The sequence below is a fragment of the Apostichopus japonicus genome, chromosome 10 (genome assembly GCF_037975245.1).
Source record: "Apostichopus japonicus isolate 1M-3 chromosome 10, ASM3797524v1, whole genome shotgun sequence".
In the NCBI taxonomy this organism is placed as follows: Eukaryota; Metazoa; Echinodermata; class Holothuroidea; order Aspidochirotida; family Stichopodidae; genus Apostichopus; species Apostichopus japonicus.
Window position 1 is genome coordinate 10,166,102 of NC_092570.1, and position 60,738 is coordinate 10,226,839.

General features: G+C 37.9%; 1 protein-coding gene and 2 long non-coding RNA genes across 5 annotated transcripts; all 3 read right to left on the reverse strand.

Annotated features, from left to right (window-relative positions):
* Positions 1-14,827: 14,827 nt before the first annotated feature.
* Positions 14,828-42,092, reverse strand: LOC139974853 (uncharacterized). 3 transcript variants are annotated; one of them, XM_071982333.1, is made up of 10 exons: positions 41,863-42,092; positions 39,384-39,674; positions 37,505-37,630; positions 35,319-35,482; positions 30,473-30,767; positions 28,921-29,061; positions 28,030-28,265; positions 21,582-21,783; positions 19,247-19,336; positions 14,828-16,850 (listed from the first exon to the last, which is right to left on the reverse strand). In XM_071982333.1, the coding sequence occupies exons 2-10, from the start codon at positions 39,649-39,651 to the stop codon at positions 16,636-16,638; spliced, it is 1,737 nt and encodes a 578-aa protein (XP_071838434.1). In that variant the 5' UTR covers positions 39,652-39,674; positions 41,863-42,092; the 3' UTR covers positions 14,828-16,635. The 3 variants fall into 3 exon arrangements, with proteins under 3 accessions (XP_071838434.1, XP_071838435.1, XP_071838436.1); XM_071982334.1 differs by having other exon boundaries at positions 39,384-39,687; XM_071982335.1 differs by having other exon boundaries at positions 41,782-42,092.
* On the reverse strand, positions 19,343-21,575 carry LOC139974854 (uncharacterized). Its single transcript, XR_011795578.1, has 3 exons — positions 20,506-21,575; positions 19,750-19,788; positions 19,343-19,703 (listed from the first exon to the last, which is right to left on the reverse strand). It is a non-coding gene; the product is annotated as an uncharacterized lncRNA (long non-coding RNA).
* A 9,994-nt stretch (positions 42,093-52,086) lies between the features above and the next one.
* On the reverse strand, positions 52,087-55,355 carry LOC139975232 (uncharacterized). Its single transcript, XR_011795697.1, has 2 exons — positions 54,553-55,355; positions 52,087-52,872 (listed from the first exon to the last, which is right to left on the reverse strand). It is a non-coding gene; the product is annotated as an uncharacterized lncRNA (long non-coding RNA).
* Positions 55,356-60,738: the final 5,383 nt, after the last annotated feature.

The window sequence follows — 60,738 nt, forward strand, 5'->3', positions numbered from 1 at the left end:
TCGGGGAGGGGGGGGGGGCTAGGGGGCAAGGCATATAAGGGAGGGGTGTGAAGGACGAGTTTCCTCTCCCCCTTAGGAATTTTCTTTTTTCTTTTTTTAGGAATCAAGTAGATGACTTAATCGGAAGTTGGTTCTATCATTTGGCAAGTAGTTTCACATTAATGCATTGCACTGTAAGCTGTTTCTAATACAAACGATTAGCCTACTTCTATTTATTTTAGATAAGTAGCAAATCTGATTGGGAGGGGCAACTGGGGCAAATCTTGGGGATTCCCCCTCGTGCCCCCCCCCCCCCATAGCCCGCCACTGATTCCTGTACTGCAGCATATGAACTCCTCCCTCTCTCTCTGTTACCAGTTTGATATCAAGCTAGACACACTACACATTTCTACCATAAAATAAAACAAAATAAGGGCAATAGCGTGTCCGGTTCCAAACCTGTTGAAATCATCAGAACAACCGTAAACAGTCCCATGAGGTAGGCACGAACGCTAAGATGAACATTACGAGCCCTTAACCAAAATCTATGGCCATGTTTATGAGCGGTATATTGCACTCATTACTCGTAGTACAAACACGTATACTGATGTACCGCGGTTAAGTGCAGGGAAAACCTATACAGTCACCCGTGTGTGTATAGTAAGGAAACGGAGCTCTTTAAATATTATATTATTTTTAGTTTTTTTCTCACTTCAATCAAATAGTGCCGACTGGTTCTAAGTCGTTGGCTCTAGTAAGCTAAAATCCAGATTATTGAAAATGAAATTTTCAGTTTAATAACGAGACCGAGATGTTTAAAGAAATTATTGTTTTTCTCGAGCGGTTCAAGCTTTCTGTCTCTCTCTCCACCACTCTCTCTTTCTTCTCTTCTGTAAGTAAAAATTCTGTCCTTTTAATTTATCAAGGAAATCAAAACATGTTTTGAGAATTAATTTTGTGTGAATGTATATTGAACTGGTGATAAGTGGTTTACCAAACTTCCCGTGAGAGACACAGTCAATACAGTAAAATGATTGTTACAAACGTTTGGATTTCCTTACCCATCACATTTGTAGGGTCTTTTCTGTTTTAGCATTTGATGGCCCCTGTATGTGTAGAGAAAGAAGAAGAAGAGTTAAATTCCTTCATATACAAAGATGGAAACGTGTAGGATAAATTTTAAGCTGTTTCAGTGTGTTTATTGTTCATGATACAGGTTAGAGGTTGAAACAAACCATGAAATCAATACCACAGACATGCCATCTCATTTCTATATCACATGTTGCTGAATCTAACAACTCTTGATTTAATACTCAATGCATTTGGTGAACTTGTCGAGCATGCTGCTTTAAGCATTCGTTATCTTTGTTACATCATCACAAGTAAGCAGCAATATGTCTTCCCTCTTGTAGTCCAGAGTTAAGGTATAGGCTACCATAACTTCCCACGTGACTTTGATGCATGAAACCTAAGCCTTTAAACGTCACAGAATGCACTGCCCGATCCGATTCACCGCCAGTTGTATTACATTCTTATATTGTATGTATATTTTAGATCCTCCTGCAAGCAGGAACTCGCGAAGAAGCCATCTTTGGCTTATCAAAGCCGCAAGCTGACCGAAGTCAGTCTCTTAGATTTATATTTAACGTCCATGATTATGAATTGTCAATTGTCAACAACTCTGTAACTGGACGACATACATTAAGCTTGGAGTGACTCGAACTCGGGACCTTATGATTGAAAGGCACCGGCGTTAACCACTGAGCTAACACTCCTATTGTATTAAAACACAAGAAAATGTCTCACGTGATCCTTGTATATCAATGACTTGGCAGGGTCCGCAACACTTAGACTTGTTGATGAAGAAGCTATAGATATATAGGAAGGCCTAGACCAGAGGTTTTCCACAAGGGCATGGAAGATACATCGATTGCAGCAAAGGACTAGAGACCCAACATCAGTAAGCCTTAAATGCTCCGAGATCCGTTGATAATTGAAAGTTTGTGGGCAGCGGCTTTTCTTCGCGGGCTGTATTGAAATCCTTCGCGGACCGGGCTTTGTCCGCGAGCTGCCTAGTGAGAAGCCCTGACCTAGGCTCATTTGCATGTAAAACACTGGACTCTAGTTGGTCGTGTCAGAAATGTTCGAGCTTATCGCCACATAATGATTTCTTTTCCATAATTTTGTAGTGTAAAAAGTGTTTCACACATTGATAGAGATGTTGTTGTTTTATTAATTCGGAGAGCTACAAAATCTGATATTTGATTTAGTCTTCTACCGCGTGCAAGTTTTAACCAAGAGAGGGCGCTATGTGAAAATGAAAGTTGACAATTGTTGAACTGGATTCATAGCAAATATATATAATACACGAACTTTCAATGAACGAGAAAGCTTGAAAGTTTCGTGATTCCTTGCCACATAATTTGCTCAAGAATTTCCACTGAACTGTCTGACTAAGTTAGAGCAATTAAGTTACATTTGTCCAAGAATTAAGTGAGGACCAGAAGATCAGAGATTTCTAGCTCTTATTTGTAGCACTCACTATTGGTCATCAAGTTAATTCACTGATAAGGATTATAAATATCGATTTTTTTTTCAAACTGTATCAATATCCAGGAAGAACAGTCTTCGTATGTGAAGTATAGACACAGACGTTCTACGTATGAGCGAATGGACATTTTTCGTTAACCAATTTTGAGTTAGCATATCAGTTCTGCCACCAACCACCCCTTTAATAATCGTTATTAATGAATGAGAGTTACATGGCATTGTTCATTCACTGTGAAATGTTGTCACAACTTACTGCCAAACCCAACTTCATCTCATTTAAGTCACATATAAAATGTAAAGTTTGAGATCATTTAAGATTACCCGTTGACCCCTTGAAGCTCAGTCAGCAGGCGCGGCGGAACGGGAAAATTATTGGGGGGGCTAATATGTGGAGACTATCTAAGCGGAGCGCCACCATCGGTTGGCGCGGAGCGTACAAGAAAATTTTGGGTTTTTTCAAACCCCCAGATGGCCGGAAACGGCACTTCCCGAGTGTTTTATGCTGCGAATACCTAGCCCTAAAATATGGGTCTCAAGCCTGCAATTTCTCAGATTGCACGTAAAAATCTGTAAAAACATTATAATTTGTATATTCGATGGTGTTTTAAGAGAGTAGCTATTACTCGTAGTGTATTCGCAAAGACGTTTTTGAGTGTAGTAAATTACTACTTGCAATTAAATGCAATAATTTAATAAATGTCATAAGAAAAAACAGAAAGCATTTTTTTAATGTCAACAAAATGGGTAATTCCAAAACCATGTGCAGTTGTCAACAAATTTCTATGAACCAAGCACTGTCACGAATGCATGTATACAGTACAGGTGAAATGCTAATATTGTGTTTTTGTTCGTTTAATAATTGATTAAAATAAAATGGGCAGATGCACGTTTCGGAGCCTTGGTAAATATTGGGGGGGCTTATCATGCATTTGCCCCCTCAACTTTTTCATTGGGGGGGGCTGAGCCCCCCAAGCCCCCCCGGTTCCGCCGCCACTGTCAGTCAGAGATGAAAACTGATAAGGGCCAATATAAGAGTTTTATCTCTTTGAAGCAGATTTCGTTTCCTGACTATGTATTGTTGAAGATTACTTGAAATCTATTGTACATTGAACGAAGGATTTCAGACTTTGACAACTGTTGACCTCATGTGACCTCTGACCTATACCAATTTCAAAAGGGGTTTCTTATACTTAATGGTAGAGGGACACGCGACGAATTCCCCTCATACTCTGCAAATGATTCTTGGTTTATTAATAAATACACTTAAAAAGTTTGAACCCACAAAGTTAATTAATTACGTACTCATTAGCTAAAATCGCGTGCATTTTTCACATGCGAAACGACTGGTTGTTCACTAATATGCAAATTATATGACGTGTACGGAGTGACTCTCGTTGTGAAAGGTATAGGAAAGAATTGGAAAGAATTGGTATGGAAACGCGATATATGACTGTGTTGAAGGCCTAGCCAACAGTATACTATACTACACAGTATCATATACTAACATACCTGTAAGCCCTATCACACACAGTGTACCGTACTGCACTCTGCGATAAAACTACGAACGTCGCACAACTCTCACCTGAAGTACATGGACACTAAAACTATCTAGTTGTGTTCAAAGAAATCAAAACATAACAAAGGAAGCAGCAATTACAGGAGTGGAATTACATCAGATTCTGAGCCGTCTGTCTCAATCTCGAGAGCAAAATAGGACACTGCTATGGCTGTCTTATTTCGTGTTGTACGATGTGTTCAATGCTGCGCAGAAGTGTTATTTTTTGGACCAATATGCGCTGCAACACTGCACGTCTTCAAATTTTGCATACGCAAGGACAGTGCACTCAAATGACACAAATATTGTCTTCAACTATCGCGAAATTTGAATTAATGGATCTTGGAACGAGTCAGGATTGGCCTTAGGTGTTTAAAATATGACTAGATTTTCGTTTCTAAGTGTCGCCAGAGCTTTAACAAGTTGGATCTCCACACTAAGAGTGAAATTCATCAAATACACATTTTGAGTTGTCGAGTTCACAATGTTTTCAGGCTTTGACTTATCTTGACGTCAAATGACCTTTGACCTCCACCAATTTCAATAGTGTACTCACTAAGTATACCAAGTATGAAGTTCAACAAAGATGTACTTTAAGTTGAGTTATAGAGTTTACCATGTGTTCAGATTGTGACCGCAAATGACATTTGACCTTTACAGAAAACAACAGGATTCTTGTACTCAATAAGAGGAATCCACATACCCAAGTTTGAAGGTACTTTATCATGAACTTTTTAAGTTACTGTGTTTATAAGCAGTTGTCACATACACGCACACATGCCATCACCAACGAATATAATCCTTATGCTTCCGGCAAACCTAGAAATTCAAAATTAGAAATTTGGAGAAAAAATAGTCAAAACTTTAGGGAAAAAGTTGAAATTAACTACGTCATGTTCTCATTATTTTGCCATAACCATATTCGATTCCATTTGCCATATTTGCCACATTTGCCATAACCATAACTCTATTCGATTCTAAAAATGAATTATTTTCCATACATTATCTCATCTAAATAGCTTATGTCATATTTCTTTAACTAATTTAAATAATGATAAACTGCATGTTATTGGATTTCAGCATTAAATAATTTTAAATACTTCAATTTAGCAAAATTTTAGCCCCCCCCCCCGACAAAGGGAAGAAATTAATGAGATTCTTTTATCAATAAAACAGTATTGGAAAAAATGTGAACTACAGAAATTTATACATAGAAGCCACTTCCGGCTTGGAGCAATTCAAGATCTTCAGACCACCCAAAAGCGTCAACCTACACTGCTATTTTACGTAGAGTCTGTACGTTAGGCAATGAAGTGCCCAATTAATTTTCCAGATTGTAGGAAATTCTTAAATAAAAATTTAATAAAAAAGTAACAGAATTGTAAGCCGCTTCTAGACGTTTACGTGTGCGGAATGGAAAACGAAACGGACTCTTTGTCATTTTTATGTTTCCAAAAAAATGATTCAACGAAGCAGTTTCTAACTGTACTGCTGGGACGTAACACTGCCTATCTACGGAACCATACTGCACGTTTAACGACGTTTTCGAGGTTCTAAGAAATTCAAATGCGACTTTTAACTGAACAAATGTACAACACATAGGATGTAACCGAAGTTTTCATCGATGATCAGTATTAGATTACCGCTAGACTGCGTCTGTTCTTTTGTATTTCTTTTGCAGTGACACAGACGGGCGACAGCATATGGATTGCCTAACCTAGCTACAAGTTATATAACTAGTACGGTACTATACTACTAGAACAACCATAAAGTTAACGTCGTATTACAGCTCCAGAATTAACTAGGCCTACGTTATATTCAATTGCTAGGAAAGGAAAGTAGAATTCAATTGAAGTAATGGTGATAACAAACTTTGTTGGGACTCAGATAACAGTCTGCTCTTGTTGTTTGCTTTCTTAGGCCTAACTGCTAATAAAAGAAATTGCTAATTAACAAGCCTAAGATTCAACACGACAGATTCCTTTTACCTTCCAAGCAATGGCGATGAAGATTAGATGTTTGTGGTAAATGTGTAGGCATCCTTTTTGAGGTAATATGAAGTGATCAAAAATTTTCAAGACAACCTAACGTATGCACATGTGAGTCACTATAACCGAACGAAGGCATCTGAGAGTTACACTATGGAGATTAATTTACAATATGAAACAATATAATATTACAGAAGAGAGAGATTACTTGTAAGTAGACAACAATGTACTGTGGCAGACTGCTAAAACTGTTGCAGTACACGTTGATAGGCCCACATATATGATGCCTTGTTCCATTGTAAGATTAATAATCTTCAATTAAAGGCATACACATTATAAAATATTAGAAACAGCAAGTCAAAGTTTCTTGAGTGAAACATTTGTTAAAGCCTATAACCATTTTAATTGTGGGGGGGGGGGGGGGGGAGTTGAATATATTGGAGAGGCTATCTATTTCTTCTTCCATGTTGACTTTATTTGTAAGTATGTACATGCTGCACCAGTTTCCACTTGGACTATCTGATACGTCCATTTGAAAGTAGTCAGAAAGTATACAGAAAAATACATTTTTCAATTTATTATATATATTAAAATGCACCTATTTTCGAAGATCTTTCACTGAGCTTCAGCTTTTGTAGACTTTTAATTTCCATAAAATGTTCAAGAAAATGTTTTACTTCAACATGATCAAGTCGACTTGCAATGTATATCAGTCTTTATCATTCACTGAGCATTTGTCTAAGGTGGCTATTTTGACTCCATTTGAGTATGAACCTCCCCAGCAGTCTGGTAGCCAGGCTGGGCCCAGGAGACACGCCCTTCCACTTTAGACTAGTGTTATCCCACCCCCTTAATTTGTCCCATTATCATGTGAACAATAGCTTCACAAGTAACAGAACATGAGTATTGTGCCACCTCCATAAATTGTCGGGGCCCCTCTTACTTGCGGTACTTGCTCCCTAGGGGCTTAAACATTTACGTAAAGCCGTCTCCCAACATTTCGGTTTAATCAAACTCAGCATGGTGAATGATGTCGAACACGGTTGGGCTTTGTGCCCTATAGTGCCTAACGTAGAATTGTACTACATTTGGGAACATGCTATGATTTTTTATGAAGATAAAATGTGTTAGTAGCGGCTAAATACCCGAGAGTTGTAATTCATCGCAACTCGTATATCCTTTCCCACATAATTCGAGCTAATCTAGTGCATCAAGTGTTTCTATATGTGAAAATGAAAGAGATTTTGAAGATAAGATCAGGATTATGTCGAAACCTCGTTACTATAACGTAGGCACCCTTTGCGCGAGTTATTGTTTTGGGTGTAACAAGATGGCGCGGGCGACCTTCAAATAGCTGCAAAGCATATTGTTGTCAGCAGGTGCAATATGGCTTCTATGTATAAATTTCTGTGGTGTGCACGCGTCACACAGATCATAACTATACATTAATAAATTAACAGCAGAAAATAATAATAGTAAATCTATTCAGCAAAGAGTTAACTAAAGTATTAAAGAAGGAATAAAAGAAGAGGATAACAAAATCCCCGTGAAAGATTTATTCACATGTAGAATAAACACGTGACGAGTTGCTGTCAATAGCTTTTCCCCATTTCTCGCGTGTTCATTCTAGGTTGCATATGAAAAATTGGATTTCATGAAATATTTACAGACAGACGAAAGTTTGCGATAATGAACTTACAGTAGATCTCCTGTAAGGTGATCTTAATATAAGTCAGATATTTTCGCTTACATGGGAGTAAAGCGCAGCTCTGTTAATGTTTAACAGCAGCCAGGAGCAACATACAGTAGCCTATATCAGTTTGTAAAGTAAAGAAAACATCGACTTATACATTAGGAGAGTCAGACTATAGGGTGACTACAGGCATGTGAGGGCAAGAAGGGGGATACCAACGACATAAGAAATAAAAATAAAGCTCAAAAAGTTAATGATCATTATCACAGTAACACCTGGAAGAACATCAAACAAATGCAACATGTAAGTAACGATTCCGAGTCACATGTTACCGTGTCTTGCGTTTACATTTAAATATAAACATAATTATTTGCTATAGTTTTGTCCTATCATGGTAAATTTATCAACATGAAATTTTCATCAGATATGAGTTTTGTTTAGTTAAAAAAATTGTAGCATTATGCTATATAATCTCAGAATTTATCTAAAATTAAGACCCGGTACAAAATTATGGGCATTCCGTGTGAAAGTTTGTGTAGTGTTTCTATACAGTAACACTTCCATTGAAATTCAGCCCAAAGTTGCAAATCCGGAGAGTGCATTGACTCTTCGCGTTTCTCATTTGATCCCCGGTGGTGCTGAATGTTTCGTTTAATTTATGCCGAGACAGTACGGCGGTGTCTTGTGGTTCGGACTCTATCACTGCCAATTAACACAATGCCATTCTCAATCGGCTATAAAAATTATATATATATATATATATATATATATATATATATATATATATATATATATATATATATATATATATATATATATATATATATATATATATATATATATATTATTCTATTTTCATCTCTTCGTATTTTCATCCCAGGAAAGCACTGTTTGCGTGTAGTTCCATCATGTATAGTCACAAACTACATATATAAGAAATGAAATTAACTTGAGATGGTACTGCCTGACCATTGTCATCAGTAATCTATACGTTGGTCTTGAAAGGACAGACGAGTTCTACACTGATTGTGTTAGTATAACACGTCACCACCTTAACTTTGTATATTTCTGTCGTGTTGTCGACTTTCAGCAATTTTTACATCTTGACGAAAAACACGTCAAAATATGAAATTTATCGAGTTGATAAGACAATATGTGCTTGATATGATGTTTTGTTCAACATTGGTATTGAAGTCTATGTTGTAAATGTATACGCTGTGTCATAATAATACTGCACATATCCAAACTTACGTACCAAAAATCAACGACTAAAAATCCTTTGACAGAGGCCAACATCATTTAAAAAGAAAAACTGTGATTGGTCTATTTAAAGCGGGATTCTGAAAGTTGTATGTCTGGACATTGGTGACTTACATAACGGCACTGTTATTCATGACACAACGTAGACATTTACAAGCAACGTATATATAAAGACCGAAACCACAGAATTAGAATTGCATCACTATAAACGAGCACGTTTCCATAGTCACATGTACATGACATCTTGGCAAAAATTAACATATTGTCGATTTATTGCGTTATGCTAACACGCCATACAATTCTAAATGTCGTTTGGCTTTTCAGAACTATACCTTTAAGAATCACTGTAAGAATGGGAATTAACAACAACAAAACACACTGTTAACATCAGTCCGTGGAACGACCCGTGTTTATTTGAAACACGAGTATAACGCTCAGCTGCAAAATCCAACTGACTCGTGTGCTCTGCTCACGTGGATTTGAATATTACGTTCACAATGAAGTGATATAACAACAAATCCAACAGATATGCCTCTGCCAATCAACTCTGTGAACGAACAAGCATATTACAATGTTTTAAATAATCCAACGAGACTAGTTCTACAATATGGAATTCTCTCGTTACACTGAGACAGATCAAGTGTTTTTTAAAGTGGTCATCGAAATGAAGATATCAGTAAATAGCTTATTGCAGCTGAGTTCGGCTCTCATGACAAATTTACTTCTAACTGGTTTAATGCAATGTTCACAATTCATTTAGTTGGTATATTTATCATTATGATGTAAATGAAGAATGTAATGACTTGTTATAAATATTATCCTGAAGAATATGATACATCATATAATTATCTTATTTAAGATATCAAGCAAATGTTAACGGTTTTTTATCTCAATACCTCAGTCTCAATACCTGTTTGCTGATGAATTACGGAAAACAAACATCCAAAGTAGATTCAATGTTTCTTATATATACTAAATGCACTTTAACCAGGTTGGTTTAATGGAGATACAAATTACAAGTACTTCGATTGTCATTAAAATATGGAGTTTCTAATTAAAATCGGTTCTCTTTGGCTAACTATTGACTGGTTATCGCAGAAAATTAATTTTAGTTGTAACTTTCAAACTGATACTACAAATTATCAATTTCGAAATACAAATGAAAAATTCTTTTTATTACTAATCGTCGTCATTATATTTCATATAATCAATGTTTGTATAAATTTTCTTATTTATTAGAAATGATTCATGTTTTTCCCATGTATAACTTAATTAAAACAAAGGATCGAAATAAACCAAAGTGCTGAACTCTTTCCGATAAGTAAGTTTCCTCTTGTTAATTTGTTATCACAAGACTAGTGACTAATTAATTAAATTACCTCTGAATAAAAAAATAATAAGTTGTTGAACTCGGCTTCGTGCCAGAAGCTCTCTATTTTACTGAACTCTTTTTCAGATTTGTTTGTGTCTTTAAATCTGAATAGAAGTAAACTGAAAAAGAGTCCAGTCCTCATGCAGCGATTACCTGAAAAAAAAATTTGTATGCTTCGTCCCAATTAGAAAGAAGAATTGGGTTGATATTATTCGCACCAAAGTGTGCTCAACAGTAGCGTAGCTAGGGTTTAAGGGCACGTGTAAAGAATTGGAGCTGGGTTACTTAGGCCCTACTTCTTCTAAACTGCCAAAGCCGCAAGTGCGAACCCTTGTCGGTGTGGGGTCCAGTGTCCCGCCATGACGCCACTGTGGGGGATGAATCAGCGGAATTCTGAAGGTATAGACGCAAGTAAAGTGTCATAGTCCGTAGAAGGCAAAGAGTCGTGTATCTTCTTTCATACCTATACTTTTGTTTGAGACATAGCAAATTTCGGGGCACCGAACAATGGGCATGTGGCCTGCCCATCCATCCCGCGGCCACTTGGAGACTCTACTGATTGCGCTTGGCGCAAAGCCATACATATAACATTAGACTAAGAGCATCCTGGTATGGAATTGGGGCAGTTAATTTATCAACTGAACAGATTAAGACATTCTTATGTCCATAATACAATGTAGTAATCTAAAACTGCAAATACGGCTTCAGTTACGGTAATAAACAATAAACCAAAACAAAACCAGACAGCAAAACTTGCAGTGTGGTTTCGATGATGCTACATGAATATCATCTTATATGAATGTGACACACTAGGCTGTAGGGTATAGCCAGGATGAACAACATGCTTCAATCTAAGTATGGTACAGCAAAAAGCATTAAGATATGACAAACAATATTCACATTGGCAGCTGTTGACCGAGATCGAAACTTTTCTTGTATTCAGCATACAGATTGATCTCTACCAAAGACAATAGGGCTTCTTCTACTCAATGTGGTACACCTACAAGCTGTACATTTAGCAGGTGCCTGGCGAATTTTACCACTGGTCCCCACGATTTTGCGTCTGGTTAGCCTCTAAAACATCTAATAATTTTCGTAAACGGCACCTGGTCATTTCCCCAAACTTTACTACATCCAAACCTGAAGTTTTTATTTAGCACTGAACTCGACAATTGCGAAATACCACGGAAAACTTCAACAACAGAAGCAAAGATATAATACCGATGATTCTCAATGATACCGTCCATTCTAATACATTAAGCATGTGTAAGCAGTACGTTTCATCACACACATTTGTGCACAGTGATGCATGCAGCGACGTAAGTTAGCGATCCTCTTAAGTTAATGGAGATTTGATCGAGACTTCTTGGTTCATATCTAAGGATACCTTTAAGCTAATTTCCAATTGTCAACAGCCTCTCCTAATGAGGCGTAACGCATTTGTTATCTAATAGGCGGGTCGGTGGGAGATACGGTAAATTATAAAACAAGGCTACCACAATTTGACTCCTGATGACTCCAAACGACATTTGAACTCCACCTAAAAAATATAGGGATCTTGAACTCAATGTGTAATAACTACATTATAAATATGAGATTGGTCCAAGCTTCCCCTTCTTGAGATATCGTGTTTACAAGGTTTTCACAATTTGACCCCTTGTGACGACCTTTGACCTCCCGGTCTAAAAACAATAGGCTTCTTCTACTCAATGTGGTACACTTACGCAAAATATGAAGTTGGTCCAAGCTTACCTTCTTGAGATCTCGTGTTTACAAGCAAGGCTTCACACACACACATGCGCATCCGCCTGGATGACTGCAAAGGTTACGATTATCATCGAAACCAAAACCGACAATAACTATGACGTCAAATGCAGTTGCACGACAACAGCTAGTTCGACGACAGCCATTCAAGACACACGTGTTCTGACATTACACGTGAAATGGGGAATGAAGGACGCCATAAATGCAAAACTGTCTATTTACTATTGTTGCCCTTATAGATTTCACGTGCCAGTGATATTAACGTACGTACTTTCTGAGGATTACTCAGCAAAGATCATTCACTACGCTTAATAATCCCCTACATACTCTAAATCCACTATATAAAGGATGGTATTTGAACCCGATGTCTTATAATCACACAATATCCATGAAAACTTTATTTTTTACTTGGCAATGTTCATTTATAAATAATAAAGATGGAAACACGACAGCAGATATATTGTGGCACCTAATTCAAAAGACTGTATCAATCCATCAACTCAACGTGCTCAAGAAGTCACTCTCCGTGCGAAGAAGGGACACGTGCACGCAGCCTAGTGACTCATTGTACAAACAACTTACATGGTATGACCATATTAAATAATAAAGGGGGAATATATTGCCATTATAATAGTTGTATCAGGCGCATGGCCAAGGGGGGGGGGGGCGAAGGGGGAACCGCCCCCCTACTTGAGCATTTTTTTTTTAATTTAATGTTTTTTATGATATCGCTAGTGATTTCATAAGAGAAAATGCTAATATGCAACTTACAAGGCCTGGGAAGTGCCATTACCAGCAATCTGAGAGGCATTTTCAGCCAAAATTTTCTTGTACGCTTCGCGCCAATTATGGTGGCGCTAAGCTTAGATAGTTTGCAATGCCGTATCTACGGCTCTGATAGTTTACCCACATTTTCGCCCCTCCCTTGGCAAATTCCTGGCTACGCGCCTGAGTTGTATACTACGGAAGCCCTGTGGGGAAATGTTATACTTTTACCTGTTTTACAGTTCAACTTTATAAACCCTAATCAACTGAATAATACTAAAATATCCACTTGATTTTCACCAAATATTCGCAACAACATCCTTAAAAACCCACATTAACCTAAGAACAGTTAAATCTGATAACAAAGTGGATATTTAAGGGAGTTTCATTGAGGATATTTAAAGGAAATTTTGAGGTTGTATTGATTTATTTTGTTTCCCTCAAAACTACGTGGTTTTAATGTGGATGTTCAGGTAGGCCTAGCGTATGAGGTTATATGAGGAAGTCAAAGATTTAAAGTTCAGAAAGTAAAATATTTAAATATGAAGGAAATCAAATTGACCTGTTTTGGGGATTCCATAGTATACATTAAGATTAATTAAGGGAAAGAAAAAAAATAAAGCGTTGTTACGTGATATTTTGGTAAAATTGAAGTGATGAATAAACATAACTTGTCCCTCCACCTTGGAGTGGAATTCATCTAATTAAAAAATATAGATATCATAAAGAGAGATTGCCTAAATAGTGCCATAGACGACTTTGTTGGGAACTGAATCTTACTAGCTCATTAACCTTCATTTAGTGGATGAACATATTGAAGGATATGTCTTCATTTATCAACTGTAACCTTCTTGTGAGAAAAGGGATGTATCGATTGTAGATAAATCACTAAAACATCATAAATCATGTCCAACATCATAATTTCTTGTCCTGCATATTATCTGAAGCTATGAAGCGTCACGTTTGTCTAATGATCTTTGTGTTGATCTCGGCGATATTACCTAATGGCCTATGTTCTAAAATTGGCAGTCCATCATCTCCACTGAGTAGCCTCTGATATGTTTAAACATCGGTTTCAGCCTCTGACCTTTGTTGACCTCAACTGACCTGTAAACATCTAATCTGACGTTTATCCCAGGTTTACTTCAGTTATCTTCTTTAAACAGTAATGGAAAGTGACTGGGATATTTTAGACAAGAAATTTATGGCTAGAAGGGGATTTGAATTAGCGACCTCTGAATTACGAGCTCGTAATCTAGAGGTCACTGTTGCAAATCCCGTGCTCGCAAATACTTTGTGTTGCTCGTATCCATTCTTTATACATTGTTATACTTTGCCTTCTGTTTACCCCCAACGAACATTTGGCCCACCAAAAAAAAGGGGGGATGGGTGGGAATCTTGCAAATACCAAGATGGATCTACGTTTGAGGTGTAAAGTTTATCCAAGCTTTACTATTGCAGTTATGATACTTACAAGATTTTCAGACTTTGTCCTCTGGTGACCTCAAATGACCTTTGGTTTTTAAACGACAGACAGGTTCTGATACTCACTTCTAGTTGTTCTGGAGACTGCGTGTTGATCCATGTTCATCCATACTGTACCTTTGCAGTCATTGTGGTATTTACAAACATCTTCCGACTTATATTAGCCATTTGTAAGATATGAATATAATAAGATCACTGAGATAACACCAGGCTATAGTCGTATTGTCATACTTATAATTGGGGTAATTCTTGAGCATTTTCAAAAGATGAATTGAAAAGAAAGTAATTAAAAAAGTGATGCAATAAAGATTTGTTTTATTCCTAAACCAGCCTCCAACCCAACTCCCTTCTCACACAAACACACACAGTTATACAAAATAATTTGGACACAAACAATAATGAAGAACACTACAGGGTAATTTTGTAATGTATAATTCTTCAAATCAAGATAAAAACTCTCCAAAATTTATCCTTAAGTAACATGAGGTTGTATACAACAAACTTTACACTTAAAACATGATGCAGTTTTAAAACAAATTCCACCATATAAGGTAAATAATCTCAGATTCAATACTGATTTCGAGTTTAACTGAGACTCATATTAAACCAAACATCTTTGATGAGAATTAAAGGTACATAATTCATAAATTATTACAAATGCTAGTGAAGATGATGTCACCTGGTTAGTGTCCTGTGCTTATAGCATTTGATCACTTAAAAAATACTAGTGAAGATAATGTCACCTGGTAAGTGTCCTGTGCTTCCATCACTTGATCACTTGAAAAATGCTTATACTGAAGATCAAGGGCGTAGGAACCGGGGGGGCGCCAGCCCCCCCCCAGTGAAAAATATGGAGGGGCAGAAGTATCATTCCGCCCGCCCGCTTTGCAAGTCAGAAAACCCCTTTTTCATTTCCAAATGAGAACAAAATCTCATTTGGAGCACCAAATTGCATCTAAGGCCAGGTGAAAATGCAAAGTTATATACAAAATGGAGTGGATGGGTTGAAGTGTGCTATATTGCACCAAATTGCATCTGAGGCCACCTGGAAATGCAAACACCCCCTCCCCTTAGACCCCTCCCCCAGGCCGGCCATCAGTCTTCAGCCCCCCCCCCCCCCACTCAAAAGTACCTTCCTACGCCACTGCTGAAGATGGTGTCACCTGGTAAGTGTCCTGTGCTTTCAGCACTTGATCACTTGAAAAATGCTAGTGAAGAAGATGTCACCTGTTAAGTTTCCTGTGCTTCCAGCATGACACAGGTACGTGTAAACACTGTACAGGTACAGGTGTACACAATACAAGTACAGGTTTTCTATACTGGTAGGTCACTAAACTCCAACGACTCAACAAAGATATAAAATATTGATTTGACACTACAGCTGAGTCAAAGATTGAATTTAATATTTCTTACCACCTTACCAACCCCTTAATTCATCTTGTAACTAGAGACAGTCACTTTTATACAATAGCTTGCAGATCTATAAAATGTTGTTTCAAGAAGTTGTTAATGAAATTATTTTCTTCCTATAAACATGTTAATTTACTGGTTTCAAATCCAGTAATTGTGCAATTTACTCAGAGTACACAACACTTAGAATACTGAGATGGAAACATTACAGCATCTACTTTCAATGGGCACTTTAGCAGATAAGGAGTTTTGCTTGCAGCTTTTTCCCTCTCTTAAATGTTACTTTGGACAACAGTGGACAACAAGTCCACTGTTGTCTTGTGACCACAATATCCTTTCTTAGTTCTGTAGCACTTAGGTTAATTTATAAGGAGAGAAACAAAACAGTATTTTCCTCTGTTTAAGCTCTAATATCACACACACAGTATACTATGGTTCAGAATAGGAAATGAAAGACACTTGCATTTGCTTTACGAAATGTCAGACATCAAAAATATTGTGACAATTTTACCTTCAAATTAGCAGCCAATAGGCTTATAGGCATACACCTAAAAATGCTAATCGTTTGCTTTTACCAAGCCTACATTTCCCAATGTGTATTAGAATATTGCTTTTTGCGATTAGTTTCCACAAGCAGAACTTTCTTAAAAAAGAAACTTGTCACAGATAGCTTTGTCTAAAGTACTTCCCATTTATAAAGTACCTGTGTAGGTCATATTGCTATTCCACCAGACACACCTTTGCATAAGAATCAAGTAAATGAACTCTGGTACATTACATACTGGGTACTGGTAGGGTAATGAGCTCACTTCCATTACATATAAGGTGTTATAAACTGAGGATCCTCCATGCACCTCAACAAGTCAAATCTGTTAATATCATAAAAGCATTCATATAAATCTCCAGCTGTCTTGCCACTTGTTTTAAAGATGTTTATGACATTTCTGGCACCATTGCCTTTCTGTTCCCACAAAGGTACTTCCTTGCCGTAACCGAGTGTGTCTGCCATTTGACGCCAATCTGCAGTTCCTGAAAAAACCATGAATAATTACTGTTTACATCTGTTATGGAGATATCATAAATTACTCAGGTCCGAATGGGTCTTTTATAGATGGCAGGAAGAGGAGAATATACTACTTGATCTAAGTAAGGCCTTTGGTATTTAAATGTTACAGAATTAAAGACCAACTATGGAGACTTTTTGATGAACATAAAATCCCACCATTTTGCATGTATGTAATCCTAAACTCACTTGAATTACATTGCTGTATGTAACTTTACCAATTTCGGACGTTAAATACGTGAAAAATGGGAAGAAAAGTCAGCCTTTTAGGAAACCTATTTCAGACATTCCTGAAACATTCCTAAGACATCAGGTGACCAAGTGACGTCATCTTTGGTATACCGCACTCACAACAATACTTTTCGTGTGCAAATTTGATAACTTGAGCTGCCAAAAACGTCAACGATATTACTCCTTTTCCCCCTAAATGCCACAATTCTGTGTTGTTGGAGGTTGCAGTTATACCTCAGCCAACAAAAGCATCAGCTTTTGTAACCGAGTCACCGACGTAAAACGCCGTAGACTTTGGATCTATTTTGTGAGATCCACGCGGAAAGATTTTTCAGCACCCGGAGTATATTCATGCCCATGAGTCCACATGCATAACCCTCTTTGTATGCTGCAAATGTCTCATTCTGCGAAACTTATATACTTTCGACAGCTGTGATGGACATAGCTTATGTGAAATTGACCCTTTCAAGTCTCCTTGTAAACACGCCATTGACGTTCTTACATCATTATATCACGCAATTGTCAGTTTATTTTACTGTTTGAGATGACCGTATGTAGACCATGTATAGACCGTGCCTAGGGTAGCATTGTTCGTACATGTAGTGAGTTACAACTCCCCCCGGGGTTGGCTCACAGCATGTGTAAATATATAGTCATGTTAGGATTTCATCGCATTTATCCATTTCATTTGTTGTATTCCAGTATCATGAATTAGTGATACATGTGTTATATTGTCCGTTATGTTTGTTCCGGCATCTGCATGGTCCAAGGAGTGGAATAAAACAGTACTATATAACGAGCGGACGTTTTATTTCTTTAGTGACTGTCTTGTGATTGTGCGATGTTACTGGTCAAGGCCTGTTTCAACTGGACCTAACTCTATGGAATAACACAGAGTCACTGTAGTATTTAGCCCAGGATTGAACGAGAAACGTGGATTTGGACATTCACTGCTAAATTTAATTTATTGACAGGATACTTGTCCTGTGTTTGAACTTTTGGATATTAAAACGAGTAAGTACTATGTTCAGCTGAAGCTTAGTCATGTATATGCTACCCTGGTCGATTCGGGTCAGCATCTTCTCGTAGTTGTTCGATTATGTTTAGTGTTTTTTGGTAATTCGTTGACAGTAACGTAAGCCATTTTCCCGTCACATATCACGCATGAGGCATCTTTTAGGTCTATTCTTCTGTTCAGTTTGCGGTATCTTGCGATCAAATTGTATTACGGAATCGGCAAGCTGCTTGCATGTTCTGCAGTATATTGTAACGTATGTACCTATTGACGCCCCGCTATGTAAACGATGCCTCCATTTGAGTGGAAATTTTGCAATAAAATAACCCATTTTACTAAATTTTCTGCTTAAATTTTTCTTAATACTAGTTGTTGACCTTCATGTTTTCTTGTTTTAAGATAACAGCTTTTCAAACGCTCGAAATTGGAAGTCAAATACAGTCCAGTTGTTCGTTATCTGTGTATAAACAGTACCTATTTCAGCGTTTGATTTTTGCGGTATACCAAAGACAACGTTACACGGTGACCAGAGGCTCCTTTGGGTCAATCTCTCTTTTCAGACATTCCAGAGGTACATGTCACGTGACTACCCAAAATGTTCATTTTCGTGGTCGTTTTTTGATGAGTTCTAGTAGGTTTTCGAAGATTATTTTTTACACATGTTGATTATGGGTATATAAACTCCCAAATTAATGGAAAATCCCCCCAAAAAATTTGTCTCCATAGTTGGTCTTTAAGTAAAACATCATATTGAATATTTTAGAACGTAGCATTTCTAAACAGCAATTTACACTTTTGGTGAAGAATGGACACAGAAGTTTGCCTGCGGTAAGAGATGCTAATGCTAATAACAAAGATAATTCTTTCTCTTTTCAAAGTGAACTGCTATTCCACCCTGAAAATTTTATACAAGTGTTTCAAACATTTTGGCATCACAAGATTTGTAATGGTTAATTAGAATCACCATCATCAAAGGGTTAGATACTGTAGCTTGACTGCTTGTATTTTTCAAGCCATACTTTCACATCCCATTCATGCCAACAGTTCAGTTTTGCTTACTTCTGACACATCCAAGAGAAATATAAACCATGATTTTATCCAGTATGGAGGATTTACCTGTTACAAGAAACTCCAGCCTCTTGATAACTGTTTCCAAGAAATGCCAATTTGTCTCAGACATATGTATCTGATGAGGAACAGTTGGGCCTGTTAAACAGAAAGCAGATATATGTCTACCAATATGAATGCAAACACTCAAAGGATTATGAAAAGATAACAATTCACTGGGTGAATTATGAAGGATGCTTCATTTATTAGTGACAATGATCCACCCATACTTAATTGCCGATATTATACTAAAATTATAAATCCACCCATACTTAATTTCCATAAAAAATATTAGAATTCAGCTACAGGAATATTCCAATGGCAGACAGTGTAGAACATATCTTAAAGAGCACAATGAATATTCAAACTGTTACCCCAAACACTTACCTTAAAGAGAAAAATGTATATTCACATTGTTACCTCAAACACTTACCTTAATGAGAACAATGAATATTTACATTGTTACCTCAAACACTTATCTTTAAGAGAACAATGAATATTTACATTGTTACTTTAACACTTAAGAGAACAATGAATATTTACATTGTTACCTTTAAACACTTATCTTAAAGAGAACAATGAATATTCTTACTGTTACCTCAAACACTTATCTTTAAGAGAACAATGTATATTCACACGGTTACCTCAAACACTTATCTTATGGAGAACAATGAATATTCAGTGTTACCTCAAACACTTGCCTTAAAGAGGACAATGAATATTTACATCGTTACCTTAAACACCTATCTCAAAGAGAACAGTGAATATTCAAACTGTTACCTCAAACACTTACCTTATAAAGAACAATAAATATTCCCATTTTTACCTTAAACACTTATCTTAAAGAGAACAATGAATATTTACTGTTACCTCAAACACTTATCTTTAAGAGAACAATGAATATTCATTCACACAGTGGCCTCAAACACTTATCTCAAAGAGAAAAATGAATATTCAGTGTTACCTCAAACACTTATCTTTAAGAGAACAATGAAAATTCACTGTTACCTCAAACACTTGTCTGAAAGAGAATAATAAATGTTCACAGAGTTACCTCAAACACTTACCTTAAAGAAAACAATGAATATTCACACAGTTACCTCAAACACTTATCTTCAGGAGAACAATGAATATTTACATTGTTACCTTTAACACTTACCTTAAAGAGAACAATGAATATTCACACAGTTACCTCAAACACTATGAATATTCACATTGTTACCTCAAACACTTACTTTAAAGAGAACTATGAATATTTACATTGTTACCTTTAACACTTACCTTAAAGAGAACAATGAATATTTACATTGTTACCTTTAACACTTATCTTAAAGAGAACAATGAATATTCACACTGTTACCTCAAACACTTATAATCTTAAAGAAAACAATGAAAATTCACTGTTACCTCTTCTCTGTTACCTTTCATATCTTCTCCTTAGCCAACTCAGGATCTATTGTATTGAATGTTACTTGACTGGAAATACCCGCAACGCCCCACCTTACTCCAGCATGACATTACAACAGGTGACAAACAATGTAATGCTGTCATCATGTTGATTTTGCAAGATCATTCACACAATACCATCAACAACAGTTATACATTCCCCATACAAATTTCTATGAGACATTAGCCTGTATGTAACCTCAAGTCATACTGAACAACATGAAATGGTTGGAAATGTGTTTTGGGAAAATTAACAATTTTCAGCTACTTTTTCTCTTGACTGGTAGGCCACATAGAAAAAGTCCCTAAAAACACCAAAATGCTGTTTTGGCCATAACTTTCAGTTTCCTCAAGCCAATGAAGTTACACATTTGTCATGTTTGGCTTTTAAGATGTCAAACTGGCAATGCTAGCCAAGAGGAACCTTCAGGTAACAAGTTTTAAGTTTTTCACCTTTTACGATTAGATGACCTCACATGACCCTTTACCAACACCAAAAAGGTGGGCATCATACACACACAGTCACTCATGCATACTGACTTAACTGCATAGTAACTTGCCTGCCTATGGCAACGTAATTAACAGGTATGAATGTTTTCTTGGAATGCTATGAAGCAACATTGGGTTTATAAGACCATTGCAGGAATATGCATATGATGGTTTGACAAAAATGGGGTCAGAGGTCAAAGGCCAGTGACAATGCTGTGTATACTGAGTACATACAATTTCATTTTATACAAACCAGAAATTAGCATGGAAGGGATTTCTAGAGTAGTCTGACTCGATACTTCGATATATTGGGTAACAATGATACAGATTTTGTCAAAAATGATGAATGAGATACATTACTTAAGCATTTTCAGAACTTAATTCTTTTTTAAGTTCAGGTATAATTTACCTGCATTTCCAAGTTTAAGAAATTTCTTTATTGCATCATAAAGGCAATTGAGTCTGCTCAATTTCAGTGCCAGCATAAAGTTCCATAGGAATATTGGTGGCCTACTGGTTTGTCCTTGGAGTTCTGTATGAAGGACACAGCTGGCCCAATGATTTCCGACATCTATCCAATTAGTAGTAATGTCGTTTATCTTGCTGTTAAACTGTCAACAAAATAAATGTGAAAGTAAAAACATTACTATACAGATAAGATCATTAATATTAATGTATGAAAGCAAGATTCTGTTTTTGTGTTTGCATTTTTGTAAGGATTAACTAAATAACCAATATTGGAGATACAGGTGTTTCTGTAGTAAACATCCAAGTAAGATAAATAAATAAATATTAATGTTAACTTGAACATGCCCAATGACATATCCACAAGTAACTGCTACTATCTAGTATCTGGCAAAGCTATTAATGTTAACTTGAACATGCCCAATGACATATCCACAAGTAACTGCTACTATCTAGTATCTGGCAAAGCTATTAATGTTAACTTGAACATGCGCCATGACATATCCACATGTAACTGCTGCTATCTAGTACCTGACAAAGCTATTAATGTTCAACTTGAACATGCCCAATGACATATCCACATGTAACTGCTACTATCTAGTATCTGGCAAAGCTATTAATGTTAACTTGGACATGCTCAATGACATATCCACATGTAACTGCTGCTATCTAGTATCTGGCAAAGCTATTAATGTTAACTTGAACATGCGCCATGACATATCCACATGTAACTGCTGCTATCTAGTACCTGACAAAGCTATTAATGTTCAACTTGAACATGCCCAATGACATATCCACATGTAACTGCTACTATCTAGTATCTGGCAAAGCTATTAATGTTAACTTGGACATGCTCAATGACATATCCACATGTAACTGCTGCTATCTAGTACCTGGCAAAGCTATTAATGTTAACTTGAACATGCCCAATGATATATCCACATGTAACTGCTGCTACCTAGTATCTGAGAAAGCTATTGGTGTTAACTTGAACATCCGCAATGACATATCCACATGTAACTGCTACTATCTAGTATCTGGCAAAGCTATTAATGTTAACTTGAACATGCCCAATGATATATCCACATGTAACTGCTGCTACCTAGTATCTGAGAAAGCTATTGGTGTTAACTTGAACATCCGCAATGACATATCCACATGTAACTGCTACTATCTAGTATCTGGCAAAGCTATTAATGTTAACTTGAACATGCCCAATGACATATCCACATGTAACTGCTGCTATCTAGTATCTGGCAAAGCTATTAATGTTAACTTGAACATGCCCAATGACATATCCACATGTAACTGCTGCTACCTTGTATCTGGCAAAGCTATTAATGTTAACTTGAACATGCCCAATGATATATCCACATGTAACTGCTGCTACCTAGTATCTGAGAAAGCTATTGGTGTTAACTTGAACATCCGCAATGACATATCCACATGTAACTGCTACTATCTAGTATCTGGCAAAGCTATTAATGTTAACTTGAACATGCCCAATGACATATCCACATGTAACTGCTGCTATCTAGTATCTGGCAAAGCTATTAATGTTAACTTGAACATGCCCAATGACATATCCACATGTAACTGCTACTATCTAGTATCTGGCAAAGCTATTAATGTTAACTTGGACATGCTCAATGACATATCCACATGTAACTGCTGCTATCTAGTATCTGGCAAAGCTATTAATGTTAACTTGAACATGCCCAATGACATATCCACATGTAACTGCTACTATCTAGTATCTGGCAAAGCTATTAATGTTAACTTGAACATGCCCAATGACATATCCACATGTAACTGCTACTATCTAGTATCTGGCAAAGCTATTAATGTTAACTTGGACATGCTCAATGACATATCCACATGTAACTGCTGCTATCTAGTACCTGGCAAAGCTATTAATGTTCAACTTGGACATGCTCAATGACATATCCACATGTAACTGCTACTATCTAGTATCTGGCAAAGCTATTAATGTTAACTTGGACATGCTCAATGACATATCCACATGTAACTGCTGCTATCTAGTACCTGGCAAAGCTATTAATGTTCAACTTGGACATGCTCAATGACATATCCACATGTAACTGCTACTATCTAGTATCTGGCAAAGCTATTAATGTTAACTTGGACATGCTCAATGGCATATCCACATGTAACTGCTGCTATCTAGTACCTGGCAAAGCTATTAATGTTCAACTTGAACATGCGCCATGACATATCCACATGTAACTGCTACTATCTAGTATCTGGCAAAGCTATTAATGTTAACTTGGACATGCTCAATGACATATCCACATGTAACTGCTGCTATCTAGTACCTGGCAAAGCTATTAATGTTCAACTTGAACATGCGCCATGACATATCCACATGTAACTGCTACTATCTAGTATCTGGCAAAGCTATTAATGTTAACTTAGACATGCCCAATGACATATCCACATGTAACTGCTGCTATCTAGTATCTGGCAAAGCTATTAATGTTCAACTTGAACATGCTCAATGACATATCCACATGTAACTGCTACTATCTAGTATCTGGCAAAGCTATTAATGTTAACTTGAACATGCTCAATGACATATCCACATGTAACTGCTGCTATCTAGTATCTGGCAAAGCTATTAATGTTAACTTGAACATGCTCAATGACATATCCACATGTAACTGCTGCTATCTAGTATCTGGCAAAGCTATTAATGTTAACTTGAACATGCTCAATGACATATCCACATGTAACTGCTACTATCTAGTATCTGGCAAAGCTATTAATGTTCAACTTGAACATGCGCCATGACATATCCACATGTAACTGCTGCTATCTAGTATCTGGCAAAGCTATTAATGTTAACTTAGACATGCCCAATGACATATCCACATGTAACTGCTGCTATCTAGTATCTGGCAAAGCTATTAATGTTCAACTTGAACATGCTCAATGACATATCCACATGTAACTGCTACTATCTAGTATCTGGCAAAGCTATTAATGTTAACTTGAACATGCGCCATGACATATCCACATGTAACTGCTGCTATCTAGTACCTGGCAAAGCTATTAATGTTCAACTTGAACATGCCCAATGACATATCCACATGTAACTGCTACTATCTAGTATCTGGCAAAGCTATTAATGTTAACTTGAACATGCGCCATGACATATCCACATGTAACTGCTGCTATCTAGTACCTGGCAAAGCTATTAATGTTCAACTTGAACATGCCCAATGACATATCCACATGTAACTGCTACTATCTAGTATCTGGCAAAGCTATTAATGTTAACTTGGACATGCTCAATGACATATCCACATGTAACTGCTGCTATCTAGTACCTGGCAAAGCTATTAATGTTCAACTTGAACATGCTCAATGACATATCCACATGTAACTGCTGCTACCTAGTATCTGAGAAAGCTATTGGTGTTAACTTGAACATCCGCAATGACATATCCACATGTAACTGCTACTATCTAGTATCTGGCAAAGCTATTAATGTTAACTTGAACATGCCCAATGATATATCCACATGTAACTGCTGCTACCTAGTATCTGAGAAAGCTATTGGTGTTAACTTGAACATCCGCAATGACATATCCACATGTAACTGCTACTATCTAGTATCTGGCAAAGCTATTAATGTTAACTTGAACATGCCCAATGACATATCCACATGTAACTGCTGCTATCTAGTATCTGGCAAAGCTATTAATGTTAACTTGAACATGCCTAATGACATATCCACATGTAACTGCTGCTACCTTGTATCTGGCAAAGCTATTAATGTTAACTTGAACATGCCCAATGATATATCCACATGTAACTGCTGCTACCTAGTATCTGAGAAAGCTATTGGTGTTAACTTGAACATCCGCAATGACATATCCACATGTAACTGCTACTATCTAGTATCTGGCAAAGCTATTAATGTTAACTTGAACATGCCCAATGACATATCCACATGTAACTGCTGCTATCTAGTATCTGGCAAAGCTATTAATGTTAACTTGAACATGCCCAATGACATATCCACATGTAACTGCTACTATCTAGTATCTGGCAAAGCTATTAATGTTAACTTGGACATGCTCAGTGACATATCCACATGTAACTGCTGCTATCTAGTATCTGGCAAAGCTATTAATGTTAACTTGAACATGCCCAATGACATATCCACATGTAACTGCTACTATCTAGTATCTGGCAAAGCTATTAATGTTAACTTGAACATGCCCAATGACATATCCACATGTAACTGCTACTATCTAGTATCTGGCAAAGCTATTAATGTTAACTTGGACATGCTCAATGACATATCCACATGTAACTGCTGCTATCTAGTACCTGGCAAAGCTATTAATGTTCAACTTGGACATGCTCAATGACATATCCACATGTAACTGCTACTATCTAGTATCTGGCAAAGCTATTAATGTTAACTTGGACATGCTCAATGACATATCCACATGTAACGGCTGCTATCTAGTACCTGGCAAAGCTATTAATGTTCAACTTGGACATGCTCAATGACATATCCACATGTAACTGCTACTATCTAGTATCTGGCAAAGCTATTAATGTTAACTTGGACATGCTCAATGGCATATCCACATGTAACTGCTGCTATCTAGTACCTGGCAAAGCTATTAATGTTCAACTTGAACATGCGCCATGACATATCCACATGTAACTGCTACTATCTAGTATCTGGCAAAGCTATTAATGTTAACTTGGACATGCTCAATGACATATCCACATGTAACTGCTGCTATCTAGTACCTGGCAAAGCTATTAATGTTCAACTTGAACATGCGCCATGACATATCCACATGTAACTGCTACTATCTAGTATCTGGCAAAGCTATTAATGTTAACTTAGACATGCCCAATGACATATCCACATGTAACTGCTGCTATCTAGTATCTGGCAAAGCTATTAATGTTCAACTTGAACATGCTCAATGACATATCCACATGTAACTGCTACTATCTAGTATCTGGCAAAGCTATTAATGTTAACTTGAACATGCTCAATGACATATCCACATGTAACTGCTGCTATCTAGTATCTGGCAAAGCTATTAATGTTAACTTGAACATGCTCAATGACATATCCACATGTAACTGCTGCTATCTAGTATCTGGCAAAGCTATTAATGTTAACTTGAACATGCTCAATGACATATCCACATGTAACTGCTGCTATCTAGTATCTGGCAAAGCTATTAATGTTAACTTGGACATGCTCAATGACATATCCACATGTAACTGCTGCTATCTAGTACCTGGCAAAGCTATTAATGTTCAACTTGAATATGCGCCATGACATATCCACATGTAACTGCTGCTATCTAGTATCTGGCAAAGCTATTAATGTTAACTTAGACATGCCCAATGACATATCCACATGTAACTGCTGCTATCTAGTATCTGGCAAAGCTATTAATGTTCAACTTGAACATGCTCAATGACATATCCACATGTAACTGCTACTATCTAGTATCTGGCAAAGCTATTAATGTTAACTTGAACATGCGCCATGACATATCCACATGTAACTGCTGCTATCTAGTACCTGGCAAAGCTATTAATGTTCAACTTGAACATGCTCAATGACATATCCACATGTAACTGCTACTATCTAGTATCTGGCAAAGCTATTAATGTTAACTTGAACATGCGCCATGACATATCCACATGTAACTGCTGCTATCTAGTACCTGGCAAAGCTATTAATGTTCAACTTGAACATGCCCAATGACATATCCACATGTAACTGCTACTATCTAGTATCTGGCAAAGCTATTAATGTTAACTTGGACATGCTCAATGACATATCCACATGTAACTGCTGCTATCTAGTACCTGGCAAAGCTATTAATGTTCAACTTGAACATGCTCAATGACATATCCACATGTAACTGCTGCTACCTTGTATCTGGCAAAGCTATTAATGTTCAACTTGAACATGCCCAATGACATATCCACATGTAACTGCTGCTATCTAGTACCTGGCAAAGCTATTAATGTTAACTTGAACATGCTCAATGACATATCCACATGTAACTGTTGCTACCTCATATCTGGCAAAGCTATTAATGTTAACTTGAACATGCCCAATGACATATCCACATGTAACTGCTGCTACCTTGTATCTGGCAAAGCTATTAAGTCAATCATTGAATGGATGAATAATTTTACCATCCCATAATAAGATTTGTTTTCATATGAAATTATGGGACCATGATAGAAATGTGCGTATACACATATGCACGCACACATGGTATCACACGCGCATAGATTCCTTATCCCTCCATCAAGGATTCAAAAAAGAACTTGCATGAAAGACTCATCATTTTTTAAAACAGTTTGCTTACAAGAGTCTGGAAATTGACTTCCTTTTGATACTCCAATACGTTTCTCTGAAACACAGCACGGCTTTGTACTGTGAAGGGCTGGGAGAATATCTCATGGTAAAACTTGTTTGTATCGTTAGGGTTCTGCATGTATGGTTGGAGTACCCTTATGAAAAGAGAATTTGATGTTAACATGGATACAGCTGCTGATTGCCTTGGTGTTGGTTCATACGACTGGTAATTTGGGACTGCCTGATCTATTGAACAACATGAAAATAAAAAAATTAATACAATTATTAAATTAATTCACATTTGATATATTAAAACATAAGCAACACACAAAGCTTTAATTTACTTTAATAATCTTTTTGTTGATTTATCCTTCAAAACAAAGTGATTCATATTTAATCTTCAAGTAGCTGAGCTGTCAAAGTTCTCTGTATTTAAGGTTATAACAAAATGTATGTATGTATATTGAATCCTCCTGCAAGCAGGAACTCGGGAAGAAGCCTCATTGGCTTATCAAAGGCGCAAGCTGACCGAAGTCAGTCTCTTACATTCATATTTAACTTCCATGATTATGAATTGTTAATTGTCAACAACTCTGTAACTGGACGACTGTAACTGGACGATTAGATGTTCTGCATTTTGTAGATGTATTATTTTCTACATTCATATTTAACTTCCATGATTATGAATTGTTAATTGTCAACAACTCTGTAACTGGACGACTGTAACTGAAAGACTGTAACTGGACGATTAGATGTTCTGCATTTTGTAGATGTATTATTTTCTACAGATGCAGAAAATTGACACTACGTTTTTTTGTTAAGCAAATCAACTTTGGCCACTGGATTATCCCTTTAGAGAGGTTGATTGCATTTCGTAAACATTCTTACATCAGCAGCTTACCGTTCATACTGCTAAGGGAAGAATAGTTTCCTGTATGGCTGACAATGCTCGATAAACTCAGGGTGCTCAACGACTCCGATACGTCTATGCTTTGCAAAGAAGGATTCGATGCAGTCTTCTTTAGCTGCTTCTTTTCAGATTCTGGTTGCATTAGCATAAAAAGATATAAATAAAAACAAGCAAAATAGTTAAGTATGTTTCTTTGACCTATAAACTGATTGAGTTTTCTACTGCCAATGCCTTTTTCAATAGGATAAGAACAAACAGCCAGAATACTAAGTACTTAGCAAATTAACCTAATAATATCACTGGTATCCTTACAACAAATTCCATATCTAGACAGATTGCTAAAATGGATTGATGTGGGTTTTGATAACATTACTCTTGTTCATCATTACCTTTTCTTAAAAATCTGAAGTCTATGAGTGCACATAACAATGTTTTCAAAAAGTGACATCATATTTTCTTTTTTCTCCTTTTTTTTTGCAGGGGAGAATGTTAAAAAAGTACACTCATTGAGAAATAAGATTTTAAATGCCAGGTGTGTGTTCTTTCCTTGCAGCAAGTGTGTAGACCTGTGCAGCCGACTAGGAACAATATAAACACTTTCTGGTTGGAATATCCTGGTGCATGAAAGTAACTTTTTGTTCTAGAACAGAGCAGATGGTGATGGGAAACAATACTATCTGACGTTGGAACAGATGAGGAAGCCTGAGGCTTTTTTATCGGTTGGAACTTCTAGAGTTTAAAAGATTAACTACCACCAATGATCCAAGACTAGAATAGACACGGTTTGTATTCTATGAGGGGGACCTATCAACATACCAAGTACAAACCTCACAGTTTATGTTGGCTGAGCACTCATGTCAAACAAGGCTTTCACACTTTGACCTATGTTGACCTCATATGACCTTGAACTCCACTAATACAATAGGCTTTTTAAGTAATCACTGTGGAGCGTCCATTCCAATTTTCCATTAAAGTTTCCCCCCTTCTTGAGGTAATGAGTGATCAAAATGATTATACTTTTACCCTATTCTGACCTCAAATGACCTTTGATGTCCACTAAAACTAATAGCGCTAGGGGAGAAATCAAAGTACTAAATATGCAATTTGCTCAAGTTTCCCTCCCTGGGATTATCTTTTCTTAAAATACAAGTGTCACTTACTCACATGTCATCCTGTTTTGGAAAGGCTACTATTATCATCAAAGGTTATACATGACTTAATACTGAAACATTTATCACAGGACCAGAATACTCACACATTTAAATTGACCATTTTATGGAGTTGACCTGGTTCTAAAACATAATCATAATCAATCTCCTATTGACATTGGTTTGCTTCCCTGTTTCTGTTCATTTTTGTCTCCACAAACATTTTCTTATTAAGATGTTCCTGGAATAAGTGTATAGAGGCTAACCCTCCCCCCCCCCCTCTCTTAAGGCTGAACCTTTTGGCTAAACCTTTGTAAATTGCTGGCCAAAATCCGATATAGGCAATACAAATTTTCAAACAAAACGTATAATACTTTGGTAAGAAGTTCACTCACCTGATTCTAAAATGTAATGATAATCAGGAAATTCTTTGCAGAATCTTTCTGCTATTAGTCGTAGTTTTCTTTTTAAAGCTACTTTGATGAGCTTCTCAGGAGTAGCTTTCTTGCCCACTCTATCTATCCACTTCAGGAAGGCTTGGTACTGCTGTTCTTTCACACCTACGTAATCATGGCGAATTGTTTCCAAGTCCCTTTCCACCATTCCAAGAGCTCTCATGTAAGACGGCCACACTCCAACATCCAATTGATCAACCATAAACTGTATATGTGCATGCTGTAAGGTTGAATCCTGTGTACCAATCAAAGAACCATTTATCAATTTGTGTGTAATTTTAATGGTCCAACAAAATAAGAGATGTGCAAGGTATTTTTTTAACATGTTACACTTTATATTGACTGTACATATAGCAAAAGAGTAAAATGTAAAAGAGGATTCTACATCACAAAGTTAATGAGTTTTAAAAATTCATCAGTTCTAGCCATATTAGTCAATTAATGAATGTATGTTGACAGTACGTTTAATCTACAACCAGAGACCAAGTTAGCTAAGTTGTGATTCCTTGCCATACATTTTGCTTAAACTTCACAATACTGTAACTATCTGGCTAATGTACTACTGTACAGCAAGTGAGTTAAATTTGTCCAAGAATTAAGTGAGAACCAGAAAAGATTTGTAGAAATCCCTTGTGGGCATCAACCATGTCATTCATTCATAAGGCTTTTACAGTATAGAATTTAAACCAATATCCGAAAAGAAAAGTCTTCCTATGTGAAATATAGACACATTTTACCAACTTTGAGCTAGCAAATCCCTTTAAAGAGTGGTTCAGAGTTACATGACATTGTTTATAGTACGTACTGCAAATATTTTGAGGAAAAGTTTTCCACCATTTGAGATATATAACCATTTGACCCCTTAAGCCTAGAGGGAAAAACCCTAAAAGGAGGTTTAAGTGCACACTTAAAGCAAGAGTATGAACTCTGAAGCGGATTTCATAACCTGGATGCCAGGTATGTTTCGTTAAAGACCTGCAGAGCCCCTTAACAGAACTAAACTGAACTGAATTTGACCAAAATATGTTCACCAAAAGAAAATCATAGCATTGGATAGTTCACAGCCCTGTTAGTTGTAGCTTTAACTTTGGAGTTATCATGTTTAAAAGGTTTGATGCCTGTTGACCTCATGTGACCTTTGACCTCTAATAAATACCAATTTCAATAGCATTCTCACACTCACCAAGCTGGATCTGCATACTACGTATTAAGTTCAGGAAAGATGTACCCTTCTTGTGTTATTGTTTCTACACAATTTTCAGACTTTCATTTAAATGTTGACGGCAAATGACCTTTGACCTCCACTCATTTCACAAGGGTTCTTGTATGTAACAAGCTGAATCTGCATACCAAGTATGAAGTTCAACAAAGATGTACTTTTTGAGTTATTGTGATCACAAAGTTTTCAGACTCTGTTGACCCCAAATGACCACTGAACTTCACAGAAAACACTATCAAGAATCTCAATAAGATGTAGTACTAGTACTGGTACTATAAGAATACTTGTGTAGTACTACTGCTGGTATTATAAGCATTCGTGTGTAGTACTAGTACTGGTACTATAAGAATACCTGTGTAGTACTAGTACTGGTACTATAAGAATACCTGTGTAGTACTAGTACTGGTATTAAAAGAATACCTGTTTAGTACTACTGCTGGTATTATAAGAATACTGGTGTAGTACTAGTACTGGTATTGAAAGCATTCATGTGGAGTACTAGTACTGGTAGTAAAAGAATACCTGTTTAGTACTACTGCTGGTATTATATTAATACCTGTTTAGTACTAGTACTGGTATTGTAAAAATACCTGTGTAGTACTAGTACTGGTAATATAAGAACACCTGTTTATTACTACTGCTGGTATAATAAGAATACCGGAGTAGTACTAGTACTGGTATTATAAGAACACCTGTTTAGTACTACTGCTGGTATCATAAGAATACTTGTGTAGTACTAGTACTGGTATTATAAGAATACCTGTTTAGTACTACTGCTGGTATAATAAGAATACCGGAGTAGTACTAGTACTGGTATTGTAAGAATACCTGTGTAGTACTAGTACTGGTATTATAAGAATACCTGTGTAGTACTACTGCTGGTATAATAAGAATACCAATGTAGTACTACTGCTGGTATTATAAGAACACCGGTGTAGTACTACTGCTGGTATTATAAGAACACCTGTTTAGTACTACTGCTGGTATAATAAGAATACCGGAGTAGTACATGTACTGGTATTATAAGAACACCTGTTTAGTACTACTGCTGGTATCATAAGAATACCGGAGTAGTACTAGTACTGGTATTATAAGAATACCTGTTTAGTACTACTGCTGGTATCATAAGAATACTTGTGTAGTACTAGTACTGGTATTGTAAGAATACCTGTGTAGTACTACTGCTGGTATAATAAGAATACCGATGTAGTACTAGTACTGGTATTATAAGAATACCTGTTTAGTACTACTGCTGGTATCATAAGAATACCGGTATAGTACTAGTACTGGTATTATAAGAATACCTGTGTAGTACTACTGCTGGTATTATAAGAATACAGATGTAGTACTAGTACTGGTATTATAAGAATACCTGTTTAGTACTAGTACTGGTATTGTAAGAATACTGTACCTGTTTAGTACTACTGCTGGTATAATAAGAATACCTGTGTAGTACTAGTACTGGTATTGTAAGAATACCTGTTTAGTACTAGTACTGGTATTATATTAATACCTGCGTAGTACTAGTATATACTGGTATTGTAAGCATTCGTGTGGAGTACTACTGTAGTACTGGTATTAAAAGAATTCTTGTGTGGTACTAGTACTGATATTGTAAGAATATGTAGTATTAGTACTGGTATTATATGATTACCTATATAGTAATAGTACTGGTATCATAATATTACCTATGTAGTACTAGGCCTGGTATTTTAAAGTGGAACGATAGTGACAGAAAAAAAATCTCTCATTTTCATATATAAAGTAGTTTATATGTTACCAAGGAACATATTTTTTTAATTTTCCAAATAGCACACTGGAAAGTTATAAAAAAGGGAATTAAAACATCGTTTTTTCGTCTCCGTAATTTAGGAATTTGCAAACACTGCAACGACCTTGAACAGCCCTCAGGTCAGTGAATGACGTCACTGTGATGATCTTTTCTGTTGTGAACTGTTCAGTACGGAGCTGTGCGTGCATTGCGTGTCAGCATAACTGTTATTTTCCGGCGTAATGTTCAAGACATAAATAGATAATGAATATCATAGTGTTTCTTGATTTCTTCACCACGTGTTTACAAGTTTTTTTTTACGAAATTTGCGGCGATTTCGCAACGATTTCCCAATATCTGAAGAGGTAACTCGCAAACTGACCCAAAGTAACGTAAATCTCAAGATCACGTTTTTGGCGGGTTTTATACAGAGTGATGTATGAATTTGCTCACTTACCAGTCAAACTGGCACAATAACAATAGTGATGATAGTCTCAAACGTAGATTAGTATAACATGCGAAAGAAAATCCAAAGTTCTAGACAAAGTAGATTCGCTTGCATGTATGCACTAGGCCTACTGTAAAACATAAACGTTCCTTGTTCCGTGCGTCATTAAATCCAACAGAAAGGTTTCATTGAGCTTGAAATACAACCGCATTTGAACTCAATCGAGTTGTTAGTCTAGCTCGAACAATTTTCTCACTACATGCAATGCCTATTGCGTTTATTCACATGCATGCCTCGTGGTTTGGGCTTCAGGAGGAATCGTATTCTAGCCCAACTTCACGTAGGTCCGCAAACGGTACTTTCACACTGTGCAAACACAAGTGACAGTGTGCGCTACCGTAAGTAATACTTACACAATGTTTTGTTTCGCTCGAGCATACACACATTTCCGGTTTGGAGGGTATGAACTATGAACACATCTCTGCCCCAAAAAACTCTGCCTAAGCGACGTCCATGCCCCAATTGAAATTTGCACGTGGATTCTCTCCTCACATAGTCATTAGGTTGTTCACGTCTGACATGTCTTCCAGTTCCAACACTTACTGTTGCATTTATCGGGATATATATAAATAATGCGGCATAAAAGCATCAATCTTTCAAACTTTTATTACTTTAGTGACCTTGCCACACGCAAATTTCAATTGGGCCCGAGAATCATCTTCTGTGAAGTGGGCAGAACAAACTTTCACATTCTTGCCATGAGTAACTCCTGGTGCGATGAAGTCTTTCCTGGTTCTCCTCACAAATCGTATCCAGAGTTTCCGATATCTCTCACTACTTTTTCCGCTTGGAAAATTGAAAAAACTTATTGTAGAGTCTACATTCGTTCTGTTGCATCCCCATACAACGCAATTTCTTGGATTTTGCTAGTGGTTTACGTTGTTTGTCGAGTCCAATATAGAGTAGGTTGCAACTAAACTTACACACTAAGTGCACACTGCTGAAGTACACTACGCCGAGCTCACGTTGTTATCATCATAATGACGTCACATGTCACTGTAGATCACGTGATCATCATATCGCTTTTCGCGAAAAGCCCAATTTTTGTTTAAAAAATCAACGAGTTTAGGAATTTTTTTTAAGCCTTTCCCAACATCGGATTGACTTGAATTTTCACATGTGTAAAATGGAAACCAACTAGAATACTCTTGAATAAAATCGTATTTTTTCGTCGATGGTGAAAAATCACTATCGTTCATCTTTAAGCATTCATGTGGAGTACTGGTACTGATATTGTAAGAATACCTGTGGATACAGCTAGTACTGGTATTGTTTAGCATTTACATACCTGTGCAGCACTGGTACTGGTTTTACTATCCAAGCTCGGGTTTGATACTGAAGACATTAAAGACACAGAGTTTTCCTTGGCAAATGTCATTTCCTGTTTAATAAAGACCTCATTCTCACCGGTTAAAGATGTCCCGGATATATTTTCACTAGTAGATCCTCTTCCTGAATGGATAGAATTGAGCCATTATACATATATTAGAACTAAATCATAAATGATTCAAAACATGAAAATTGGCCTTACATGTGTAGTTCACTGTTGCACACATGACAAACTGTTTAAGACAACTGTAGAACCATGACTGTTATAGCAAGTAAGTACACACATGATGACATTTTAAGAATGAAATACCCTACTCATGTTTTTCTATGTTGTTATGTCTACGTGGTAAATAATTTGTCTAACATGATTGTTTTGACTAGAGAGATCTAGTGACCACCATAGCCCAGCATTACCCACACTCGTTATGGCGATAGTGCCTTTTCTGTCGCTATGCCTTCTCTTTGGAACAAACTCCCATTTCACATTCGTGACTCTCCCTCTCTTTGCATTTACAAGAGACAACTTAAAACATTTCTGTTTGATTCCTAGTTTCTTTTTTTGCCCTTGGTTACCTTTGTCTCTTTCCTACTTTGTAAAGTGCTTTGAAATGCTGTATTAAGTGATATATAAGTGTAATTTATTATTATGATTCCACCAACTGAGCTATTAGGTCCATAGTTTGTGGTGATCCCTTTTGTTCTTTGCTGTTGAGTGCCAGCCAAAAGCCACAGTATGCCAGGCAGTAAACTTATAATTTTGGGTAGTACAGCAATGGATGGATATGATTTATTCATCTAGTGCACGATTAAGCTTATTCATAATGGATATTTTAACTGCGCATGCTCGAGAGCGTTCATTCGCTCTGGTTACTGATTTGCATACTGTAGTAGTGTTTTTTACAGAGATAAATCAAACAATGTAAAACATTCAGGGAAAGAAAGATATGAAAGCATTGACTGAAATGTATGTGTGATATTATCTTCCTGATACAACAACCATCGAAACGCTAAAGCAAATTTGGCTCACGAAAAAGTGTAGTGTTCTTCCTGGATGGCAGATTCGGATGGAGGTGTAAGCGGGCGGTGCCGAGGGAGTGAGGGCGTAGTGCTAAAGCCTTTCAGCGTGTAGTTAGTTAGATGGACTTTCAATACTGGCTTCAGAACATTTTGTACTTATGTATGATGTTCCCAATCTCGATTCCTACACAGAGAATATCTTTGCCAAAACTCACTTTTGATGTTGCTGAATACTTTTCACTTTAATAAAGCCAACTCAACTTTTGCCCCTAATACCTGATACCTTTTGATTTCCTTGTTATATTCCCTTCTCCATCCCCTTCCTTGTCCTTCTTTCCCTTTCCCAACTTAATTCAAACTGGTAACGCAGTGCTAATGACAGTAACTTCGTCTAATAACCCCCGCAGATTCAACTGAACTGAGTGAGAGATTAAGGTCGGAAAAATATCATCACAATTTGCCATTGTTGAGTAAACTTGTTGAGTAACTTTCATCAAAGCATTTGACCCTCATTGCCATTCTACCTACTGTATAATGTATCTCATTGACACAGTGACACTCAACTATAAACATTACATAACAGTAATTCTCACACTACGACTGCTACTATATAACGTGTTGTAGCCTTAATTATGTTATCTCTGGTTACGTAATGTCACTGGATGTGACTAGAGTGTAGCAATGGAATATGAATATTTATTTCATACTTAAACCCAACTCTTCTCTCGTTGTACTACGTAAAATAAAAATTTGCTGCCAGGCATGCTGTGTAAGAAGAACCAGCCATGCTTGTTAAACCCCTTTTTGCTCGTTCAATTTAGCTTATAACTTATCGTTTCAGATTTTCATTGTCATTTACTTGAAAAAATTGAAGAAACAAACTTTACTGTGCATATGAATGCTACACAGAAAAGTGTTCCAACATTTAAATCGGTATGATCACTCAATCCACAGATTGTACTGCAAACAGCAAACACATGAAGTCACTTTTTATGAGACAAAGTAAATTTTTCAATTTTTTCAATATTTCAAAGTAAATTTTTCAATGTTTACATGCCGATACTAGTACATAGAAAGGGGACAAATTTGTAGATGATTAAGTTACTTAGTTGGCTCCAATATTTATACCTGGTACGACGGAAGATGATGTGATGCGATCACCATCAGCAGTCAGGCCTTCTACTGGGCTTGCCGTTGGTGTATCTTGTGAGGCACCTTCGTTTCCATCAAAGTGTCCATCACATGCATCTAAACCTGCATGAAATAAACAGCTACTTGTATACAAGATACCAACATCACCAGCTTAAAGGCCCGGTCACACTACAGCGATATTGTATCGGAATACGGTCCGATTTTTCCGATTTTAGGCCGAAGAGTGAGGTTTGTGGTAGTGAATGCAATGAATGCAGTGGAATATTCGAATACCTACTCCAAATCTGAGGGGTTCTGGAACGGACTACATTCTGAAGTGACGTCACATCGAAAAATGATAAAAATCGTAAGAGAAATCGGATAGCTATCCGATAAAAGGACACGGAGTCAATATCAAAAGTTAGGAGAGGGCTATTCCACATCGGAATGGCTCAACAGATAGCAAATCAGGTCCTTTATCACTGTGGCTAGAAGACCCGAACGAAAAACTGGCTGTTTCGATTCCTCCAGGAAAATCGGATAGTATTCCGATAAAAAATCGGTATAGTGTGACCGGGCCTTAAGACAGTCACATTTGGTATGCTGTTTCACCCGATAATTAACGCTGTGCAGAAAGCATCACAACGCCATCATTGTACTTAAGATCAGAAAAGTACCTACTAGAGAGACAAATATAGTGCATGGAAATATAATACACATACAAATGCAAACCAGAAAGGCAAGCCAATATGCTTAGTGGTTCCTTACAACAGTCTTTTGTGAGCTTCACTTTGGCAGTTACTGTGTTGCCATCTATCCAACTCAAGCACCCATCGACCTACACAAACTGCAATGGGTTTCTTGCACTTGCTACATTCATTGACATTTACATTTGTGCTTTCAGACTTTGATATTTGTCATCTCAAATGCTGTTTGACCTACATATGGAGCCAAAGGCAAAATTGTATTCAATAAGGGGAATCTGCATACAACATGAGAAGTTCATTCGATCTTTACTTTTGAAGTTATAGCATTACAAAGTTTTGGACTTTCAATCACTGCTGACATCACATGACCTGTGACTGTCACATTATATGCATCAAGTTTCTTGTACTTACTAAGATGGAGAACATACAATGTAACAAGTACAGTTCACTTTTGGGAGTTTTTGTGTTTGCAAACACTCCAGACAGGGACTGCTGTTTGACCTTAAACAACCATTGACTTCCAAGAATAGTAAAGAATTCTTGCACTCACTAACATGGATAGCTCTATACCAACTATGCAGCTCATTCAAGTTTGATGTACTAGAGTTATTTAGACATTGACCTCTACAGACCTCTTCATAACATGTGTAAAAGTAAGTTGGCCTGACGTTTCGATCCTAGCAGGATCTTCTTCAGAGGCTAAATGACAAGTTGTCATTTAGCCTCACTTGTCATTTAGCCTCTGAAGAAGATCCTGCTAGGATCGAAACGTCAGGCCAACTTACCTTTACACATTCTATTACATAGGCTCTCTAGTGGATAAGCAGTTTGCTAACAGTTTTATTTTATTTTGCTCTTCATAACATGATAGGTTGTTTGCAATCACTAAGGTGCATTTACTTACAAAGTAAAAGATCATTCAAGCTGTAATTGTAGTGTTACTGTATCAGACTTCTATCCATTTTAAAACCGGGTTCTTGTACTCACTAAGCAGGATCTGCATAACATGCATGATGTTCAACAAAAATTTTTTTTTTTTGCGGTAACGTGTTTACAAGTAGACCTGTGCCAGATACACACACACACACATGTCATCACTGTCACATTGATTCCTTTGCAAGGAATAAAAACAAACTCTGACTTAAAACTTTAATAAACACTTGAAATACCTATAGGAGGGTCTTGTTTCCTGATTGGTCTGTCCTCAAGTTCTTTCCTTAGCCGTGAATTCTCTTCCTTCAGTTCTTTGATAGTTCTCTCATACTCTTCAAACTGTTTAATGATGCTTGTTACTGTTTTGGATGCATTGTCAGAAAGGGGAGCAAGAATATTTATCTGACTGGAGCCTGGGGAATTACTAGTAGATGTTCGGTCTTTCTTTGAACTGGGGTCAAAATGATCCTTCACAATTTCTAAGTCACCTCCTCCCTCGGCCATGTCTCTTCATGGGAATGAGTTTCCTATAAATAAACACTAAAAATTGAGAGCACATAACTAACATAGTCAATGCTTAAAATCATGTATGTATGTACAGTACAATAAATATATATGCAAAACAAAAAGAGCTTACTAGCAATGAATTGCATTCCTACAGTAAGTTTAAAACTAGCAGAAACTACATTTTGGAATGAATTAATCTACCTAGCATTATACAGTATGTACAAATGCAATGGAACACTTGTCATATCGCTTTGGTGACAATGTTGACTCACTTGTCAACAAGCACAGATGAACCACTCATGATCAGACCAGGGAATGATTTAGTGTTCAAAAGTTGTGTAAGAACGCGCCAAATTCAGCTCTAAAAATACTACATTTATACAAAAACCGTCCTACATCTTTGGACCTGTAAAGGGGTCTGGCTACGTTGCAGTGCATTTGGCAATTTAATACTGGATAAATGATTCCCTAGAGACAAAAGAGTGACAGAAGCCATGTCTGACTTTTGCACCGTCTTTTTTTTAGTGCAAAATGGGATCCAGTCCTTCTGGTCACATCATTTTTTTGTCTTTCTATCGCCCTAAGACTTGAGATGAAATTTAGTTTCTGTGATAGATTGCTTAGTATTGTCCCGTTCTGCCAGAAAGTTTGAATCTAACCCTGACTGACGTCGAGAGGTGACATCAGTGCGGCACATTGGTCAGAATCGATCCGATCTCACTCTCAGTTCGGCTTTGATACAATACACAGGAACTTTCCTCGCTACAGTGTAGCTTGCTAATGATAGCGTCCCTACAGCCCCTGAAAGGAAGTGCCGCGATGACGTCACATCGCTCATTGTTCTCCACTATTCAAAATATATTTCCTTAAGTTGGCGCAAGGTTCAAATATTCACATCTCCTGATTCATAGGATGAGAAATCCCGAACTAGGACTGTGCCAATGAAAAACTTATAGATTTTTGTATATACCCAATCGACTGCCAGAAAGAATTCCTTTAACTCTACTGGAATTTTCATGAACTCTTTTTTCAGTATATCACCTCAATGTGCATCAATTAGCTCACATGACGATACAAATTACAGTCCATACATTACACTACTTCAGCATTGCTGAAGATATAGATGTGTAGAAAGTTGAAGATGAAGTTCAAGGTTTACAGACTTGTGTTAGGCCTAGGCCCCCTCACACGACTGTACAATAATAACCCCTGCTCATTGGTTACAAACTTTAGAGACTTGCTAGCCCTTTTCAATCATTGCTAACTGTCAGTGAAAGGCTACTGTAAATTCACGAAATTCTAAAAGTTCTTTAAAATAGAATAACTGTTTCAACAGAATAACTGCTCTATTGACAACACAGGCTTTTAACTATAAACTTTATGATGTTAACTTAGCATGAATTTTCCTAAAGGAACCATGGTACTAATGATCTCTTTGATTTACTCTCAACCACATCATTTGTTTGATTAGAGTTTGCTAGAATGAATCTTGAAGATTTTAGTAGTTTGCAGTAAAACTTTCCCTAACATAGCAACAGTGTTAAATTCTAAAATGTAGTTCTGGTAAATGGCCATGAAAGTGTTTGTAGATTAAGACTACACTTAAAGTTGGTGGTCACAATTTGAATCTAAATCATGACAAATTAACAGCTTCAACTTTCAAGGTTAAGTAAGACTAAGACTGAGAGAACAGCTACAACACAGCTTATAATTATATCATAGACTTACCATTGCCTAGGCTATGTATCGCTAAAAGCTGTAACACAGTACCGTATGCAAACTATGGAAACATGCAAAGTACAATATACCACCATACCATGCTAAATAGGCTTCTAGGCCCCTAATAAAGCCTATGCTAACTCTAAAAGTTTTACCAGTTTCACATTATATTTCATGGTAGGAACTGGGATAGATCTCTAGGCCTAGGCTGCCTCCAGCCTGGTCTCACAATCACATGCAAACATTTTAAACAGGAAAAAAGAAAGAAAAGAAAAGCAGATTTACATGTAGATGTGGATAATAATGTTACAACCATGATTTCTTTGATTTTAGAACGCAGGACTCTGCTAAAAAATGTGCTAATCCTAACAGTGACGTTAACACTGTGGCAGTAAGGTCTAACGTTACCTTAGGGGGTTAGGCTAAGCTTGGCCTAACGTTGATTGTTACGGAGAAGCTATAAAATAGTAGGCTATGCTGATTCCTTACACGTTACGCTAGTCCTTTCAATTTTATCTTCGGAGTTATCACACTGTGACAGTGGCACAGACAAGCAGTTATTTGGTCAATTAGCTAGTGAAACCATCTGCTTTCTTCTTCAAAGTTCACTGTCTCCTTCAAATGCTAGGCAAAGGTATAATCTTTGTGTTACTGTTTTGGCCTAGCAAAGAAGTACGAACCGGATTGTGCGAAGAACATGTCAGCAGCACCATTAACGTCTGGGAAGTCCCATGACGTAATTCTGATTAAATGAGTGTAGTGAGATTCCTTTTTTGCCTACAGAAGTGTAATGGTAACGGTACCTTGCGAGATATTTCAGAAGAGGTTATAGCGCTTACACAGGTTAAATCTCTGACCAAGGTGGCTAAATCCTGACGAGACCAAAATCACAACGTTGCACCACGGCGCACACACACAGAAATATTTTCAGGTTCTCTGTACGCATTGACTTTGCACAGGAATGAGATCTCAAAAGAAAATGAAGTTCGTGATATTGATTCAACACCATGTTCGTGAGGCGTTGCAAATGTTCAAGGCCCCCAGTCCCAAGCCCCCCACGGTATGGTACTCATACTTCATGGACATCTAGTTGGTACATACGAAATTTGGGTCAGGACTTAGTTTGGGTCAAATCCTTCTTTTCCATGGCGCACGGGGCCCGAAACACATGCCAAATATGCCAATTTTGTTTTGGACTTAGAAAAAAAATGAAACAGCTCCCATTGACTTTGTGTTAGCTCCGTGAGGCGTTGCAAATGTTCAAGGCCCCCAGTCCCAAACCCCCCACGGTATGGTACTCAAACTTCGTGAACGTCTAGCTGGTACATACGAAATTTGGGTCAGGACTTAGTTTGGGTCAAATCCCTATTTTCCATGGCGCACGGGGCCCGAAACACATGCCAAATATGCCAATTCTGTTTTGGACTTAGAAAAAAAATGAAACAGCTCCCATTGACTTTGTGTTAGCTCCGTGAGGCGTTGCAAATGTTCATGGCCCCCAGTCCCAAACCCCCCACGGTATGGTACTCAAACTTCGTGAACGTCTAGCTGGTACATACGAAATTTGGGTTAGGACTTAGTTTGGGTCAAATCCCTATTTTCCATGGCGCACGGGGCCCGAAACACATGCCAAATATGCCAATTTTGTTTTGGACTTAGAAAAAAAATGAAACAGCTCCCATTGACTTTGTGTTAGCTCCGTGAGGCGTTGCAAATGTTCAAGGCCCCCAGTCCCAAACCCCCCACGGTATGGTACTCAAACTTCGTGAACGTCTAGCTGGTACATACGAAATTTGGGTCAGGACTTAGTTTGGGTCAAATCCCTATTTTCCATGGCGCACGGGGCCCGAAACACATGCCAAATATGCCAATTCTGTTTTGGACTTAGAAAAAAAATGAAACAGCTCCCATTGACTTTGTGTTAGCTCCGTGAGGCGTTGCAAATGTTCAAGGCCCCCAGTCCCAAACCCCCCACGGTATGGTACTCAAACTTCGTGAACGTCTAGCTGGTACATACGAAATTTGGGTCAGGACTTAGTTTGGGTCAAATCCCTATTTTCCATGGCGCACGGGGCCCGAAACACATGCCAAATATGCCAATTTTGTTTTGGACTTAGAAAAAAAATGAAACAGCTCCCATTGACTTTGTGTTAGCTCCGTGAGGCGTTGCAAATGTTCAAGGCCCCCAGTCCCAAACCCCCCACGGTATGGTACTCAAACTTCGTGAACGTCTAGCTGGTACATACGAAATTTGGGTCAGGACTTAGTTTGGGTCAAATCCCTATTTTCCATGGCGCACGGGGCCCGAAACACATGCCAAATATGCCAATTCTGTTTTGGACTTAGAAAAAAAATGAAACAGCTCCCATTGACTTTGTGTTAGCTCCGTGAGGCGTTGCAAATGTTCAAGGCCCCCAGTCCCAAACCCCCCACGGTATGGTACTCAAACTTCGTGAACGTCTAGCTGGTACATACGAAATTTGGGTCAGGACTTAGTTTGGGTCAAATCCCTATTTTCCATGGCGCACGGGGCCCGAAACACATGCCAAATATGCCAATTTTGTTTTGGACTTAGAAAAAAAATGAAACAGCTCCCATTGACTTTGTGTTAGCTCCGTGAGGCGTTGCAAATGTTCAAGGCCCCCAGTCCCAAACCCCCCACGGTATGGTACTCAAACTTCGTGAACGTCTAGCTGGTACATACGAAATTTGGGTCAGGACTTAGTTTGGGTCAAATCCCTATTTTCCATGGCGCACGGGGCCCGAAACACATGCCAAATATGCCAATTCTGTTTTGGACTTAGAAAAAAAATGAAACAGCTCCCATTGACTTTGTGTTAGCTCCGTGAGGCGTTGCAAATGTTCAAGGCCCCCAGTCCCAAACCCCCCACGGTATGGTACTCAAACTTCGTGAACGTCTAGCTGGTACATACGAAATTTGGGTCAGGACTTAGTTTGGGTCAAATCCCTATTTTCCATGGCGCACGGGGCCCGAAACACATGCCAAATATGCCAATTCTGTTTTGGACTTAGAAAAAAAATGAAACAGCTCCCATTGACTTTGTGTTAGCTCCGTGAGGCGTTGCAAATGTTCAAGGCCCCCAGTCCCAAACCCCCCACGGTATGGTACTCAAACTTTAACTTTGACATTCTTAATGCCACGGCAAAAGGACACTTTAGGTGATAGTTTCAATTTGAATTTCCCTCTGCGGTAACTTTACAGTATGTCTCATTCCTTGTTCAAGGAACATATATATATATATATATATATATATATATATATATATATATATATATATATATATATATATATATATTAAATCTCAAACCATCCAATCATCACCAAGCAATGGGTTGTGGGTGTAATTTGTAACGGTTTGATGTAAACTTGATATAACTTAATTTCCGAAGTCGTATGATGTATAACTTAACTAATTTATATTCACGGGTAAGGACACTTTAGGTGATAGTTTCAGTTTGAATTTCCTTCTGTTGTAACTTTACAATATGTCTCCTTCCTTGTTCAAGGAACATATATATATATATATATATATATATATATATATATATATATATATATATATATATAGGAATAACGGAAAAACTGTTAAACAACTATGCTGCATTTAGAGAAAGGCTGGATCTCGAGTGAGATACAATAATTGAATTAGGTAAATGATTGGAAGTAAAACAGCCAATGTTTGGTTTTTGCAGAGCTTTCGAGCAAAACTAGCTCTTCTTCAGTGCATGATCACCGAAAGTGACCTATATATATATATATATATATATATATATATATATATATATATATATATATATATATATATATACCATCCACTAATCACCAAGCAATGGGTTTGGAGTGTAATTTGTAACGGTTTCATGTAAATTTGATATGAACTTAATTTCCATAGCCGTATGATGTATTACTTAAATAATTTATATTCCAATTAATATTTTAAATTTTACCATGATCGAACTCACATACATATTTCTGTCTTTAGAGTATGGCTAGCCATTACAACTTGCTTCACCAGCAGGCAACAATGAGTCGGGTGGCTCCGATGATACCCTCCAGTGTTTGGATAATACGTTCATCATGTGATGCAAACATCATCACGTGCTTTACGGGGACCTGCAGCTAAGCAGTGTTAAAATAGTGTTAATGTCATTACGTATAATGTCATTTTACTTACAGATTTTTCATATCAATGTTGGTCAAAAATCTTTAATTCATGTAAAGATCTATTTCACATACAATATAATGCAGCAGCAACAAAGATGTATTAATTGAGGTTAAGAGATGAAGTTGCATAATTGGTTTATTTATATCACTTTATCATTTTTTTTTTTGCATGGAAAGATGAATAGATTATTTGCATTACAGTTATGAGTATGACATTTTTCGTTTGATTGTACGTTTATTCTATAACAATAAAAATAATAAAAACATTCCCAATGTAGATTCAGAGCCGCAAGGTACCAATCCCAAACGCTTTCCGTAATTGGTTCTACTTAAACAGAACGATATTGCAGAAAGTAAAGCTTGGTTCGGTAAGAATCTATATCTTGAAATACGTATTAGCGAACTTCCATAGCGATATTGGAACGGGCCGCTTTATCATTTTCATGAACGTTTGGGTCACATCCTTTCTTTCGATTGCGGATCATATAATTCTTAACATCTTAACAACTCCAGAATACGAAGTGTGCAAAACGCGGTTTTCCAAAGTTTGACGTATTCACATATTTGATTAAGTAGGCAAGTCAACAACGCAATGTCCTTTCTACGCTTCCGTACGATACAAAAATAATAAAGTTAGCGTAAGATTCAGAAGTTGTTCAGTCCAAAACAAAATTGGCATATTTGGCATGTGTTTCGGGCCCCGTGCGCCATGGAAAATAGGGATTTGACCCAAACTAAGTCCTGACCCAAATTTCGTATGTACCAGCTAGACGTTCACGAAGTTTGAGTACCATACCGTGGGGGGCTTGGGACTGGGGGCCTTGAACTTTTGCAACGCCTCACGGAGCTAACACAAAGTCAATGGGAGCTGTTTCATTTTTTTTCTAAGTCCAAAACAGAATTGGCATATTTGGCATGTGTTTCGGGCCCCGTGCGCCATGGAAAATAGGGATTTGACCCAAACTAAATCCTGACCCAAATTTCGTATGTACCAGCTAGACGTTCACGAAGTTTGAGTACCATACCGTGGGGGGCTTGGGACTGGGGGCTATGAACATTTGCAACGCCTCACGGAGCTAACACAAAGTCAATGGGAGCTGTTTCATTTTTTTTCTAAGTCCAAAACAGAATTGGCATATTTGGCATGTGTTTCGGGCCCCGTGCGCCATGGAAAATAGGGATTTGACCCAAACTAAATCCTGACCCAAATTTCGTATGTACCAGCTAGACGTTCACGAAGTTTGAGTACCATACCGTGGGGGGGCTTGGGACTGGGGGCTATGAACATTTGCAACGCCTCACGGAGCTAACACAAAGTCAATGGGAGCTGTTCATTTTTTTTCTGTCCAAAACAGAATTGGCATATTTGGCATGTGTTTCGGGCCCCGTGCGCCATGGAAAATAGGGATTTGACCCAAACTAAGTCCTGACCCAAATTTCGTATGTACCAGCTAGACGTTCACGAAGTTTGAGTACCATACCGTGGGGGGCTTGGGACTGGGGGCTATGAACATTTGCAACGCCTCACGGAGCTAACACAAAGTCAATGGGAGCTGTTTCATTTTTTTCTAAGTCCAAAACAGAATTGGCATATTTGGCATGTGTTTCGGGCCCCGTGCGCCATGGAAAATAGGGATTTGACCCAAACTAAGTCCTGACCCAAATTTCGTATGTACCAGCTAGACGTTCACGAAGTTTGAGTACCATACCGTGGGGGGCTTGGGAATGGGGGCTATGAACATTTGCAACGCCTCACGGAGCTAACACAAAGTCAATGGGAATTTTTTAATGATACTATAACGCACTGCACAGATCTCGGACTTAGTTTATTTTGCAGAGATTTAACCCTCGTGAGCGCTATAACCCCCTCTCAGATATTTTGACGTCATTACAAAGAGAATGCAATAATATAAGTACAATTTTGCGTGTTATGACAGAGACTAGCGAAAGGACAGTAACCGTTGAAGCTTTTCTTTACAATTTAAATATGCCACGTTTAGTTAGGCCAATTCCGAACATGGTACATACTATTCGTTCAGGGTGTGTGTGTGGGGGGAGGGGGAGGGGGCTGGGGTGGGGGGGGGGCTGGGGTGAAATCTAAAATATCGTTCCCAAACTTGGAGCAACATTCGGCGTGGTCCTACACGCTTGAAAGTATATATGTACAGTAAGAGAAACAAACTGTAAGAAAATGATGAGATAGAAAGCAAAATCGTTCTCTGGCCCTAGATAAACGTATATACACAAGCCCAGAAAAAATGTTCGCCCGTAAGCTATAGCAGAAATGTTTTTCTGAACTTTAACTTATATTGTTCCAAGAGAACAAGATATATCCGAAAACTTTGCAACTGTAGTCTACCGCCAGGATCCCCATCAGGGACCCGGCGGCCGGGTTGTGGGAATGCATTCCAAACAACTGTTCCTCGTGTGTTTTTGTGCTTAACGGTAGTCCGTATAGGTCCCAAATTATAGCACGCTAGACGTTTTCAAAAATTACTATCCTGGAGGTTTTTACTCTCCAAATTGTTCTCAGATATTTTTAAAGAAAACATAAGATGACTGAATGTCTCGGTGAGGAAAATTTCCTCGAAGGTTGTAATAAAAACAGTTTAAGAATTTGACCAAAGCTATGCATCGTAACCATATCTGAATATCTAGCATATTTGGGGCCAATACAGCATACGACGACGAGAACCAGAAACCTAAGCAAATGGCAACTGATTCCGGGGCCAATTCAATTGCTCCCTGGATCCCAACCAATTGTGGCGTACGTACGTAGCCAGAACGAGGGACGCGTGGTGACAGTGTGCCCTTCTGGGCACGAAGAGGACACGGCAAAATAAATTAAACCCAAGTAAAGTCATATTGGCCTACACGTTGGCGATATTGATCATTCACTGTTCCTTTACAGATTCACTGGATCAAGCAATACATTCTATTAATTTCATACGTTGAAAACTGGAAAACAGGAAAGCAAGTTTTAGGTGCATCACTGTTCCTGGCATGGATCCCAATAAAGTATCTGGACGTCTGTCGAAATTCCTTACAACTTTGTTGACCTAAAAACGAGCCAATCCAAGTGAGAACGTCAGTTTATCGCAACAATTTATTATTACAAATCGTGTTACCTTTGAAATAGGCCTATTGCTTCAACGTTTCCTACCTATTGCTTAAAATAAGCCTTAACATGTCACAATAAGAAGAAAGCAATTTTTTTGCCAGAAGTATCTTGATCACGGAAAAAAACTTTTACCACATTCTGGGAAATAAAACCGAGGGAAGTGAAATAAAGCGAAAAAGTGTTACTTCAAACAACAATTCGAGACTGAATATGCGGACTGCAGTAACTAGCCTATAGCAACGTTGCAAACTTGGCTTGTCAATTTTTTGCATAACAACTGCCTTTACACTAGTGTTGCTATAGGGCCCGCACAGTGGGGGTAGGGGGGGGGGGGTTAAAAACTGCAGTTTAGTAGTAGTAGTAAGTTGAGTCTCGTCTATCCGACATGCTCAGTGATTAACCTCCGCCACGTATCACGATCTTGCGCAAGGACTTTATTGCTTCTTCGAAATTGTTAATATTAATGTCCTTGAATTGCGACTTTATTTTTCCAAGCAATGTAGTCACGGGCCTTCCAACTGGTTTATCAGTATGTCTCAGTGCCTCTCTTAAAGCAACCTTTGCTGGAGCGTCCTCTTAGAGTCTTGCTACATGACCGAAAAATCTCAATCTTCTATGTGCGACTATCGATGAACAAGGTGTTTGGTTGGTTTCGTTGTAAAGCTCATCATTTGATAACCAATTGTTATTGGTCCATCTAATGTTGAGAATATTTCGAAGTAGTCTCCTTTGAAAAGTGTCAATTTTGCGATCAAGATCCTTCGTTGTGCCCCACAGTTCGCAATTGTACAAAAAAATACTCTTTTAATAAAGTCTCAAAAAATCCTAAGCTTAATGTTCCGGCTGATGTTTTTGCTTTTAAAATGCTTCACAGTGTGTTGAAAGCACCGTTGGTTATACCAATTCTTCTGTTAATGTCTTCTTCGGTTCCCAGCAAGCTTCCAACATATTTACACTTCTTCCAACTGTCATTTCCTTTTCTTGTGATTGTAAATTTCTCAGTTTTTGTGCAATTGATTTTCAGATTTCTTACTGCCAGTTTGTCAGAGACTCGTTTTTCGATGTCCTGCAGTATATGCTGACCAGTTGATGCCCAAGAGATATCATCAGCGTATTGTTGGTCTACTGTGAAAAAAGAATTAGTGGTGGTAGTGCTGTAATCATGATCAACTAACTGCGATGGCAGGATAACTGCATCGATATCATTATCATCTAAATTTCAAAGAGTTGGCTAGATAAGTTATAAAAAATAGTGCACTTGCACTATCTCCTTGTGGTTTAGATATAGGAAATAATATCAAATATTGGTTTAGATATAGGAAATAATATCAAATTTCAATAGTGTGTATTTCAAGTCATATTGGTGGCGTTTGGAGATATTTCGTGTCAGAGCCGTATATAGAGAGAGTTTGGCCAACCATGTAACCGATTTGGATTGGTCGAGAGGGAAAACGCCCACACAGGGTGGTAAAATAGGTCCACTTGAAAACTTTATAGCAGGCGACACGCATACTCACAGTGTATAGACTATCGTTTGTGTACACGACAAAAGTACGAAATTATGAAAGAAATGGTGCTGGGGATGCTGCAATCGGTCAGAACATGGATATTGTTGTTTGATTATCCGACTGACCATAAAAGAAGAGGAATTTTTTGGAAGTAGAAAGAACAAGATGGAGATCTAATGAAAAAAAGTCTGTGTAGCCTAGGCCCATACTAGCCATAGGCCCTAGTGTAATACGAGTAATGTACAAGCAATGCGAGAATTTTACGTTCAGACTGGTTTCTGTAATTACATGCATGGCTATTCTCTCTCGTTTTACGATCCACAAATTCGATTTCATTATACCAGCTCTCCTAATCAAAGGCATGGCAGTTTCAGTCGCACATATAGTTATCCTAATTCCTAGTTATTGTATGCCTAGGCTATGCCTAGCCTAAAAAAGTATCACTTTTAGTTTAATGTAAAAGGGTGGGCTAGCCTCTAGGCATCACGTAAAGCCCTAATCCTTAGTTAAGCCCGAAGCATAAGTTAAGCCTGGGCTTAGTTAGACCTGGACCATTCTTGCTATTACTACAACTGTTATAGCACATTACATAATATGGCACAGTATAAGGCCCAATTAAACTAGGTCTAAGGAAAACAAAGTAACCTAGGCCTAAACTAGTTAGGCTAGGTCTATACTCATTGGCAACTTGTGGGTTGTGTACACATACAGGCCTAATTATATAGACCCTTTTAGTATGCCATAAACAAGTGCCCAAATGGTTAAATGATCTTGGTTTGTGTTGTCAGCATTGGCCTAGCCTTTTTAGGCTAACATGAATTCAGCCTATTTTTTTCTTCTTCAAAAGTATAGCCTAAGCCTTGGTTTAATTTGGATGCAGTCAACTATCATTTATCAAAGTTGCATCAGTACCTCCTTATTCCCTTAATTGACACCCACATTGACGATTGAAGTTAAAAAATATCTTTTTAAATTATCTTTAGACAGTAAATTTGAACTCCCTGAATTTCAGGACTTTTTTTACAAATCAAAGGTGACATGTGCTCTGAAGAAAAACTCCTAACATAAAAAGCCACAGTTAGCAGACTGATAATGACAAACCTGGTGAGTGACTACTAGACTGAAATCCAGTTCCTGCAACCACAGCAATAAAGTCTTTGTTTTAATCAATGCACTTGTGTGTTTGAAACTTTCAAATGGACACTCAATGGCAGTTGGTTAAGATATAAGGTTTTACCTTCATCATGGAGAGTTGAAGGGAATCTGCCTCATCATCTGAATAATGGACTCAAGGATAGCAACAAATCATGATTGGATAATGATTTTGAGCAAGTAAATATCTGGCAATTTGAAAGTTTGTATTATTTTTTTACATATTATTTAAGCTGTTTAGCTCACACACAAGCAAAATGATCAAGTGACAACAACCGATACAGTATATTTAAGACTTGCCCTAAACCGCATGCCGTGCTCTGAAAAAGTTTACTTTCCGTTGCTTGCAAGTGAAGTTTTTTTTGTGTCGCTACAAAATGCAGACAGTAATGAAACCTGATACCTTGTTATCTTTTATCTAGACCTGAGATGTCCACGCTGCTATGTGCACTGTGTTGTGGATATTGACTGTGATGTTTGTATTGACTGTACACTAATGTCTATTTACAGATGGTGGCAAGCTGTATGTGTATTTTCTGGGATCAATGGTGGTGTCTAACACTTCTGTTACACCACATTCGAAACTAGGTCAGATAACCGGCATGAGACGTTTCTTTGTGCGGGAGTCTCCACACCCTTTAAGGAGAAGTATTTATATCCCATTAATAGAGAAAGAATTATGTTTCAATTGGTAGCATGCAACTTAAAATTTTGCAAACATTAGATACAATCAAACAATAACAAGGTTCATTTACAAGGTAATCTACTGCCCTTTATTTCACATTAGTCTGTCACATCAGAAGGTCACAGCTTTCAATAATTATACAAACAAATTCCCTTGATGGGTGCTTCGTTAGATTCCTGCAATTTTCAAGTTTATCAATGTAATAAGTTCTGAATGTGGCAATGTGGAGAAGCTTTGGGATAATCTGTGGATAAGACTGCCAGACTATCAACAAGATTCCACATCCATGCAACTCCAACTGTTTCCTTCACCTCCTTGCAGATGTACCACATGTCCAAAAAAAAGTCAGCATTGGTTAATGTAATTAAAATCTGGCTTCCTCCTGAGCTGGCAAATACACATGAATTGTCAAGTACAGAGGTCAGTGTGAAACTACTGAAAGATCTTCTCAGCTTTCAAGAAAACAAAGACTTGAAGCCAAATTGACAGAGGCCACACTGATACCATTCCACTCTCATAAGATGAAGGTATCACACACACTTCATTTTGCTTCTGCGATGCAGTGCCTGGTAGACTGTGAGGGTCACCCAATGGGTGTTTTAACAACTGCCTGGTTTATAGAGCTCTGCAACAGATAATTCATCCTAATGTCTAGTCGTCATCCTGTCATGGCCTTGAGCAAGTTGAACCCAGTTCAACACAAAGCAGCTATTGAATTCTTGTCTAGGTACTGTCAAATCCACATCACCATCATTGCTGGTTCCAGCTACGCTGACCATGATAAAAGAGTACAATGAGGGTTTTTTAATTCACCCAACAGAGCTTGCATTCCAGTACCTTTGGGCAGCTGAAAAGATATTCAGAAATTGTTATATATGAGTGTGTTTGTATGCATGCATATGTGTGATTTTCTTGCTTTACAGAACAGCTCCATTTTGATAAGCTATGTAACGTGGAAACCTGCCAATCATATGTTTGAAATAGGACAGGCTAAAACGATTCTTAAATGAAAAGCTTAACGACTTCTTGCATTTTTATACATCACTGTTCAGGTAAGGCCAGTAAGGGCAGTATGAAGAATAAGTAACAATTAATAATTATCATTATGGCCATTTGCTGTCTGCATAATAACAAACTGAATGATGTCATCAGCCCTGTGCTCAGTTGACAACACTGACAAGTAGGCACACTATGTCAGTGTGATCCATGAAACCTTATTAAGGACATGACCGTATAGTATATATGTTACAACATACACCAGTATTCAGTTGTTGCAGGTTTTTTTTTTCTCGACAGACCATTCAATCTGTTGCACCTACTATAGCCTAGTATATACTACATTCCTGAGAAATTAACACCACAATATCAGTCTTAGGTTTGCCCACAGACTCCCAACTATTGCTAACTCCTACACTCAAGTATATAGTTTAGTTTAGTAGAAAAAAAGACCAGGAGAGACATTCAAGTCCCCATTAAGGACCCTAAGGCTATATGAGAGGAATAAAACCGAGGACATCAAATGTCATACCCAATTACAATGCTTAATGTACTCATCCAAAGTATTCTTAAACCCATTCACACTACTTGCAATTCAACCTTCTCAGGCAAACCATTCCATCCATTCACAACCCTTGTATAAGTTGTATTAGACTTTAGAGAAAAAGTTATACCGAATATTAATCCTACTATGTAACTTCTGGAGTTTAATACAATGACCTCTGGTACAACTACTTTTTGGCAAACCTGAAAAGATCAGTGAAGCATAAATTGTCATTTTATGTGTAGGCCTACTTTATTTAATTGAAGGATCTATTAATGTAGGCCTGATGCTATAGTTGTGCGTCTGTAATCTAGCCTAGCCAGGACTGTGATGTGTGCTTTTCGTTTGTATGACTAAAGTAGGACTAGTAGGATGGTGACTTCGAAGTTCGGCCACTTAAGACTTAAAACACCCCAAAACTAAATCTTCTGGTATAAATCATTTGAAAATATACTTCATATGGTGGGAGAATTTTGTTATAGTACGATACACGGCCAAACTTTCTTTCCTGCAAACTGTTTTCACGTTGTTTTCCAAGAAGATTCTTCGTGATTGTGGAACTGGTATTTCTTGCTAGAGTATTGTCAAGTTCGGACACGCAACCCACAGTGTGGCGCTGGTGATAAAATTGGTGGCGCAGTTGCTTTTTCAGTAATTATAACAGACTTCATAGATCTTCGTCATTTTATTGACAAATATGTAAGTAATTTCTTGCACACGGGTCATTTTGGAGAGAAAATAACTGTAGCTTCGTACTTTTTGGTGAAATTTGACTCTTCCTGTAGGTTTTCATGGTGAAAATCGTGTATTTCTTAGGGTGCCCGAACTTCGCAGTATGCCGAACTTCGCAATACTGACTATACTAGTAGTAGTATGAGGCGTAAAATAAAACAAGTGTACTGACAGGTTTTCAGCTAGTTTTCTATGCATTTCAGGTGTGAAGATAAACGTAAATGTCATTAACTAACGCATACTCTAATTCATTACCTGATATCCATTTTGTTCCTCGTATGCCTGTCAAAATCTGACATTCTGAGTCGCTTCGTTTGTTCGCAACGAGCACAGTGTGCAAAGCTGCTATATATTGTGTGTGGTGTTTTTCGTGTTTCGCGCAACTGGTAACGACAACTGGACTGATTTTGATGCCCATGGTTTGCGTGTGACGTCACAAATCGCCAGTTGGCCAAACTCTCTCTATATACGGCTCTGTTTCGTGTTCTCTCATAGCGACTTTAAACCACTTATTAGACACATTACAGGAGTCCAAATGAGAGTTTATGAGCAAAGCCTTTAGAAACTGCATCGTTTTTAGATATTTCTTGTTCTCGCTTACAGCGAGTTTAATAGCACAAAAAAAAAGGACTGAACGAGAGGGCTTCAATGGCCAGCTTTAGCATTTGAATATATTTCGTGTTATCTCGCATAGCGCCTTTCAAGGACAAATTTGTTAGAGAGACAAATTACCGAGTTCTCTGGAATATTCTAAGCCCTGCTAGGATCATATCGATTTCAGCTGCAGCGTTTGCAGATTTGTTTTTCCTCTTTACTTTCTTTTTCTCCTAAAGCAATTCTTAAACACTGACATATTTAATTAAACTAGGAATTCAATTTCAGTGGATTGTATTTCAAAGCTCCGTTGGGGAAACATGTGGCGAAGAAGCACCCATGAGGTCTAGATTTTGTTAGCCTATAATATTACCCATGCACCCATCCGTACCCCAAACCCCTCATCAAACAAATTGAAAGTGTAGGCGTCAAATGATGCATTTTGAGGTAAACCGCGTGCAGCCATCTGAAAAAGTTAACTTTCTGTTTTTTGGGAAACATAAGGATGAGGGTTAGGGGGGGGGGGGCGGTGGGGTACCGATTCCCATAGCAGTGAAGCATTTTCTACAGACCGACAATGAGATGGGAGGTTTCCCCTCCCCTTGGCACACGCCATTGCCTCGATACCGTAAGACTCTGGAACCGTGAATAAGTAGCCCTAAACGCGACGTTTTACTTTGTGTGAGGTTGAAAAAAGCTGGAGCCGGGAAGGGATGGGGGGGGGGGGAAGTTACCCCCCGTAGTAGTGGTCCAATTCTTTCCCGGCTGAATACCAAAACCCTCAACTGAATCGTTTTCCTCCAACGGAGGTAGGGTCATCTCCCTAATCCTGACATGCAACTTCGAGATCGGCCTAACTTTTTAACTTAATGGGAGTAACTTTGAGTTGCTACTGTAAAATCATGATTTTTTTTTACATAACTGCCTGGATGTGCTCGGTATGATCCCAATTAAGTCCCAATAAAAGGAACTGGACGTCTGTTGGGGTTCCAGTGGTGAGTATACATGTGGTGGTGGGGGTCCTCGAGTGCCCCCCCCCCGCCCCTCTCCTCCGAACAATCAAACAAACAAATCGAGCTATATATTATCCCAAAAGGAAACCCTTGAAACCACCCAGTACTACATGGGACACCATCTATAAGTATTTGGATCATGGATGCTAGACATTTTCAAGGGGGAGGGGTCTGTCACACATTAGTTTCGGCCCTCCCCTTTTGCAAGATCAGCTCATCGAGAAATGCAATGAAACGTACTGCAACATGTTGAGCATTCTCCCGTGTATCATTAATGACTATTTAAGAGTCAGACACCTGTGTTGATGACTTATCATATAGGTTCCATCCCATGGGCGCAACTTTTTTTTTGTAGTGGTGAGGATAATATGTTATGTCGTACAACCGAGAGGTGTAAGCTGCTAAGGGAATGAACGCTGCGGTAAGCTGCATTAAATGCTATGGCGCTATCATTTCCATTACTTTAGCTACATTTGTATAGTACAACTTTAAATCTTGCAAAAATATAAAAACTACACGTGCGTGTCGTCCCTGTTTCGCCCCTTCAGTTTATGAGGGTACACTTCCCCTTCGCCCTCACCCACTGGCTACACCACTGTCTTGCGCTACCCCCCCCCCCCCATAAAATATAAAAAATAATTAATTAACTAATTTATAAATAGTTACAAATACATAAATTAACTTTATTTCACTTCCCTTAGTTATTTTCCCCAGAATGTGGTACGCGTAGTTTTCTATGGGATATTTATTTTCTACTTACTGTGGCATTTTTTGGTTGATTTTCCGCAATACGAAAAATGAAGCAATATGCCTATTTCAAAGTCAAAATAATCCATCTTCAATAATCATATGTTGCTATAGACTGACGTTCTCACTTGGATTGGCGCCTCTTAGCCACAAGAAAGTTGTAAGGAATGTCGAGAGACGTCCAGTTCCGTTTATTGGGCGTCCGTAGAGGGATAGGGAGGTGTGAGGGGGGGGGGGGTCGTTTCGCCTTAGATCCCCCAACGGAATTTTCAATTAAATTCCAATGCAATTGAATTCTTCTCTCCAATATATTTTTGTGTTTATATTGACACATCTGAAAAATTAACATTTCACAGCTAAGGCCCCAAGGACCCCACCAGGAAACGTCCTGAAAACGTCAGAACGGAGCTCACTTGTTGCAAAGTTTCCGAAATTTTAATAAGCCAAAAGTTGTTTAGTTACTACAATTATGCAGATGTACCGGCATTACCCACATGGTGATGAATCGGACGTAACTTGGTCGCAGCAATCCAGCGTTTTCAAACCGTTACGGTAAGCAATCAACCAGACAGCAAAACTGCGGGGCGGTTTCGATGCATGCTACATGAATAATCTGATATGAATGTGACAAATTAGGCTGTAGGGTATATCCAAAATGAACAAAATACTTCAATCTAAGTAGTACAGCAAAAAGCATTGAGATATGACAAACAATATTCAAATTGGCAGCTGATATGACAGAGCCGTACATTAAGCAGGCCCCGGGCGATTTCCCAAAAATTTCGTGTCTGGTTTGCCTCTAAAACATCTAACTATGCGACAGTTAAATTTCGTTGACCGCGCTTGGTCATTACCCCAACGTTACTACATCCAAGCCTGAAGTTTTTATTTGGCACTGAATCTCGAAAATTGCGAAATTTGACGGAAAACTTCAACAACGGAAGCAAAGATATAATACCGATAATTCACAATGATATCTTACATTCCAATAGCAACGTTGTTTGTATACCAACAGTATAATCTCATTACACACCTTTGTGCACAGGCATGTATGCAGTGACGTACATGGCAACTCCAAAAGTTAACGACAAGAGATTTGTTCGAGATTTTTTATTCTTATCTACGGATGCCCTTAAAATAATTTCCAATCGCCAACAGCCCCACTTATTCTTATTAGGCGAAACACACATGTTACTCTAATAGGCTGGTCGGTGGGAGATACGGTAGATAATAAAAACACACTGCTTGCAATGGTTGAGTGTACGTCAGACATTGCACTTGCAAATGCAAAGAATAATTTGAAAGTTTAAGAAACTAACATAAAGCTGGTTATTGCAATGTGAGCGTTGAATTTTTCTTCTGCCGATCCCCATGAGCTGATATATTGTAATAAATGAACAAAACCAAGAAACAAAAGAGATGTACAGTTAATCCAAGCTTCCGTACAAGGTTCCACAGTTTTACCCCTGCATGCCAGTGCATGGTGACCCCGAATGATCTTTGAACTCCCCCCCCCAAAAAAAAAAACGGGCTTCTTTTACTCAATGGGGTACTCCTACACGTTAAATATAAAAATTGATGCAAGCTTCCCTTTTTGCTTCTTGAGATATCGTGTTTACAAGTAAGGGGTACCACACACACGCACTCATCCGCCTGCATGACTAAAAAGGTTACGATTATCCGAGATGAGCTGAGGGCTGTGCAAAAAGAACTTGACAGGGCAATAAAGAAAGGATAGGACTTATACAAGTGTAAAATAGACAATCACTTTACTGGAAATAATATGAAAGAGGTTTGGGCGGGTATACGACTGATGAGTTGCTACATGAAAGACAATAGATCGATTGATAAACTGCCAAGCACTTCCCGTGAATATGCAAATGAGCTTAATGTTTTTTACAATCGGTTTGATCACCTAGATTTTTCACATGAGATTGGTGAGTTACGGGAAATGTTATCTATGCAGTAGTATCCTGAGCAGTTTTTAACTGTTACTGCTGGGCCCCGTTCCACAAAGACTTACGCTTGATCTTAAGTTTGATCGATCGTGCGTAAGTCAGCCGATCGAGCGTAAGTTTGTTATCAAACTTATCTCCGTTCCACAAAGAAACTTACGCTTGATATCAAGCTTAAGTTTGATCCGATCATGCGTAACTTTAAGTAGTGATCCAGATCAATCTTAAGTTAGTCTTTGTGGAACGAGGCCCAGATGAAGTGCGTGTTGAATTTTCTAAACTAAAAGTATCAAAAGCAGCTGGCCCAGATGGATTACTACCCCGTATTCTCAAACTTTGTTCAAATCAATTGTGTAACATATTTGCAGTTATTTTTAACATGTCATTTAATATCATTCCGATCCCTAAGAAAAACAGTATTGCGTGCATGAATGACCTACGACCTGTTGCTCTGACTTCAGTGGCAATGAAAACGTGTGAACGTCTGGTCCTGAGGCATCTAAAACCAATGGTTGATGAGTTTCTAGACCCCGTGCAATTCGCCTATAGGTCGAACCGGAGTACAGAAGATGCAATCCTATATAGTCTAGAGTCACTGTATTCTCATTTAGAGCACACCACCTTGGGTAACTCAGTCCGTATACTGTTCTTTGACTTTTCGTCAGCCTTCAATACTATACAGCCCCATATCCTTGCCAACAAACTTCTGGAAATGAATGTGCAATGTGATTTTATAAATTGGATACTTAACTACCTCACAAACAGGCCCCAGTATGTTTCCATAAGGTCATCGGGTTGTAATTCTGACGTCATCTTCTCGAATACAGGAGCACCCCAGGGTACTGTTCTGGCCCCATTCCTTTTCACTCTCTACACAGCAGATGCCAGGTCATCTGCCGAGAGTTGTTCTCTCGTCAAATTTGCAGATGACACTGCCCTGATTGGGTTGATGACGAAAGATGATGACACCCAGTATATTGAGCAAATCAGAGATTTTGAGAAATATTGTGAGAGCAATTTCCTGGTATTAAATGTTGATAAAACAGAGGAAATGGTAATAGATTTCCGTAAGTGTGGGGCTATCCCGAGTCCTGTCCGTATTTAAGCCCATGATGTTGAGCGAGTGGATCACTATACATGCCTAGGGGTTGTACTGGATAACTCCTTGTCCTGGCATAGCCATGTTGATGCCACACTGAAGAAACTTAACTCTAGATGCACTGCCTGCGTAAAATGAAAACTTTTCAAATTGATGAACGTATTCTGACTATGTTTTATACTTCCACCATTTGTGGGATATGGAAATACAATTTGATTTCTTGGGGCGGGAATGCGAGAAAGGAAGATCAGAACCGTATAGACTCTTTAATCCGTCAGGCGGGCCGCATAATTGGCAACAGTCAACCCTCTTACCCATCAAGTTATACCCATCTACTCCAACAGAAATTAGACATGATTTTGGATGATGCCGCCCACCCACTGCATGGACAATTTCAGAATGCAGTGATTCCTCGGAGCGGGAGGATGAGGCTGCCGACAGCCAAAACCAATCGTCACCTCTCCTCATTCGTCCCACAGTGCATCAGAATCCATAATCAAAATTACAATCGCTAGTGTTCTTGCCCCCTGGTAACACCTTCACTGTTTTTGTCATACTTAGTCTTGCCATTGTTGGACTTTGCAATTTTATTGTCTTATTGTTTTATGTGAGTCAATTTCCATGTGCTGTATTTTAATGTTATATCCATCTTATTCTGTACAACGAGCATTTAATTACCCGAATTGGGTTTAATAAAGTGAATCTTATCTTATCTTATCTTCGAAACCAATATATCTATACATCGCTACTGAGATGCAAAAGTGGGGTCAACCCTGGGTAGTATTTCAATCATGCGGTGCATCAATTTATGTGACGCCGTATGGCAAGCCATTTTATTTTTTATTCAGTATTTAATGATATCAACAAATATTTAATGATATCAATAATTATTTAATGATATCATGAATTATTTCATGATATCTGAAATTGTTTTAATGATATGTACGTCATATTTGATGATATCATTAATTGGTGCAAGGAAATTATTGATATCATTATTTTATTTGATGATATCATAATTAAACTTTCTGAT

Bases quoted from the DNA above. Each gene is read 5' to 3' on its own strand.
- LOC139974853 (XM_071982333.1), bottom strand. From the start codon at position 39,651: ATGGCCGAGGGAGGAGGTGACTTAGAAATTGTGAAGGATCATTTTGAC. The intron at 37,631-39,383 runs GTATTTCAAGTG...TATTTCATGCAG, and splicing joins GAAACAAGACCCTCCTATAG to GTTTAGATGCATGTGATGGA. The intron at 28,266-28,920 runs GTAAGCTGCTGA...GTTGTTCAATAG, and splicing joins TTCCCTTAGCAGTATGAACG to ATCAGGCAGTCCCAAATTAC.